This window comes from Dunckerocampus dactyliophorus, chromosome 14 (assembly GCF_027744805.1).
Source record: "Dunckerocampus dactyliophorus isolate RoL2022-P2 chromosome 14, RoL_Ddac_1.1, whole genome shotgun sequence".
Lineage (NCBI taxonomy): Eukaryota > Metazoa > Chordata > Actinopteri > Syngnathiformes > Syngnathidae > Dunckerocampus > Dunckerocampus dactyliophorus.
The window spans coordinates 725961-795711 of NC_072832.1; the positions used below are offsets into that span (position 1 = coordinate 725961).

At 42.4% G+C, this 69751-nt stretch overlaps 6 protein-coding genes across 10 annotated transcripts in view; 4 read left to right on the top strand and 2 right to left on the bottom strand.

Annotated features, from left to right (window-relative positions):
• Positions 1–9655: 9655 nt before the first annotated feature.
• add3b (adducin 3 (gamma) b) lies at positions 9656–32809 on the top strand. Its single transcript, XM_054798332.1, has 15 exons — positions 9656–10017; positions 12014–12260; positions 12944–13088; positions 15904–16055; positions 16220–16300; positions 18574–18723; positions 18932–19075; positions 19245–19343; positions 20616–20789; positions 23772–24032; positions 24131–24247; positions 24310–24399; positions 24482–24605; positions 24673–24768; positions 26417–32809. The coding sequence occupies exons 2-15, from the start codon at positions 12072–12074 to the stop codon at positions 26644–26646; spliced, it is 2052 nt and encodes a 683-aa protein (XP_054654307.1). The 5' UTR covers positions 9656–10017; positions 12014–12071; the 3' UTR covers positions 26647–32809.
• A 145-nt stretch (positions 32810–32954) lies between these two features.
• Positions 32955–39846, top strand: LOC129193750 (max-interacting protein 1-like). 2 transcript variants are annotated; one of them, XM_054798335.1, is made up of 6 exons: positions 32955–34463; positions 35812–35914; positions 36051–36080; positions 36668–36782; positions 37608–37782; positions 38464–39846. In XM_054798335.1, the coding sequence occupies exons 1-6, from the start codon at positions 34238–34240 to the stop codon at positions 38628–38630; spliced, it is 816 nt and encodes a 271-aa protein (XP_054654310.1). In that variant the 5' UTR covers positions 32955–34237; the 3' UTR covers positions 38631–39846. The 2 variants fall into 2 exon arrangements, with proteins under 2 accessions (XP_054654310.1, XP_054654311.1); XM_054798336.1 differs by having other exon boundaries at positions 38467–39846.
• Positions 35806–45072, bottom strand: smndc1 (survival motor neuron domain containing 1). Of its 2 annotated transcripts, none has more exons than XM_054798334.1 (6): positions 44914–45072; positions 44449–44568; positions 43056–43198; positions 42758–42922; positions 42486–42639; positions 35806–36410 (listed from the first exon to the last, which is right to left on the bottom strand). In XM_054798334.1, exons 2-6 carry the CDS (start codon positions 44566–44568, stop codon positions 36318–36320), a joined length of 675 nt encoding a protein of 224 aa, XP_054654309.1. In that variant the 5' UTR covers positions 44914–45072; the 3' UTR covers positions 35806–36317. The 2 variants fall into 2 exon arrangements, with proteins under 2 accessions (XP_054654309.1, XP_054654308.1); XM_054798333.1 differs by lacking the exon at positions 35806–36410 and adding an exon at positions 40860–41380.
• A 2091-nt stretch (positions 45073–47163) lies between these two features.
• LOC129193974 (alpha-2A adrenergic receptor-like) lies at positions 47164–49488 on the top strand. The gene has a single exon (XM_054798818.1). The coding sequence runs from the start codon at positions 47291–47293 to the stop codon at positions 48425–48427; it is 1137 nt and encodes a 378-aa protein (XP_054654793.1). The 5' UTR covers positions 47164–47290; the 3' UTR covers positions 48428–49488.
• A 7437-nt stretch (positions 49489–56925) lies between these two features.
• bnip4 (BCL2 interacting protein 4) lies at positions 56926–61555 on the top strand. 2 transcript variants are annotated; one of them, XM_054797833.1, is made up of 6 exons: positions 56927–57117; positions 57355–57514; positions 57581–57641; positions 57728–57837; positions 59702–59851; positions 59927–61555. In XM_054797833.1, the coding sequence occupies exons 1-6, from the start codon at positions 57075–57077 to the stop codon at positions 59967–59969; spliced, it is 567 nt and encodes a 188-aa protein (XP_054653808.1). In that variant the 5' UTR covers positions 56927–57074; the 3' UTR covers positions 59970–61555. The 2 variants fall into 2 exon arrangements, with proteins under 2 accessions (XP_054653807.1, XP_054653808.1); XM_054797832.1 differs by having other exon boundaries at positions 56926–57117; positions 57355–57641.
• Positions 61556–62073: 518 nt separating this feature from the next.
• The window catches only part of LOC129193588 (serine/threonine-protein phosphatase 2A 55 kDa regulatory subunit B delta isoform), an 8590-nt gene continuing 912 nt past the window's right edge, over positions 62074–69751 (bottom strand). The window contains exons 3-10 of one of the 2 annotated variants that reach the window (XM_054797822.1): positions 69089–69186; positions 68838–69003; positions 68637–68749; positions 68383–68560; positions 68135–68299; positions 67898–68067; positions 64435–64526; positions 62074–64342 (exon numbers count right to left, since the gene is read on the bottom strand). In XM_054797822.1, the coding sequence (XP_054653797.1) occupies positions 64063–64342; positions 64435–64526; positions 67898–68067; positions 68135–68299; positions 68383–68560; positions 68637–68749; positions 68838–69003; positions 69089–69186 (1262 nt within the window). In that variant the 3' untranslated portion in view covers positions 62074–64062. Of the gene's footprint in view, positions 64343–64434; positions 64527–64556; positions 65089–67897; positions 68068–68134; positions 68300–68382; positions 68561–68636; positions 68750–68837; positions 69004–69088; positions 69187–69751 lie in introns of those variants that run through there. The other variant, XM_054797823.1, reaches the window with a different exon arrangement.

Below are 69751 nucleotides of genomic sequence, written 5' to 3' on the forward strand. Positions count from 1 at the left end.
GCAATAAAGTCATAATTACAGGAGGAAAATGTATAAGAATATAGTTGGGGGGGAAAACAGCTGTAATTTTGTGTGTATAAAGTAAAAATATTATGAGAAAAAAAGTCATATTGTAACGGGAAAAAGGCGCAATTTTACAAGAATAAACTCGTAATATTATCAGGAAAAATCATGAAATATTCGAGAAAAAATATGTTCTTTTTTTAAAAGTCAATATTATGAGAAATGTTACGGAAATTAAGTCAAAATATATATTTTTTTTTTAAAGTCACTTTGTAATGACAAAAGAGGCAGAATTTTACAAGAATAAACTTGTAATATTATCGGGAAAAATAATGTCATATTAGTAGCATAAAGTTGAAATGTTAAACAAAAAAAGGATTTTTTTAAAGTCGTAATATTATGAGAAACAAAACAAAATATGGGAAAATGTTATAATATTATGGGAATAAACTCAAAATATTCCGTTATCATATAATATTCTGTTATTATTCTAAAATTAATGAAGATGATTTAAGATGTGTTTTTTTAAACTGCCAAAATGGGGGGAAATAAAGACTTTCAACTATGCTTTAACAGGGCTTTTCCTACGGTACATGACCATGCTGAGATGCAGTCTTTCCTTGAACGACCTTGACTCTATATGCTATAGAACCTGTTAGCATATCCACACGTGTTACTGCACAAAATATCAAGGTGGCCCCTGCATCCTTTTGGTTTTCAGTGGAAGAAGTTTGGACCCCCCGATTTAAAGCATGTCTGTTTGCAGCATGACGTCATAGTGAACATTATCGCACGTCTTCATCGCTTAACGGGCGCTTTTGCAGCTGCGAGTCCAGCTGCAGAGGCCTCCAGCAGCTGCTTTCCATTACTGTCCGCCTCCAGAAACGTTACCCCCCAACCAGCATTTGTTGACTTAAGATGTGGGAGCGCGGCCGAGGAGGATTTGATCATGTGTGTGCGCGGAGATGTGTGAACTATTAAAGTGTAAAAAAAAGAAAAGAAAAACGTGAAAGACTCCTCCTGCTTTCAGTGCTTGACTCATTCAATGTGAGATTCAATTTGATCACGAGCCCATCATCGCTTTCTCGCTTAATGAATTTTATGATGAATGGCTTCTTTTATCGCAATCAAATTAAACAGGTTGCTTTTAGCCAAAGTAAATGTGCTACGATACCGGACGTACTGTACACGCGGGGTTTGGTTAGCTAGACGTGCAGGACCCGCACACACCCTCTAGTCTACATGATGGAGGCCATCCAAACACAGCTGAGGCTCAGCCAACTCCCTTGCTTAAATAAACACAGCCTGTGTCTTTCCACGCTGTTGCAAAGTGTGTGTATGATGAGGTGCATGTGTGCACCGGTGCGCTTCTACGCCCCAAAAAGCTCCGCAGGCACAGATCCAATTGTAACAATGTCAGTTGTTCCAGGTTCAAAGTGTGCCCCCGCTGCACCAGCTAACATTTATCGCAAGTTGCACGCTGGTGTCTGCAGTGGGAGCTTGTCAAAAACAGTCGCATTGTTTTGTAGCAAAAATAACAACTCCAACCTTTCCTGCACGATTACAAGATTCAAGATTCAAGAATTTTATTGTCATATGCACAGTAAAACAGGCAGTTATACTATGCAATGAAATTCTTATTCTGTTCATATATATACGTATACAGTTGGGCATCATGCTGATGCACCCTTTTTAGAAGCAGGAACACTCCTGGAAAGCTGACAGCTTTTTGCTGATGTTTTCTTTTAACCTGTCATGTCCAGCCAATAGAGCTAATAAGTAGTCTTGTTGATCCACATGCCGTTATGTGCGGAACACACTTACTCTGCAAGGGAAGAGTGTAAGGTACTTCTCTTGTTACATACTTTCTATATAACTTCATTTCAGGTTTTATTGTAGGTTAGGCTTAGGGGTTAGAGGTTAGAGGTTCGGGTGTCCAAACATTTTCCAGTGAGGGCCACATTGTGAAACATGAAAGGATGCGGCTATCTTGCAAAGATATGCTAAGAAGTGATTTATATTTCAAGAAAAAAGTGCATCTCAGCTTTGTGATGTAGTGGAGGTGAAAAAGCCCATCATTCATAGCAATTTTTTCCATTTTTGCTGTTTTTAAACTTAATATTTCCCTTAATATTTTGACTTCATTCCAGTAAAATTATGTGTTTTTATTTCATTTCTGCTGTTTGTTTTTTTTATTTTTGTTTTCTTGGAAAATAACATTTTTAGAATGTGCCGCGGGCAAATGAAAAAAACAGCCGTGGGCCGCCCATGGCCCCCGGGCCGCACTTTGGACACCACTGGGCTGGGTGTTAAATCCAAACTATGTAACAGGAGAATGAGTTTACACATTTAATTTGACTTTATCTTACGCTTACACTGGGAACCCCAACCCAGGGGTGTCCAAAGTGCAAGAACAACGTCGGAATATTATGAGGACATATTGAAATAACGTTGAAATATTAAAGAAAAAAAGTCACACATTTATGAGAACAAACTAGTAATATTATGAGTAAAAACAATGTCCTTCCTTTTAGTAGCATAGAGTTGAAATATTAAAGAAAAAATAACTTAAAATATTATGCAAAACAAACTAAACTAAATAAAATTGTAATTTCTGGAATATCAGGTTGGGGAAAAAGTTATAATATTACAGGAATAAAGTCATCATATTACAAAAAGAAAATGTACAAAGATGATTTAAGAAGAAAGTTGAAATCAACCTAACCCTCACCCTCACCCTCATCCTCACCCTCACCCTCACCCAAACGCTCACCCTCACCCTAACCCTAACCCTAACCCTAACCCTATCCCTATCCCTAACCTTCACCCTCACCCTAACCCTAACCCTATCCCTATCCCTAACCCTAACCTTCACCCTCACCCTAACCCTATTTCCTATCCCTATCCCTAACACTAACCCTATTCCTATCCCTATCCCAATCCCTAACCTTTTAAAAATGTCTACAGGCTGCTGTGTGTGCTCGTATCAGTTTCATCTTCTGAAAAATGTCCAGATGATCATTCTCAAGGTGGAATGAGGTCTGCAGGATTGGGTCCAGATGTGAGAAGACAGCTGCTTAGGGACGATAAGGGCAGCAAGTTATTCAACATGTCTAACACGTTTGACATTTCTGATCACATAAGCTTGAAGGCTATAGTTGATATCGTTAAATGTACCTTGCACTGAGGGTTAGAGGTCACTGGGCTGAAAACGAATCCCCTTGAAGGCTGCAACATTCACAAAAACATCTGTCCTGAAGATGCGTTGAAACAGACTGCATCATAGTGAGTGTTTCTGAAATGGTTCCATACAATGGCTATAACAGCCTTTTAGACACGCAGTGCATCTTTAGGCTCTAAATATCTTCTCAGACAAGCAAGAGTGTTAGCTTTGGTAACCACGGCAACCCTGCTGATAGAGACGTGAGACAAAGCGTCTCTGTTTTGCAGCAAATGAATCATGGCAAGGAAGGGGCTTTTACAGATGGACCACAATAAGCGGCATATTACTACCTGTTGAGTCCGTTGTTGGCAACACAGCTCCCATTTTGTCATGAACTCCTTCCAAAAGGTGAGAGCAAAACCGAAACATACAAAAACGAACGAAAATAACGTAAACACGATGAATCTGTTAGAAGTGGCGACAAAAAATGCATTTTTTAAAGACTAATGCAATATTGTACGAAAATCAAGAAGATTTCAGTGAAGATTTTTGACAAAAACCCAATCATACGACAGCTGCGGCGTATGAAAAGTGAGCTATGATTGTTTCCTCAGCATGACAATGAACAAACACCGTTTGACATCTTCTTGCAGCTCCAACGTCCATCCTTGTTGTGATATATTATATTGGCCGCTTTTTTTCCACAGCTGGATTCATGAAGGGCCCCCCACCTTGAAACTCTGTTAGATATGAAATGTCCATTGGTGTTATTTGTGCTTTACCGCACACTGAAGCATCTGTATCATCTACAGTAGTTTGGATTATAAGACTGTTGGAATGAGACCAGAAAGAAACCTGCTTCTTGAGGCCTACCTTGGCTACATTCACACTGCAGGCTTTGATGTCCACTTCGGATTTTTTGCTCAAATTTTATCTGTGGTCGTTCACATCACCAAAAAAATGTGACATGTATATGTGAACATGCGCAACACATGACATCATGATGTGTTTACAGAAGTAAACATTGCCCTGGTTTGTGCTCTCCTTGGCGCATTTGTGGCAATTTCAAGGATTTTGTGCATGGTCATGGGCATTGTTTCCCACAAAAAGTACATCTCTGACATGTTGGAGCCACATAATCCATCTGGGGCTCTGAGAAGCTCAGGGAGGGGTCTCCTGCGGGTGCCCAGAGTCAGGACTAAACACGGTGGGGCTGCGTTTCAGTTTCATGCTGCCAAAATCCGAAAGTGTCTGTCAGAAGATGTGCGACAATCCTCAACTTTGGCAAGGTTCAAATCCAGACTGAAAAGGCTTCCATTCAACTGCACATTTGACAACTGAAACTATTTCATTTTTAATCTTCTTTTTGTTTTTACGGAATGATTTATGGAATTTGATGTCATGATTTTAGAATGATTTGATGTTTTTATGCAATGACTATGAAGTGATTTGATCCTTTTCTGTAAAGCACTTGCATGACCTTGTGCATGAATGAATGTACGGTCATGGAAAAAATGCTGAGAGCACCCTTGCTTCTTCAATTTATTGATTCATTTGAATGGCTGGTACAACTAAAGGTACATTTGTTTGGACAGATATGATGGTGATAACAAATATATTGTAGCTCATAATAAGAGCCGATATCTAGCAACGTCCTTGCTTTTCTTGATAATAACTTCTTGCATGAATAGCTATAGCATTGTACGGCCATAAAATGGAAGTCTAATCAGCTATTTTTGCTGTCATTGTTATATTTGTCCAAACAAAGCTAGCTTTACTTGTATCAGGCATTCAAATGAACAAGAAAGTGAAGAAACAAGGGTGGTATAATCATTTGTTCCATGACTGTAAATAAACTTGCCTTGCCTTGTCTGACCTTTTGGAACGTATTCATGGCGACACCGTGCTTCCACTGTACACTGAAATGATCGTTGAAACTGCAAATGTTTCATTAAAGATGATGAAACCTGTCTAAAACCTTCCTACTGTCTAGCACAATCATGAGCAAACTGCGGCCCGTGGGCCACATCAGGCCCGCCGAACATCTTAATCCGGCCCACCAGTCATGTCCAAATTCCTTTTTTAAACCTTTAACATGGAAAGTGTAGCCAGCAATGACTTGTAGTGCTATTGTGGCACGCTGGAGTCCCCAAAACAGTCAAATGCAATCTGTAGCTTGTACCAAAAAAGACATCCAAGCAACATAACACACACATAACACAGCCTACCCACTACACCAAATACCCGTGCCACAAAAACACCCATACATTCCCACCGCAAGGCATGCTGAGTAGCTTGTGGTACTCTTTCTCCCAAAATTTTGCCATGTTTGTCGCATTTTTGCTTGATTGCAAAATATGTCGAGGAGATGGTCAGAGAAGTAAACAAGAAGTTAACACACTCTTGATATCCAATGTTTTATTGTTCATAGCTGGACTACCCGGCATGCCTTGCAGGCATTTGGAAATAACCCTTTTAAGTTATGTGTTATCTTCAGCGTTTAATTGTTTATGTTATGATTTATGTGATGCGGTAACTTGCTGTGGATGTGTTGTGGTTTCATTTCGTTGCACCGTGAGCAAGCACGTCGTTCTGCTTGACGCCACCCATATAGACGGCCCCGCGGGCAAATTGTTTAACCCAATGTGGGCCACGAGTCAAAAAGTTTGCCCATCGCTGGTCTAGTAAGTGCTTCAAGTGAAATAACAGCACGATAACCCTTTTCATGACTGCAAACATGACTTGAGTCGTCAGCACAAAAGCTCATTTACTACACAAATCAATGGTATTTACCCTGTCTCCTGCCCGATGACTCTACCCCTGGATAAGCAGCACAGATAATGGAAGGATGATTGAACAGGCCCTTAGCGTTTGCTTGTCTTTATTGGGGGGTAGCAGTAATCCTGTGACAAGGCCAATAGGTGGGCTTTTGCCATAACGGATGCCGATATGTGATATCTGCACTAATCTGTAAGAAAGCGGCATCCGCTAATAACGCTTGACATTTGGTCAATGCCTCCAAGACAGAACGACCTCTCTGAAAACTTCAAATAGTCAGCAAGAATGTGCCAGCGCCTGTGTGGGAGGATGTTCTACAGCCGTGTGTGTGTTTCGGTACTTTCGGTGGGAAATCTGCCAGGAGGAGGAGTGGGAGTCAAGGTATCTGAGGTTTGAGGGGTCATGTCACTCTTGAGGGAGCCGGTTCTGCTTTTCATGACATCAGACCATATGTCATTGTATCGGCTCCACCCAGCAGACTCTTTCCTGGAATTGGCAGTCAGTGACACAATCCTTCCACGTCTTCCTCCCACAAAGATTTCTCCCCAAGTGTGATGTTTGTGTCATTAAGTCTGTGCAGGCTTGCAGGGATAACGGCACTGAGAAAGTTCTCAGAGTTGCAGTCACTTCCACTTGCTTGTATTGCTTTTGAATATTAAAAAAAGAAACTCTCAGGAGAGGCTGACCGGCAAAGCGGAAAAGACCTGAAAAGTGTCCGAAAAAAAGAAAAAAAGGCCCGCAGGTTAATTCTGCACAGCTTCCACTTTAATCTTTGTCTAATTTACATGTGCAGAAAGAGTTTGGGGGGGTTCTGAAACAAATTGACTTGAGATGTTCAACTCTGGTGCGATAAGAGCCCCAAAAATGCAAAACATAAGTGGTGTTTGTGTTCTAGGTATACTAATTATAGCGGCATACATTGAATGCAAGATGATGCAGCAGCCCTGGAATGAATTATTCATTAATTTGACTGAAGGCTGCCAGACTGGCCAGACTGAGAGGCCTGTTGGTTTCTTTCAATTAACGTAATATTGAAGGCTGCACTCAAAGTCCAACTAGTCAAATTAGTACATGAACAAGGGAGGAAACAGAATCATGAGACTAATCATTGGACATTAATGGTTATTTCCTCCATTGATTTGTGTCACTTTGTGAAAGAAAAAGTCTGATAAACGGCAGAAAGTGTATGCAAACTCACTATGTGCAGCAGAATACAGTAATCCCTCGTTTATCACGGTAAGTGAGAAGTGAATTTCCGTAAAGTAGGAATCCTGATTAAGAAATTGAATATTTTTGTAGTTAAAGCATAGAAAACCTGTTTAGGACCTTCTAAATATAGTTTTTCCAAAATATTAGAGCCCTCTTGACAGGAAATAACACCCCTATAGTCACCTTTACACTCCTATACTCCTCAATAGACATAAACGTAAATAAACAGTTTAAGACATAAACAAGACTTGTGCTCGCGTGTGTTGCTATAAATGTGTTCCCTATGGGAGCTGAGTGAAGGACAGACAGGAAGTAACGTCGAGGGGTCAGAGTTCAGTTTCATCTTGCTGTGGGTTACGGTTGCAACAATAGGGATGTTTATTAGGGATTATTGTGCCTGTTGTGAGATCATTCAAACCCGCAATAAAAGCCTGTTGTGTTTACTATACATACTATACTATACTACATATATACTATATATGCTACATATAATCAGCGTCTTTTATAGCCTTTTGTATTTTACTTCATTTAGCCATTTTTATGCTTGAAAATGCTTAGAGTAAAAGCGCACTTCCACAATCCTTATGTGAGACACGAACACACAACTTTTTCTCTTGTTGGTGTGTTTTAAAGATATAAAAACAGCTAAAAAAAAACATAAGGAATTAATGGATGCAATGGGACACATCTAATCCGCCTACAAAGCCCGCTATTAAAACACCTCCAAAAACCTCTAATAGCATTTGATGGTTTTCCATCCATGCTGTGACCATGTCGTAACATGGTACATTCACGATAACTTTGGTCATTTTAAGCATTAGTAGAGCTTCCTTCCTGGGTGCATTGATTTCACGTAGCAACACAGAAAGGAACGCCTACAGCTAGCGTTAACATTTCCAAACTCAAAAACAAAAACACAGAAGCAGTGGCGGCAGCTCCAATATGCAGCGATACCTTTTGCTCGTGTGTAGTGAAGCTGGTCACTAGCCGGCTAGTAGCTAGTAGCTGTGGTGAGGCGAGGTGTCACCACACCAGTAAAGTAGTTCTTGGGCGTAACAATGTTAATAACAACAATCATTACAATGTCGCTGTAGCTTGATTACTAGGCATGTCACATGATGTAAATGGAGCATTGTTGGTGCTTTTTGGAGGTTTTTTTAGACGGCTCTATAAGCGGAATAGGTGCGCCCCATTATATGCATTCTCAGCTGCCTCTTTTTAGCTGTTTTTATATCTTTAGAAAGCACAAAAAAGGGAAAGATGTATGTTCGTCTCACATGAGGATTATGGATGATGGGCAAAAAAAAAAGTTTTCCTTTAATTTTGCCAAAAAATACATAACATTTGCTTAAATATGCATATTGTTTGACTAATAGTAAGCGTTATTCAACCACCAAACAGAATGATTTATTCATGAATATATCTATTTTTTTTTTGAAGGTGAACTGCAGACAAAAAAGTTTGCTATTGAAAGAGGCCAAAGAATAACAACATATTCCTCACAAGCCCAACAATGACGGCAGTACCTCAACAGAGGTTGTTTTTTGTTGTTTTTTTTTATCTTTCCAACATGTTATTTATGTTCATACAGATTTTTTGTAGTCAGTTTGAAACTGCAAAATTAGCGTGTATCGATAAAGTTGTCCCACAATGCCAGGCTGTTGTGTAAATAGTCTTACATGACAGCAGTTTGACAATATTTAACTTGCAAATGAAGACAAATAAGACATGGCCCAGTGCTGTGTGCTAGCAATATCTGTTAACAATAAACATCCACAAAGGTGGAACTGTGTCACCCAAATCGGGCCAGTTTTGAAGTGCTGTTAGTACGCCATTCTGGGAACACAACGTTTCCTGCGCCTGCCGCTTTAATGCTAATGATCAGAGTTTGTCCAGCCTGTCTCCTACTGAATGTGTGGCTACAAGAATCCACTCTGCATATGTCTAACGTAATAGATACTACACTATGTATCACATGCAGCAAGGAGTGGGACAGGAAGAGCGTGGCAATGTGAGCTACAGTGCTAACATTACACTCATATTTTAACAGCAACATCACACAAGGTTAGCAAAACCCTGTCTGTAGCTGACTCATCTGGCAGAGCCAGGCTTTATTTGCCGTATACATGGGGCGGGTTCATCTAGATAGGTGAGGGTCAGAGGCGGTATCATGTGTACTTGTATGAGTAAGGTTTTTTCCTTCATGGAAACGCGTAAGGGACTAAATAGAGTATGTGTTTGGTATGTAGCCTTGCAAGGAGGTTGAGGCTTACCTTTTTTCCTCATACCAACATCCTTCTGCTAGGTTTCGTTCAGGCTTTTTGGAGGAGCGCTTGTCGAAACTTTGCAAAAATCGACGGGACGATGACTTTTTGAGGCACTGATTGAGGGGTAAACTACTACAGAGCAGCAGTGCGGACACATTAGCTGTGGTTATTTATGTGGTGAAGAGGTGGGAGTGAATGAATCACACAAGCAGAAGGAGGGAAGAAGGCAAATGTGTCGCAATAACGCAGTAAGAGCTAAAAGATGGAATAACGGCATCCCCGGAGTAGCCAGGAATGACCCTTCTGAGTGGCAGACATTTTTATTTCGTCCCGCTTCCCAGTGCGGAGGCCTCGTGGGTGGATGGGGGAGGTCACGTGACCACTTTCCTTTTTTTCCCCTCCTTCCCACAGAAACACACCCACGTCCTCCAGCAGCCTCTCTCCGCTACACTCGCCTCCTTCTGGATGCCGTTGCCTGCACAATGTTTCCACAACGGGGATAAATTCACTTGGTTTACTTTTAAACAACCTTCTGCAGCATATTTTGGAGGTGGTGGGAAGGAGTTCCACCTTCACGCCGTCTGGACAACTCATAAGGTAACTTTTGGGAACTATTTATCCTCGTGCGGGATTAGCTACTTGCATAAACCGTATTTTTTTACTGTATTCCCAGCTAGTAACTATTGATTTAACACTTTCATTTGGATGAAGAACTACTCACTCAATGTTCTTAAAGTAATCTCGTAGTGTATGTGTTTGTGTATCCCTCCACCCCCACGTCCAGGTAGCCTTTAAGGTGCTAACTGCTATTCAATGTAGCTCATTTACAAAAAGGGCCGCCTATTGTTTACTGTTGGCAACGCTTTGCAGCGCTTGCAAAAGTGTGGATTTTCCTCCAACTCTTTTCTTTCCCCCCCTTCTCCGCATGGGTGTGTTTAAAATAGGGTCCCCAACCACAGGGCCGCGGGGCGGAACCGTGCAGCCAAAAACCATTCATATGCAATAGAAAAAAGTCAACACGCCATCTACACGTTTATTGGATCGCTTGGCCTCATTTGTGTCAATGGTGAGCTGGAGCTTATCCCAGCTGACTTTTGGGAAGTGGCGGGGTACATCCTGGACTGGTCACCGGTCAATCAGAAGGCACATATTGACAAATACCGTTCACACTCATTCAGAGTCGCCGTTGGATGTTTTTGGGATGTGTGACGAAGTCGGATAAACCCCACACAGGCATGGGAAGAACGCGAAAACTCCACTCAGAGATGTTCTAGCGCATATTGGAATCCGGATCTCCTAATTGTGAGGCTGGGGTGCTAACCGCTAGGGCACCGTGCAGCCGGTGTGCTTTCCTTTATTAATATACAATCCATTTTTTTTACTCTTACCTCTGGGTCAAAGTTGGGCACGGTCACTCTTGGCCGGTGTGGACATGAAGAGATAAACTACCTTAATAAGCTTTCTCACTGGAGCTGCTGGGGAAAAAAAACAAACTTTTGGGTGACAAGAAAGCAAAATTCAACAAAAATTAAGACGGCTGCTACTTAAAATATGCTTTTGTCGTAATACACTAAATCCCTGGTGTGTACGTATGTGTGGGGAAATGTTTGCTATTCCATCAGCTTGAATTATTGCTCAAAGGGTGTCCCTTGTATGTTGTGTGCTGGGAGACGTTCGTTGTTTTGTTATTTTTGGATTAACATTAAAAGGATATCCCTTGTATGTTGTCTGTCGGAGTATGCTCGTTGTTCTGTCACTTTGAATTTAAGTTAAAAGGGTATCCCTTGTATGCTGTGTGTTGAAAGATGTTCGTTGTTCTGTCATTTTTGGATTAAAGTTAAAAGGATATCGCTTGTGTTGTCTGTCAGAAGATGCTCGTTGTTCTGTCATTTTGGATTAAGTTAAAAAGGCTATTACTTGTGTGCACGAAGATGTTCATTGTGCTGTCGTTTTTGGATGAAAGTTTAAAATATTCCTTGTACTGTAAACTGTGCTCGGCGAGATGTTCGTTGTTCTGTCATTTTGGATCAAACCTAAAAGGGTATGCTTTGTATGTTGTGTGCAATTTGCCGTTCCATCGTTTAAAAGTTGAAGTGAACTGTACAGAATGTTTATTGTTGCTCTTCCCATCCAATTACTTGTGTAAGACTGATATTTTCGACACTGACCACCACCAAAACCAGAATTTACAGCAACATGGAGAGTAAAACCGGGCTGTGTGAGCCACTCATGCGCATCAAAGTACGCTATTATCATATTCTCTCTCAAACTCCAGGCTTGCAGCGATGGTGAGTGAAAGCCGCATTAGATATGCTGTGAGGCCTGGAGAGTACATCTTACTGTTTTTTAATTAAATTTTTTGTCTTCACTGGCCTGTTTGCCAGAAAAGAGCGGGCTCAAAAAGGTTGGTGAGAGCTATATACCAGGGAAGATAAGACGGTTTATTGATGTTTGTGTGCTGATGCTAAATGTGCCCTATTTCTCTAAATCCCTCTTATTAGATGAGTCACCATCGCGCCTTTTCTGTTGCCTTGACAGCATGTGAATGTGAAAACCCATGTTTTTTCCCACTCTTCCTTTTTACCACTATCAGATTCAAAAGGAAGCATAGGAGGCGGTGGTTAGAAGAAAAAAAAAAAAGCTGCCGGATCATGAGTCTGGTGGAGGTGAGGCAGTTGGCGGGGTCATTGACCCTGTCCCTATCCAGCAACGACTCCAAGGAACGCTGCTTTGAGAGCGACCCGGATAGCCTCCGGAGCCGTACCATGTCTCCGGACCTGAGGCAGGACTTTAACATGATGGAGCAGAAGAAGAGGGTCACTCACATCCTGCACAGTCCAGTACGTAGTCCTGATACTTCATTCGTATAGGTCGTGTACAGCAACACATTCACTGCAAGACAAAAAAAACGTAACAATTAAACAAAATGTCTTTTACTGTCATTTTCATGGTTTACAAGTGCCTCATGTTCATGTAGCTAAATAGGATAACCGCAATACTAGAAACAGCTCTCTGTATGATGCATTGCAGTTCTACAACTTCTATAAAGAATATTTGTATGGATTAATACTTACTATATCTTTAAAAAGGCCGGGTTTCTGCTCTTGCATTGGATCTAAACTAAAGCTAAGATGCATCAGTTCTTACACTTCGAATGTAAAAAAAACAAAAAAAAAACTCAGCCGAGTTTAAGAAGGCGCAGTGAACGCATGCCGGTGGAGTGCAAAAAAAAAAGTTGAGCCCACACTCATCTGCGATTGCGTAACAGCCCCCCAACAAGTGGCACTTATCTCATCGCCATGGTTACGCCAGTCTGCGAGGCAGAATGCTGGAGCTCTGGCTGACAAACATAGCACGGCTTTGAGATTCACAGGCGCCCTAGGAAGGCGAAAAATGAAGAGTTTGGTTTAAATAACAGCACCGCCACCCCCTGTAATGCTCGCACAAAGAGGATTTTCTTGATTTGTGGCTTGTATTAAGAAGACCTTCGGCATGAAAAGGAGCTCTTTCATTGTGTTTACAGGTGTTCAAAGACGAACTGGAAGGCCTGATTCAGGATCAGCTGACAAAGGGCAACACCCCCACAGGTCTCCTGGCTCTGAGACAAATAGCCGACCTGGTCATGGCCAGCACCGTGGGAGGGGCCGGGCCCTTGACGTCACCCATCAGTGAGTGCTTCGGCGTGTCAGCGGGCTGAATAGCGCCATTCACTGAATTATCTTATGGCCCTGAAACAGCAGAAAACTTGTGGAGGGCATTGTCAGTGCGAGCAGTCAGCAGAGCTCAAGACCACTCGAGCCAGTGAATCGCAGCAATTTAGAATGCTAATTAAATTAGCCTAACCTCTGGACGCAGCGAGTATGTCGTCATTTTTATTGACGTGTTGCGGGTAAATTTTGCACATTAGGAAATTGTAAACTGTTGCTTCGTCAAGTCCTGAAGGAATTGAGGGCAAAAAAGGGGTGCGCTGCTTTGCTGCAACCAGCTGAGGCCCTGTTGATTCAACTCGTCATATGCTGTAGAGTAGGGATCGGATTGGGATCGGCTGCCGATCTGCTGCATTTTGACGATCGGATAATATTGGCTTCTGCCACAAGATTGGGCCGATCAGGTTGCCGTATCACGATCGTACTCTGGGCCTCACTCCGACATAGTAGGTGCGGTAATGCACCTCAAAGCTGGTTGCAACTCGACTCTCGCCACCCGCAAGAAGAAGGAAACGCAACACCACCATGCAGACATGTCCACGGTGTACCGTGGTGAAGTTAGTTTCACATTGGATGTTGGTCATTAGGCTGCATAGCTACAGCGGTAGTTCCCCCTCACTGTGCCCGGACTGCCGTGTCATTGTGCGGGGAGGTCGCACGCAGTGGCGGAGGTACGTGGTGGCCAATGGTGGCCGTGGGCACCCTCGGTCACTCTCTGGCCATCCAGTGGCCATCAAGACATTTCAGGTATCAACTTATTGCCACTCATGTGAGTAATGATCTCACCTTGGCCAACCCAATGAAAATGTCTGGCTCCACCACTGCTCGCATGGGAAGCTCTGCTCTAACCACTGGTTGTTTATACTAGGGACCGTCAATAAATTACTACTATGCTGAAGAGAGTTTGTTAAAAAAATGTCATATACAGTCAAACCTGTCTATAGCGGCCACTAAAGGGAAACGGCAAAAGTGGCAGCTATAGGCAGGTGGCCGTTATAGACAGGTTGGCGGCCATTTGAATTTGTGCGCGCACATATTAACATGTCTGTGATTAGAAGCTTGTTGTGTTTGCAGATACATATAATTATACTGTTACATGTTGACCAGTAGAGGGCACTGTGGGACTGCGGATAAAAGTTGTAAAGAACAACTAGGCTTGTTATTCTACACAACCCACAGAACAAAGCTGTGCTACTATATATACAGCAGAGTGTCATTACAGCTTTAGTTCATCAGGAAGTGACGGTGCGACATCACGAGCAGGAGAGCTAGGCTCAGTGCTGTCTGTGAGTGTCGAGAGAGTTGGGAAGTGTGTGGATGTTGCCATGGATGTAAAGTTCTGCGGTGTTTTCCGCTGTTAATAAAGCGTTTAAAGTGCATCGGCGATGTGAGTCTCTCCTTCCCCACAACAAGGGGCATTACAGTATTGACCAGTGCACATTGTCTCACACCAGGAAATAAACGGTGTCACTGTCTGCAACAAGCTCCAAAGAAGACGGCTTTTTTATGTGGAACAACTGACAGTTTGTGTGGATCTTGTGAATGATTGTGACTGAGCTACGACTCAGTAATTAAAGTCTAGACATGACGGCTTCATTGATTTAAAAAACGAAACTTTTTTTGTGCATGAAGCTTCTGCCTGAGTCGGTATTTTGGCCACTATATGCGGTCGGATATTGACCAAGGGATATAAAATGGGTGGCCGCTGGCCGCATTAGACAGGTGACTGCTATACACATCTATACACATAAATTTTCTGCGGGGGATTTTTCAGTGGCCGCTAAGACAGGTTTGACTGTATTCTAAATCGCACCACAAATTGATCTATAACCATGTCAAATGACTAGTCCTACCCTAAAAGTATTTTGCATGCCCATTTTTTCCCATTTGATCTTTTATTGGATGGACTTCTATTGGATCTTTTCTTGGATTAGGGACGTGATTCACAGAGGTTTGTTACAAAAGTCAAACAATATTGTTGTAATAAAAACGTACATTCAGGTTGCATTATTTGTAATGCTTTGAAGAGCTATTTTCATAACCATATTCAATTGCAAAAAATTAATGTTTGTAACAAAAGCTAATTAGAAAAAACCAAAAAGGATTGGCAAGACTATTAAAAAAACATCAGATCGCATCGGAAGCCAAAAAATGTAGATCAGGACATCCCTGATTTTAAGATGTGAAGTGGTGAGCGTATACACGTGGTGGGCGTGTCTAGCCGGTCTCCAGTCAACTAGTTTTCTTTGTAAATATGACACAGGCATGGAAACAGGAGTTCAAAACAACCAGCCAATTCCCCATCCTATATCTGTAAACATTTTCTCTTAGGAATTTTCCTGAACATGATATTGTCCCAAGGTTGAAACTTTGCTGTTTTTGTTACATTTCTTTGTTTTCTCACCTCAGCTCCCTGATGTCCTAATTTCTGCCTGCGGGCCTCAAGTTTTACTGTAGCGGATCGAGTTAAATATGTTTGTCTTGAACTTAAATGCGTTAATGTTAGGAAAATGGCTGTGAAGTCAAACTGAGCTTGGCCTTTTAAAAAGCTTAAGTGCCTGTATGTGATGTAGCCGTGTACCGTGAAACGTCCTTATATGGCTGTGCAGTCCAAAATATCCTCTCTGGGAATTTTCAGAGAGCCTATTTCAGGGTTCACATGCTCCCCCTGGGAGGCTTTTTTCGGCGGCGAAAGCCAGTAAACATCCTTGTTATTTCTGAAAATGTACTTAAATGCAAACGCTCCTTAACGCATGATGTGCTGTCACCGTTGCAGGCTTGGGAATGGTATCGCCAATTAACGACTTGTATGCCGTGGAGTCGCCATTCTTTTCCAAAGGAGAGAAGCTGAGCCGCTGCAGGCTAGCCAGCCTCTACAGGCTCGTGGACCTTTTCAGCTGGGCCCGTTTCACAAACTCCTACATCACCGTGAGTGATGACGCCCGGTGCACGTTTGTGTCAGACCATCACCATAACAGTAGTATCTTGATAAAGTGATTGTGGTATCGCCGATATACGCTACTGGGGAAAAAACATATGATGCATCACACAAGGTTAGAATTTTAATCTAAGATGTGTTCCTTTTGGCTCAGGTGCGTGTCAACAAAGAGCAGGACCATGTTCTTGTCAGTCCCAGAGGTCTTTCTTTTGCAGAGGTGACTGCAGCAACTTTGGTGAGTGCTCCATACAGACTCCAGGCAATACTTTCAATACCGTCGTCCCTTGTTTATAGCGTTTAATTGGTTCCAGACCCGACCTCGCTAAATGAATTTTGGCGATATAGGAGTTAATGTTAATAAATGAAATGTTTTCATAGTTAGAGCATAGAAAACGACTTTCTAAATACAGTTTTTAACATTATTAGAGCCCTGTAGACATGATATAACACACCCATAGTCACCTTTACACTCCTATTATTCATTGTTTACACCACATTGCAACTCTTATGCTGCAAGGGCTCGAGGCGGCCGCTAGCTAGCGAGCTAACAAGCTCTAACCAGGGAGCCTCAAATTTATTTCTTCTAAACTTAAGAAGCCAAAAACTTACCACTTCCACAAGGGATAGGAGGAGAACATTTTTCACTTTATCATGTTGGACATGCCATGGCTCACTTTATGCATTGTTCAGGTAATGTAATGTAAGGTAATGTCTCATCAGTGTTTTGTGTCATTATTGCCACCTAGTGAGCAGAATACTACATATCACTTGTATTTATATACTCTATGTTTGACTAATAATAGACCATCGTCTACCAAACAATTCATTTCTGAAAAACTGCAATATAATGAGGGAGTGATAATGGAACTATGGTATTGCAAGTGACCACTGTGCAGATTGTGTTCAAGAAGCACACAGGAGTTCTTCAAAGTGTTTGTATTGCCCCTTTAAAGGTTTCCTATTATTAAAGTGGACATAATAATGATGTTATGACAGTAGCAGATGGCCTTAGAGGAGGTACTTTTTCTACAACTTACATGAAATATTGCATTATTTGTCTTATTTTGTACTAACAGTGTTTATTTGTGAAATGTATCCAGTGGCGTCATGTGTTCATTCATTACACAAGATTAGTTGTAAGGAAGAGCTGCTGCCTATATTGGTATCGGTAATGACGTGGTGGACAATATCAGATATCTGTAAGAATTCCAATACATCTGTCCCTCGCTCCATCGCGGTTCCAATGTCGCTCCCTCACGCTATGGTGTTTTTTCAAAAAATAATTAATTAATCAATGATCACTCTTGACTACGGTTTATTATTAGTCCAAAAAATGCATATTTAAGCAAATGTTACACATTGTTGACCTAAGTCAGGCATTTTCAATCATAAAATGTTCTAAATGAACTAGAATACAAATAAAGCTTAAGGCAATACAAGATGTTGTAGAACTGTAGTCTACATTGGCCACTAGGTGTCACTAGCAGCACTTGATGGCCAATGACAGGCTTTTATAAGTTTATGAAGTATTTATCTCACAACAGGCACAATAATAACATCATAGTAGGGATGCTCTGATAGATCCACCACTGATCAGTATCTGCTGATTTCTGTAAAAATGGCGTGATTGGCATATGCAATTAAATGGGGGTAAAAAGTTTTACTACAGCATTTGAAGAGCAACATTGATTTAATTTAATTTTATTAAAAATTACCATTTTTTGGCCCCCCTGGCAGTCAAGGGACCTTGGAATTGTCCTGACTTTTCCCCTTTTAAACGACACCCCTGGCTAATAGCACTCATTATAAATACGTTATGTATAATTGTATAATGTATAATTAATCCATGTGATTGGTATCAGCCAATTTCAGTCTTGGATGATCGGTATCGGAATCGGCAGCATAAAACCCTGATTGGAGCGTCCCTACATAATAGTCATCATCATCATCATCATCATCACAATAACACGAGCTACTGTTGTGGTCATACTCCAGCTGAATCCCCGACGTCACTTCCTGTCCACACATCTGGAAGACATTTATTGAAACACACCCGAGCACGACTCTTATGTAGGTCTTAAATGCCTTATTTTCTATGATTATGTCTACTATAATGGGTAATATGAGTGGAAAGGCGACTACAGGGGTGTTACTTCATGTCTAGGTTCTAATAATGGTAAAAAGTGTATTTAGAAAATCATAAAAGGGTTTTCTGTGCGTGTTCATTAATATTGAAACCTACTTTGTGGTTTGGTCTGGAACCAATTAATAGCGATAAACGAGGGATTACTGTATCAAGCGTCTCTAGAGGAGATTCTTCTTTACACCTGAACAATCCATGATGAAAACGTCAAATAAGGGAAAGGAAGGCATTCTCCGTGTAATGCAGTGCAGTTGTACAAAAGCTATAGCCACAATAATAAACATACTGCTATAATAAACATGCTGTGTATACGGTACTCTACATGGTGGCGTAGTGTTTAGCACTTATGCTTTGCTTCGTTTCAGGTTAAAGTTAACATGATTGGCGATGTTGTGGACCAAGGCTCTACCGATCTGGGCATCGACCGCTTTGGATTCGCTCCCCACGCCGCCATCTACGCCATGCGGCCCGACTTGAGATGTATCGTACACGTCCACACGCCCTCTACAGCTGCCGTGAGTTGCTCCAGGCCGGCAATGACTAGAGCTGCCGGCTCTTTAATGCCCTTTAATGCCGCTTTCACCATAAACTTTAAAGCGGGGCTGTAAAATTCACAGCGTGTAACGAACATTGCTGGAAAGGCTTTTATTTGACAGCAACAAACGTGTCTGTGTCTCTGTTTAGGTGCGTCCCCGGTGTGACCCAGTTTATTTATGTTAACAGGTGTCCTCCATGAAATGTGGAATACTGCCCATTTCCCAGGAGGCCTTGCTTCTTGGAGACGTGAGCTGCTTGGGTTACCATGGCAGCCTGGATGATAGAGAGGAGAAGGTGGAGTTTCAGAAAGCTCTGGGCCCTACTGCCAAGGTACTGTCAAACTCAGACAGGGAAAGACTCTCTTACACAACTTTCTTTCTCTGCAGCAGGTCCACACGCAATACAAGCGCTGCCTGAACCATGACTTCTCAATTCTAAACCACTGTAAACTGCATCTGGGGGTCGAAATGCAAGTTCTCCTGTGTGCCGTGTTTTCCAGGTCATGCTCTTGAGGAACCACGGGCTGCTCGCTCTGGGAGAAACCGTAGAAGAAGCCTTCCACTACATGTACCACTCCCAGCAAGCGTGCGAAATCCAGGTACATCTTACATACGTGGCACGCATTAAAGGATGTGATTGGTCGACTTGTAGTATTTTACTCCTGTCTGTATACGACTTGTTCAGAGGGCGTACACCCCACCTCCGTGAATGCCTTCTCTACCAATTTTGGATCAACATTTACAATAAAAATGACTGTATGAATGCCTCCCTGCCTTCTAACTTGCCAACCGCGACGTACAAATACAAATGAATATATACATATATAATACATGGTATAAAATATATATAAATATAATGTTAATATAAAAAAATACTACAAAAACAGCAAAATGTGAAAAATAGAGAAAAAGACATACTGGAACAAAGAAAGTTGAAATGTTGAAATGAATAACTAACACAAAGCTTTCTCTTTAAATACAGTGTGCATATCACATTACATTTTTTAGCGTTTCTAGAAAATAAAAAAATTAATAATAGAAATAAAAACTGTAAAAACATATAATCTAAATATTAAAACAGAAAAAATGGGGAAAATAGAGCGAAATGAAACCCCAAAAAGCTGAAATGTTGACATTAACAACTAATGATAACACAAAGCTTTGTCTTAAAATATATATCATATTTGTTTAGCTTTTCTATAATAGAAATTAAAAACTGTAAGAACATGTAGAAAATATAAAAATAGTAAACAACAAAAAAACAGTACAAATGGGGAAAAATAGAGCAAAAGGCACCATGTAACAATAAAAATTGGAAATGTTAATATGAATAAAAAATAACACAAAGATTTCTCTTGAATATATGTCATGTTTTTTAGCCTTTTACAAAATAAAAAAAATAATATAAAAACATATATATACTGTGTGTGTGTATATATATATATATATATATATATATATATATATACACACACACACAAACAAAAAAGGGAAAAATAGAGCAAAAGGCATAATGTAACAAGAAAAATTGGAAATGTTGAGCTAATAATAACATAAATCTTTGTCTTTAAATATGTATCATATTATTTTTAGCCTTTTTACCAACTTAAAAACCTAAAAATATCGCAGCACACTTGAAGGTGTTTAGCTGAGTCATCACGGAATTCAGGGGGCCGACAAGCACATGTGTGTCTTGGTTAAGAAACATGGCCGCCATCAAGCACTAAGTAACTAATCATCCATAGTCACTGAGCATTTGTCTAATGATACGCTAGCATGTCTGCCACAGCAATCTCAGCACCAGGCCACAGGGGGTGCCACACGTTTACATTGAAACCAGGTCACGTTGTGACGTGTGCTGGTCTGTTTAGGTGCGGGCGTTGGCGTGCTCAGGTGGCGTGGAGAACCTGGTGCTCCTGGACAGAGAGAAGTTCAAACCGCTGACACAGGGGGTGGCTGCTGCAGGGGTGCTCATGAGCAACCAACTGAAGTGGAAAGCGGGAGAGGCTGAGTTTGAGTCCCTGATGAGGATGCTGGACAACCTAGTGAGTGAAGCTTGGTCCTTTCTGGCTAGTTAAGCCCTTCATCGACCTGCAGGCTATTGCCAACTATTTTCATAGTGAAATTGGGATTTTCCAGTCCATACCACAAACTAGTTCTTAGTACAAGAAAGTACAAGTACAAGTACAAGAAAAAAAAAGTGCAAGCCAACTTCCAAAAAATCTTTTTTTTGAGTGTATTTAAACTCTTATTCCTCAGTGTCCACTTCGACACATTCTGAGTTCTGGGGATATACATTCAAGATTCAAGATACAAGAGAGTTTTATTGTCATGTGCATGGTAAAACAGCAGTTATACTACTTAATGAAAATCTTATTCTGTTCATTCTCCCAAGAAAAGAAAGAAAACACAAGAAAGAAGGCCAAGTGCGAGGAGCTTATTTGTGAGTTTGTGGGGGCTGACTGTATTAAAAGCAGAGCTATAGTCTATAAATAGCATTCTGACATATGTGTTCTGGCCCTGTAGGTGAGAAAGGGATGTGTGGATGGCAGTGTTGACTGCATCATCCGTGGACCGGTTCTGGCGATATGCAAACTGTAGAGGGTCCACAGTTGCCGGGATGCTCTTTTTGATGTGGGTCATGACTATTCTTTCAAAGCACTTCATAACAATAGGAGTGAGTGCTATAGGGCGATAGTCATTCAAGCAGGTCACGTTGCTCTTCTTGGGTACGGGCACTATGGTGGTGGACTTAAAGCAGGTCGGTACAGATGCTTGTGCAAGCGACAGGTTAAATATGTCAGCAAGCACATCAGCTAGCTCTGATGAGCAAACCCGAAGTGCACGTCCTGAGATGTTGTCTGGGCCTGCTGCTTTTCGTGGGTTTGTTTTGTTCAGAACCCTGCGCACATCAGCTGATGTCACCATGAGAGGTGAGTCCTGTGTGCTCCCCAAGTCCAGCCACCCTCTCTGCTCATCAGGAGTTTGGGTGTCAAAGCGGGCATAGAACTCATTCAGCTCATCTGGAAGTGTGGTTTGGCTGGACGTGGCTACGCTACTCCGCTGTCGATAGTCTGTGATGTGCTGGAGCCCCGCCCACATGCGCCGGGGGTCTGAGGTGGAATAGTAGCCCTCCAGCTTCTGTCTGTACTGTCTTTTGGCCTCTCGTATGGACCTCCTCAGGTCATATCTGGCCTTTTTGTAGTCCTCAGCGGTGCCCATGACAAATGCAGACGAACGAGCACGTAGCTTAGCCCTTACATCACAGTTCATCCACTGTTTTTGGTTAGGGTATTTTCTGTAATACTTGGTGGTGGTAACAGTCTCTATGCATGTGCTAATGTAGCCAGTAACAGCAGACGCATATTCATCCAAATCAACAGTACAATCTTCCCTCCCCGCTGCAGTTTTAAACACATCCCAGTTTGAGCAGCCAAAGCAGTCCTGAAGTACTTGATCAGTTTCTTCATTCCACACTTTAACTGCTTACTGCCAAGACTTACAGGGGGAGCTTGTTTAAGAAGTTGTCTGTATGTTGGATAAAGGAATATAGAGATGTGGTTGGCCTTTCCAAAGTGGGGTCTTGGAACAGCCTTCAAAGCACCTTTCATGTTGCTGTAGACTTGGTCCAGGATGTTATTTTCCCTTGTGGGAAAGCTCACATGCTGGTAATATTTGGGGAGGACAGTCCTGAGGTTACAGTGGTTGAAATCGCCAGATATAATGAATACAGCGTCTGGGTGTTTGGTCTCGTGTTTATCAATGATGTCATGCAGGAGGCCTAGTGCGTTAGCGGTGTTAGCTCGTGGTGGGATGTAAACAGCAGTTAAATACACAGCGCTAAACTCACGAGGCAAATAAAGCTTGTTTGCTTTCAAAAGAGCCCAAAGCCATGCCTCTTTTTACTACTCCACTACTCCTAATGGGTCAAGGACAGCCTCTGGTGGTTTTTAGGTGTTTTAGCCCATGAAAATCCCACAATGCTAACATGTTAAAGGAAGAACTGTATTGACTTAATTACACACTACACACTACACTACACTACACTACACACTAAAATATTACACGCTACCTTGTAAAGCTAAAGTGAAAAGGCCAGGAGCAGAATAAGGTGGGAACATTGAAGGGAGAAAGTCATCATATCATAGCACAATGAACTCGTCATGTCAGGAGAAGCAGGATAGTAACGATCATAGGTTTGTGAGAATAAAGTTTCAGGGTCTAGTTGTGATTTTATGAGGAAAACGTGGTCATTTTAGCAGAAAATTAAACAATAAATCTCGCAGGTCTACGAGAAAATATGAGTGTTTTTTTTAAAAGTAAAGTTGTATTTTTACAGGGAAAAAAAACATTTTGGTGAAAATAAAACAAAAATAAAAATCACAATTTTAAGATAAAATTTGTGTGATTTTTTTGTAGACTTAGAAAACAAAAGAATTTGAAAAAAATCACAATTCTATGAGATTAAAAAATACTTTTCTAATTCTAAAAGAAATACACAAATTTTATCATAAAAAACTCTGAGAAAATTTGATAAAGTTTAGTTTTAGAAGGACAAAGTTGTAATTTAGTTAAATATGCAATAAAAATATGATTTTTTTTTTTTATTCGGATAAATGTGAAATAAAATAGTAAGAGATGAAAGACAATAAAGTTTCAGAGTTAAATTGTGATTTTACAGGAAAAAAGTTGTAATTTAGGAGGAACTAAAGGATATGCAAAAAGAATAAGATATTTCATTAAGATAAAGTTTGAATGTGATGAGAATAGTTGAAATGACCTGCAGTATGTACAGTATACCACACTTAAGAGTCATGCTGAAATATTTACAATGCCATGGAATGGAAGTAAACAAGGTAAGCCATTCTGGCATGTTGGAATCATTATGCACATGAAGACGATGTGAGCATCCTTTTTACTTTGCTGTGGTACACACCTGTACTACTACTATTACCTGTAGTAATACCTGTGGTACATACAGTAGCTGTACTACTACCTATACTGTAGTAATACCTGTGTCCCTGCAGGGCTACAGAACAGGCCACTCTTACAGGAACCCCATCATCCGTGAAAAGCCCAGGTCCAAGAACGACGTGGAGATCCCCGCCACCGTGTCTGCGGTGACGACGGAGGACGGCGAGTCGGGCCTGCGCAGCCCCTTCAGGTTCCTGGTGCAGAAGCACCAGCGGGAGCGCACCAGGTGGCTCAACTCACCCAACAGCTACCTGAGGGTGGACGTGCCGGAACAGTCGCCCAGCGGGGACGTCAGCCCCAGAACCAAAACAATGGTGGGTCTTGCTGGTGTAATCTTTTGGATTAGCCTGCCATCTTGTGGCCTGCTTGAGAAGTGCGTATATTAAATATATACTGTATTTGTGCCTCTCAGTGGATGAAGTCTTCAGAGCCAGGCAAGAGCGTGGGCACCCCCATAAAGATTGAAGACCCCAACCAATTTGTCCCACTAAATACTGACCCCACAGAGGTTTTACACAAGAGGAACCGAGTAAGTTAAGATGTGTGATTGCACTTGAGAACATCCATCTTTGAAGAGTGTTTCTGTTTTAGATGAAAGAGCAGCACAGAGGAGACCAGATGACCGCAGGTCCAAAGTCCCAGTTGCTAGCTGGCATTGTTGTGGACACCATACCAGGACCAGTGAGTCAATAGAAAGATGTGAGCCATGCCTTCCTGCAGCTCCTCTAGGCTGCTGCTAATTGATGCTCTCATCCATGTCTAGGCTTTCATCGTTGAGGATGAGGAGCACACTCGCTCCCTGCCCCCGAATCCTTTCAACCATCTGACGGAGGAGGTGCTGGAGGAGTACAAGAACATGGTGGAACGCAAGCAACAAGGCCAAGACGGTACTCTTCTTTTCTCCTCGTGTCCACCCTTTCATTTCATTTCTCACCCGTATTCAAAACTTTTCAGAAGACGAAGATGCTACCGATGCAGACGAGATGACCACCTTTGATGGCTCGACCATCTCCCTTTCTCTTTCTCCCATCATGACACCAGCCAAGCAAGGTAATCAACTACTCCCCGGCTGCTCAACTTCATCTGTTTGGATGTTTCTCCGTGAAATTAGCTGGAAAGACTCTCCACAAATGAGTTGCACTTGATAAGTTCAATAAGCCCCTTTGCAGAGATGCATCCTCAACACTTGCTGTCACTGGATAATCAAAAAATCCTCCCACATTCCAAAAACATGCATGTTAGGTTCATTGGAGACTCTAAATTGTCCCTATGAATGGTAAGAATGCTTGTTTGTTGGCTGGCCACCAGTCAAGGATGGATTCCGCCCCTCGCCCAGAGTCAGCTGGGATAGGCTCCAGCATACCCCCTTGTGAGGATCAGCATAGAGGATGGATGGATGGATGGATTTTCTCCTAAAATTAAGTTTTTCTTGTAAAAGTATGACTTTTATTCTCATAAATTAAATCTTTTGTCAGAAATAACATACAGGATTTTTTTCTCTTTTATTCTACGTAAAAATTGCAACTTCAATTTGTTAACATTGTCACGTATTATTTTATCCTTGTACAATTATACCTTTTCCTTACCTTTATTTGAACTATTGTCGAAAAATGACAACTTTTATCACCAAATTCACATTTGTTTTTCATGTACTTTCATCTGAAATGTCACATTTTTCCTCTTCAATTACAACGGAATAAAAAATTAAAATGTTTTTCTAAAAAAAAATGTCGATAACATTGTGATAGTCTTGTTTTATCCATACAAAATTCTAATTTTATTTAAAAAAATACTGTAGTTGAAATAAATTACTCGTGAAATTCCAACTTTTTCTTCTTTGTTTCATCCTTTACTTTGACTTTATTTGCATCAAATTAGGATTTTTTTTGTTCTTTTTTCCACCTAAAATTCCAGCTTTATTCATTTGAAATTCTAACTTTTATTAATGATTGTCATGTATTCTTATTTTATCCTTGTCAAATGATACTTTACATTTCCCTTGAGTACTATTGTTGCAAAGTGCCAACACTTTTTATTATTAAATTCTGATTTTCTTTCTTGAAATGACACATTTTTCCTCACAAATGACAACGTCATCAAAAATATGACATTTGTTTGTAATTCAGTTGTGCTAGTTAGCCTTGTTTTAGCCATGCAAAATTCAAACTTTATTGTAAAAAAAAAAAAAAAAAAAAAAAACATTTCAAAGAAGATTTCCTGTAAAATTCCAACTTTTTCTTCTTTGTAAAATTTGGACTTTATTCTTATTAAATTGTTTTTTTTTTGTTCTTACTTTTCCCTAAAATGCCAACTTAAAATAATAGCATTTTTTCAACGATTGTCATGTATTCTTCTTTGTAAAATTAGAACTTTTCTTTTATTACAACTTTATTGTTGGAAAATGACAACTTAATAAAAAAAGGAAATTTTCTAAATATGTTTTGTCAACATTATTCTAAAAATATAATAATTAATTTGTCTTACAAGTCTTTTTAAAAAAAAAAAAACAACTTTTTTTCTTGATTATTCATCCTTGTAAAATGTAGGATTTCATTTTACATGACATGTTTATGTTTTTTTTACTTTACTCCTATGAAATTCCAATTTTAAAAATGGAATAGTTTCTTGTTCTTTTCAGTGAAATGGTCTATTCTTTCACATTGCATCTTATTTGATAGTTTTCTCCCTCTGCTGACAGACTCCATACCCAATGGGAAGGACCACTTGTCCGATCTGGAAGAGGATCTGAGCGTGGAGGTTTCCAAGCTCAGCCTGAGCGCTTCGGAGTCGCTGGAAATCTCCATCACCGCCAAGGACAAGAAGACGGGGGAGGCACAGACCTCGGAGAGCCAAACCACAAAGAAGAAAAAGAAGAAGTTCCACACGCCTTCCTTCTTGAAGAAGAGCAAGAAGGAGAAGAAACATTAACGCAAGGGTAACGCCTTCTTAAACGTCTCCTTTGCCACTGGCGAGGCTTGGTGATGCTAATGACGGATGTAAACACGTGAATGGCAGCTGTGCAACGCGAACGCAGTGAAAGATATTAGTGGTTGTGTTTTTAAGGAGCGCTCAAGAGAATCTTCTGAAGCTCCGTTTTTAACTATCTATTCCTTTTTTTGCACAAACTCCTCGTATGAATGTATCCTAAACTAGCACGCCCGTCGTGTAACAGCGGCTACCGATTAACGATACTGTCCGATAAAACATTCCAGATGAGGTGACTGTGGTGTGATAACATTAAACACGCGTGTGCTCCACTTAACATGAAACTAACCATGCTGTGATTCTACAGTCTTAATAAGCTGCTGCCAGCTTAGCGACTAACGACCCATCATGTGACCTATAATGTGAACCCCCCCAAGGGGATTGACTCGTGTGTAAATAGTTGGATGTCATTTTGCTATAATGTGAGCGTACAATCGTAATAACTCGTTTTTACCTGTTTGTGTGCTTCTGTTTTTACGTTTATGCTAAACGTTTATGCTACTCTTTGGCCACATATATCGGATGTTTCACCGCCGTGTGCAGCACCTCCACCATGAAATAAAGCGTTGTAGAAGTATTTGCACATCTTTTTCCCTTCCCTTCCCTTCAGATAGATAATGGCACCAAGAAGGGGCCTCCTTTAGAAACAATGCGCAGTGCGGAGTGATAATTGGCCGTGTGAAGCTGTATAATCAGCCTTCAGCCATGATATCAATGGCTGTTGTCATGGTAATCCAGCCGAGAGGGGCTGCAGAGACAAAGAGGGGATTTGGTGTCTCCAACAGGTGTTCATGTTGGGTGGGGTGGGGGGGCTGGCTGGGAGTGTCTGTATACCTTCACCTCCCCCCGTACGCATAAGAGGACGAGGTTAAGGATGTTATTGTCTACTAAAAGATAACTGTGCCCAAATAGGAACACGTTTCTCCATCCACACTTGTCCTGAGCACCTTCTCGTACAATACAAAACACGTGGAGGACGGTGGACGGTCCCGACGGCACCATGGAGGCCCCAAAGCAGGTGACACACGTCTGGCCTGTCTGCTGTGACCTGAGGGCAACGTACGCCCATTGTCTCCTCACAACAACAGCCTGACGTTTCTAATGACCACACGGATAGGTTGCACATGCTGCACAGCCGTGACACCCCTCTGATGTGTGTTGGGATAGCAAGATAAGCTGTTGCCCTCCAAGGTGATAAGAAATACGGGAGGAATGTCAAGGAAAAGTGCACTTTTTGGGGAATGTTGCCCATCATCCATAATCCTTATGTGAGACATGAACACACTGAAGAACTACCTTACTGGCGTAGTGACACCTCGCCACACCACACCGGCTAGTGACTAGCCAGATAGCGACTAGCTTCACCACACACTCGCTCGCAACGCTGATTAAGGCGCGACTTGGACAGGTTTGCACTTGCTGCACGGCTGTAAGACCATGCTGATGCATCTGTCCTGTGTTTGCCATTGAGCAGGTTAACGAGGCACTTTTAGAAGATGTACAGTAAGCACTATGTCGAGTAAGATATGAGATCTCATTACCATCTCATTTTGGGTTTGCACTTGCTGCACGGCTGTGGGATCATGCAAATATAAACTTCACTAGATAGATAGACAACGTCTGTGAGCCCATACTGTCATGAGCTTAGTTAGCTTTAGTGTTAAGTTTAGATGTGAGTTGTACTTGGACGCAGGTTTGCACTTGCTGCATGGCTGTGAGACAGTGCTGGAGTGTATTTTGGTTGTTTATTACATAGCTAGATAGGATTATAGAGATAGTCAAGCATTACGTCGATCAAGATGTGATCTACTGTAAGTTGTACTGGCTGCATGGCTGTGAGGATACACAGTAAGCATTATGCTGATGAGGATGCCAGACTCAATGATGTCCATTTTGGTTTGCACTTGTTGCACGGCTGTGAGACTGTGCTGAAGTGTATTGTGCTTGTTTGAACTAGTTTGCTAATTATCAACATACTTTCTGAAGATGTAATCATTATGTTGATTAGAATGAGAGCGCTAATTACTGTGTGTCATTTTGGGTTTGTGCTCGCTGCACGGCTGTGAGACTGTGCGGTGATGAGTTGAGCTAGCTAGCCGGATAGATGGATGGTCTTTTGCCTGCATTTTGACCCCCCTCACGAGTGCACAAAGTCAGGACACACACACTCACACTCGCATGTGCGTCCTCTGTGACAGCCGAGCCATGGGTGTAATCCTCAGGCTTTTCAGATTACTCCAGTTGGGGTCACATTCTACATCGCGCTGCAACGGCTCGGCTTTCCGGCGTGCAGATTGCATTTTTTGTGTGTGTGTGTGTGTCCCGCATGTCCAACATTGTCAATTCCATCCCCCATTACATCCACAAAATGATTTGTTTTTGCCATTCTGCTGAAATAACGCCCCTCCTCCCCCCAGGGAGGGAGGGAAGGGAGGGTGTTACTCTCTCACAGGCGTCCGTTACAGGCCTGGGCCACATCTGCAGCAGGCCGACCATCTGCACCTATTGTCTGGGAGGCACAGCCCAGGCGCGCACGCATGGCTGGCCTTGTAAAGCGCAGGCCCTTTCCCCTCTGCCCTCCTCCAGCCCTCGCAGGCTGCAGACAAATGACTTCTTCATCAGCAGCACACAACACACGTCCACTAGTTAGCGAGGCCCGCATTCACTCTCAAGGTTAGTTTGTCTCCCATTAGGCTCCACGCAAAGGTCAGAGTTCACGTCGGGAGAGTAGGACTGCTTTGCTTCACGATGCGTCTAAGCTGCTTTTAAAGTGCTCCATAGGGCACAAATGCCAAGTCAATAGCGAGGAATCACCAGGAAGCACGGGAAAGTCAGCAAATTACGCTTAATCATCACATTTGCAGCGTTTCATGTCAAAATGCTTCAGGAACAAGAAGAAGCGGCGCTCGGAGCTGGAATTGTACAGGGGATATCATTTTGATATCACAAGAAAAAGTCATAGTACAAAAAATATAAAAAACAAGATTATTTTGGGAAATTGATACTATTACAACATTATTCCTGTAACATTACTGTTAAATTACTAACTTTATTATGATGATGTCATTGAACATACAGTATGATTTTTATTCTTTTCTTCTTTTTTTGTGCAGATTTACAAACTTTTTTCTTGGAACTTTTTATTATAACCTCATCGTAAAAAGACCTTTCCATTTGTGCCTTGTAACATCGCAACTTCTTTCAACCCCACCCCCCAACCAAATCGTCATGGTGGTCCTTTCTTTTGCGTCACTTAAGATGTTACTCTGATAACCGCATGGAATTTTTTTTCAGCTTTTTTACCGTAATGCTCGTAACATGATGACTCTTTTCATATCATATTAGGACTCCGTTTTCATAAACGTTTGTCTTTATTTCTGGAAACATTACAGTTTCTTTACCATTTTTCTTTCTTGTAGCTTTCTCGTAACACACATCTGATCAATGTTGAAAAATGGTAAGAATGTACATTTTGTACTGTTGGATCATAAGGAGATTAAAAATGCAAAAAGAAGAAATGGGAGTGAGACAAAAAAGCATTTTTTTGCAAGGAAGCATTCAGGTGAAATAATCTGTTCATCAGCTGATCAAAATTTTAAGACCATAGCTCAAAAAAGCCCAAATTCCCCTAAAGTAGAAATAAACTGTTGAAAAAAGGAGTCAGTAATGAGTAGCTGTGCCATTCCTGAACCGTAAGCAAAGCTCCCAATTTACCTGTGGATCTACATTCCTTTGGGTAGTGACCGAAAGGACAACATGGCAGGTACCAGCGGCCGAAATGAGTTTTCTCATCATAGGGTGGCTGGGCTCTCCCTTTCAAGATTCAAGATTGAAGAGTTTTATTGTCATATGCACAGCGTCTGTGTAGGCTCTCAGTCGTACAGGAGTTGTCCATCGAGGGAAAGGCTTCTTGAGACGTCATCTGTACTTCTGTGAAGAAAGTGTCGGACGTTTCGCTCCTCATCCGAAGAGCCTTTCCCTCGATGTCATATGCACAGTAAAACAGGCAGTTATACTAAGCAATGAAATTCTTATTCTGTTCATTCTCCCAAGAAAAGAAAGAAAACACAAGAAAAACATAAGAAACATAAATACCAATAAATTAAGCAACAACAGAAGAGACATTAATACAGATAAATAATACAAATAAGTAAATAGAGTGCTATGAGTGTGTGCGTGTGTTGCGTGCGGCGTGTGTGAGTGCTTCGTTGAGAAACCTGATGGCCTGTGGGTAAAAGCTGTTTGCCAGCCTTGTGGTCCTGGACTTCAAACTCCTGTAGCGTCTGCCTGACGGTAGGAGTGTGAATAATGAGTGTTGTGGATGTGTGCTGTCCTTGATGAGGTTGTGTGTTCTTCGTAGGACTCTAGTTTTATAAATGTCTTGCGTGAGGGGAGGGCTGCCCCAACAATGTTCTGTGAGGTCTTGATCACCCGCTGGCCCTTACAGATAAGGTGAGAAGTACTGTTGTCCGGGCGAAGTTCATAGTAGAGGTGCTGCTCCTATGCTTTGAGAGGAGCCAGATGAGTTGGGTCAGGCATCTGGTCAGGATGCCTCCCGGACGCCTCCCTGGGGAGGTGTTCATAGCACGTCCGACCGGTAGGAGGACTCAGGGAAGACCCAGGACACGTTGAAGAGACTATGTCTTTCAACTGGCCTGGGAACGCCTCGGGGAACGCCTCGGGATCCGCCGGAAGGAGCTGGATGAAGTAGCCGCAGAGAGGGAACTCTGGGCTTCCTTGCTTAGGCTGCTGTCCCCGTGGTCCCACCTCTTGCAAGTGGTAGAGGATGGATGGATGGATGAGTGGACCATTCCTGTTAATCAGCTGAAAAATTTGAACGTGCTTGATGCCAGTGTTTCCAGGAGGCTACTGGGACTGTTGCTCCAGGTGGTGAAGATGGCTTCACGGAGGACATCCACTGTCCTCTTTGTAACTTTGTAAACTTCCCTTGCCATCCATCCTCAAATGTTCTCCATTGGATTTAGAAGAGGGGAACACGCGTGAGCTTATTCCTCCGGAAGAAGTCCTTTTGTGAAGTGCAGCGTTGTCCTGTTGAAGAAGCCAGTCATCACCACACAGACGAGGGCCTTCAGTCATGAGGGATGCCCCCTGCAACATCTCCACATAGTCAGCTGACATTTGACGCCCCTGCACAACCTGAAGCTCCATTGTTCCATGAAAGGATGATGATGTTGCCCCACTCTAATGTGCCGTGTGGAAAACATCTCAGGTGAGATATTCTTGTCATGCCAGTAACATTGGAAGCCATCAGGACCGTCAAGGAAGAATAAACTTTCTTCCACCTTTCAATGTCCCAAGTTTGGTGCCTTCCTGCTAATTCCAAACGGACAATTTTGTGGCCTTGAAGGAGACGAGGCCTTTGAAGACACTTTTTGTTCTTAAAAGCCTCCTGTCGTTATCGGACTGCACTCTGCACCGGTAGCAACCTTCATTTAGGCCGAGGATGGTCCCGTGTTTTGACAAACAGCCAATGGGATCTTCCAGCTCTTTTTTGGGGGGGGTCTACCACTTGACTTTTTTGTTCCATGAGCCTCAGGGTGTATTTCAGAAGTTTGGGATGAGTGTCTTCCTGTGTCCAACCTCAGCAGCAATGGTGGCTGCCAGAGAGAGGCCTTGCTTATGCAGCTCAACAATCCCACCGCCTTCAAAGAGAGAAAGCTGTTTTGCCTTTGCCATCAAGAGATCATGACAGTGGGAATACCTGACACTAAATCATATTCAACCCACATGTTTGCCAAGATTTTGGCTTTTAAAGGCTGTGCTCTTCAACTGTTGATCATCTGATGAACAGCTTCTTTGCAATAAATTGCTTACTGAAAATGTTTTCCGTCTCGCTTCCATTTTGTCTTTTGAAGCTCTACGTAGAACCTCCTTAAGATCCAACAGTGCAAAATGCCGATTCTTGCCATTTTTCAACTGGTCTTAACATTTTGATCAGGAGTGTATTACGGCAACGTAATTTTGCAACATTACGATATATTTTTTCCTTGCAGCTTTACTGCAAATATTCCAACTTCTTTCTTACATAAATACTTAATTTTATGTTCTTTTAAGTTTACTGCTTTTTTGGTCTGATTTGTAATATTACAACTTTTCTCTTTCACTTATATATATGTGTATATATGTATACATACATATATGTGTGTGTGTATATATATATATGTGTGTATATATACATATACAGTATGTGTATATATACTGTATATGTAATATACACACACATACACACACAATATATATATAGTATATATAAAAATGTTAATTCTCCTAACAATACCTCTTTTTGCGTACTTCAGTCGACTTTTTTTACGATTACATTCTCTCATTCCGCTTCATCCTCATTAGGGTCGCGGGGGCATGCTGGAGCCTATCCCAGCTGACTTCGGGCGACAGGCGGGGTACACCCTGGACTGGTCGCCAGCCAATCGCAGGGCACATATAGACAAACAACCATTCACACTCACATTTATACCTATGGACAATTTAGAGTCTCCAATTAACCTAACATGTTTTTGGGAATGTGGGAGGAAGCCGGAGTACCCGGAGAAAACCCACGCGCACACGGGGAGAACATGCAAACTCCACACAGAAATGCCCAGGGGAGAATCGAACCCAGGTCTTCCCATCTCCAGGCTGTTCCTGTATTGGCCAACGTGCTAACCACTAGACCACCGTGCGGCCCATCTCATATTACGTGTTTCTAAAAATAAAAATAAAAAAAAACACTTTATACTAGTTACAATTCGACTTTTTGTGGCCATAATATTGTGTGCGACTTTTTTCTCGTAACATTACAGTTTATTTCTTTGAACTTTGCGACTTCTTTCCGTGTAACTTTATACGACTTTATTCTCGTCACCTTGACGACTTCTTTAAGAAATTCTTGAAGCAAGACTTTTTTGTACTGTAGCGACTGACCTTTTTCGTAATTAACGTAATATTACTTTTTTGTAATTACAAATTACATTACATTTGTCTTTCACTTTCACATATAAAAAAACGTTAATTCTCGTTACAATACCTCTTTTTGCATACTTCATCAATCTTTTTTTAATGACTACATTCTTGTTATGTTACAACGTTTTTCTGTATTTGAACATTGTATTCTATAGTGAAAAAAAACATACGGTATGTGGGCTAAGTTATAAGAGCTGCAGTGTTGATTAGACTTGACACTGCCGTGTGTTTAAAAAAAAAAAGACTGATCACGTGTTTTTTAAAGACCACTTGGCGCCGTGTGCAGCCATGATGACTCTCCATGGGAATAATAGTGTAATAATAATGTAAATGATGCTTTGTTACTCCTCCCTTGCAGCATTGATCATGAGGATGTGTTGTATGGCCCAGTTGACAATGGATGCAGCGTGCATGCGTTAGTGGGAGGGATTATCCACCAAGTAGGGCAAGTGGCTGAGGGCTAAGGACTGCAATTCCATCCAGCCTCAGTCAGTCATCCGCTCAGTGCACAGAGACACACGGGGAACAGGCTGCTTATTCATCCATATCAGGCAAAATGGTGAAGTATATGGGCCAGCAGGACGAGCTGAAAGCCGAGGAGTTCTCTGACGCCTCCATGGACCAGCAGGATTTGGGAGAGATGTCCGACTGCTCCCTGGGCGACGTGTTCCAGTGTTCCGCCAAATGCTCCGCCATGGAGCACATCGACACTTTTATGAAGAACGTGCAAGTGCTGCTGGATGCGGCGCATTACATCGAGAATGTGGAGAAGAACAGCGGAAGTAAGTCAAGACGTGCATGCAGCAGGGGTGCACGTCCCTCGTATGCATGGGGGTGGGTGGAGGGGCAGACAGACAACAATAGAGGCGACGACAGACGCGCACGGCAACACAACACAAGGCCACGGATGAGCTGTATGTCTAATTTCATCAGCTCCTGGGAGCAATATCCTCGCATGGAGGCTGTAAATGCACCAGGAGGCAACCCGGAAATGGGGCTAACATTTGGATATGAGCGTGCAAATGCATCGCTTTCTGCATTTGTGGCGATCGGACCCCACTTAAACTGCACTCTACTTGAGCTGCTGCGTACCAATTGCACGGGTTTTTAAATTAACATGCATATATACACATGAATTACCATATTATAGTGAAATATAACCTCAATCCTTCCTTATGAGACCACCCTCTTTAAGAAATCGCACATATTCAAATATTTAAATACACCACAAACCATTTTCTAACGTCAAATTTACTTTTTGTTTTTTTGGTTAAAAATACGCATTAAAAATATATACACGGACCAGCTGCGCTTCCTTGTATGTGCTATTCACATGGTTTCCACATGGAACAGATTGCGGCATTGTCATTGGTCCGCACCCATGTTCCCAGCGGTGCTAGCCAATCAGACGGGGGGTTGCATTTGACGTCACAATGTTACCGGAAGAAAGCTAAATTGGGACTTGTAGGTCTTTAGGCGGAGCTGCTATGGAGTGGGAAACGGAGGATATTAATGTCTAAAGTAAACATTTTTGGGTATGGACTCGTGTTTGACAGTCTAATTTGTACCTGAATTTTTACATTGGTTTAAATACTCATACTAAGTATACTTACTTAATATTTAGGTCACGACACAAATGCTAACCGTATCGAATAACAACTACAGAGGTAGAAATACAGTTTTATCAAACTGAACAGATCTCTATTGTTATTATTTTAATCTAAATAACACGAGCCCTTTCCCAATGCCAATTGTTTAATATTTTCAAGCTAAAAAAATTGCACCGGACAGCTGCTCTTCCGTGTGTGTTACGCTCATGGAGATTGCGACGTTTTCATTGGTCCGCACACATGTTCCCCGCGCAATTCGCCAATCAGACGTGAGGGACATCACGGCGTCTTGTAGGCCTTCACGTAGAGTAGTTTAAGAGTAAGAATGGGAGGATAAAAATATTAAAACATTTTTTGGGTGCTCGAAGTTGTATTTTATGACTGTAGTGTTCACAAGGAACATATTTATATGGACTACACATGCTTAATGTTCAGGTCACAACACAAATGCTAACCATGCAAACCCCATCTACAAGAAGGGTAAAACGTAATCGTCGTCTTTTTTTTTTTTTAATCACAGAGTGCGAGCATGGTTATGCTTCAGCCTACCCTTCCAGCCAGATGGCGCACCCACAGAAACAGCGTAAATTCAAGAACAGGAAACTGGACAATATTCACAATAGGTGAGTTAAACAGTGCAATTATTAACCAGCATTGTCGTTTTAAAGCACAGTCATGGTAATGACTTTGCATTCATAGACTGTTAAAGGTTTTATCGTCATATTAAAAATGTAATTTATACATTTGCAATCCCTGTAGGTCAGCCCACAATGAACTGGAGAAAAATAGGTGAGTAATACAAGCTTAAACGGGCCCTTTAGTTTACTTTTACTGCATGTTTTAGTTTAAATGGAAATATACTGTCAACGAGTTTATGTCACATTGTAATCATCAACACAAAATGTTATCTGTAACAGCTTGACAGCTTGTAAATTCACCTTTCACGGGGCGTATCCCTTAGCGATGTGTACCGGCCTCTGTAGTTAGTAGTGACGGTTCCTGGAGGACTTGCAGACATTTCCGCAGTCAGCAAATGTGAAGCGTCTGTTTCCAGACAACACAACTTCTTCCTGAAGCACAGCCACCCTCTGCTGCTGCTGCAGGACGACGCAGCCATTGCTAGGAGCAGATGACAAATGTCAGGATGCATTCATGCAAAAATGAAATGTTTGGTAAACAAAGCAAGCGGAGTTTAGGAGTTGGATGTTGCAGGAAGGTATTTAAGATCAAACGGCGGATAATAGATTACATCTTTACTTGACCTACTGGCACAGAGAGTATCTTTACAATATGTTTATTATTGCTTCATACAGATGGCCGTTTCAAATGTTGACCTAATTTGGCTGCACTTCCTGCTTGTGTGTCACCTCTGGCAGACGAGCACATCTCCGCCTTTGTTTGGAAAGGTTGAAGTCGCTCATTCCCCTGGGACCAGACTGCAGTCGGCACACCACACTGGGACTTCTTAACAAGGCCAAAGCACACATCAAGGTGTGGTAGTGGAAAACACTCAGCAACACCTGTAGCGTGACACACGGACATACTGTAAGGCTACTCTCCTGCAGGTGCCCCCCCCCCCCGCTGGATCTGGCGGGTCACTGATCGCTTGGCCCCAATGCAAGTGACTCATATTGTAGCAGGGGTGTCCAAACTTTTTCCACCGAGGGCCTCATACTGAAAAATGAAAGGATGCATGGGCCACTTTAGATATTTCAAGAAAAAAACACCTCAACTTTGTGATGTTGGTGAAAACGCCTGTTATTAGTATCAGTTACAGTCTTTGGCCTTTTTGCCCTATTTTGCTTTTTTTTTTAATTCTCCCAAATATTTCTACTTTCTTCTTAAATAATCTTTGTAAATTTTCTCCTTGTAATATTCTGAATTTATTCCCAGAATATTTAGACTTTATTCCAATAATAGAACTTTTTCCCCAACCTGATTTTCCAAAAATTATACATTTATTTTTTACTTACATTTTTTTAAATTTAATATTTAAACTCTGTTCCTAGAATGACACATGAAGCTAGATAAGCTATTTCACCTTTCAACAGCTATAATGTAATACAGGGGTCTTACGCCATAATATTATGAGGAAACATCACGTCATCTTAGCAGCGTAAAGTTGGAATATTGAAGAAAAAACATGTGCAGCCAGCATGCAGGAAGAGGAAACACACACACACACATTAGCGACAGGAAGTTACACAGAGACTAAAAGAAAAAGGTGCCTTTACTATGAAAGCGAGCGCCGTACACGAGAGCAGATAATTTGAACCTCCCTCACTCGCTCATGCATGCGTGTTCGTTCGTTGGCAGAAACTTGAAGAGGCGGACCGAAGGAGTCAGCACCAGCTGGACACTCTGGAGAGGGAGCAGCGGTACCTGCAGAGACAGCTGGCCCAGCTGCAGACCCTCGGGGACAGGGACCGGGTCCGCATGGACAGTCTGGCCTCGCCGATGGACTCTGATGAGCGCTCCGAGTCTGAAAGAGGTAGGAGCTTTGTACGCCGTCCGGACACTAGATTAGGAACACTCCAGGGAGACCCCATCCAACAGGTTTGCACAGATGATAATGCTCACTTTGGATTGGCACTGTCAGAGAGCTCCTGTCAAATAAATGATCTCTGACTAACTTTCTTGCTCCTGACATAAAGAGCATCTTTGATGAGTGTTTTTGCAACAGGTCCTTAAAAACAGCAGCGCACTCCAGTCCTATAGAGCAGTGGCCCCCAACCTGTTTGGACCCCTCAACCTTTTTATTTGGAATGTTTCCCAGTGGTTGGGGATCCCTGCTAGAGGATCTTTTGGATTTTTTGGCAGTAAGTCCTGAAAAACAGCAAAGCTCTCCTGTCATCGAAAGGATCTTTGACATGCATATTTTGTTTTTTTCCAGTACGTCTTTAAAAACAGCAGAGTGGTCCTGTTATGATATAAAGGATCTTTGACTAGTGTTTTTGCAGTAGGTCATTTAAAAACAGCAGAGCGCTCCTGTCACATTGAGGATCTTTGACTTGGCGGTTTCTTTTATTTGCAGTACATCCGTAGAAGCAGCAGAGTGGTCCTGTTATGATATAAAGGATCTTTGACTGGTGTTTTTGCAGTGAAGGGCTCCTGCCCCGTAGAGAGAGGGTGTTTTTGCAGTACTTTCTTAAGAAACACTTTGTTATTTCAGAAGATATCGAAGTGGACGTGGAGTGCACCGAGTTCTCCCACGGAGAAATGGACAGCGTGAGCAGCGGCGCCGCCAGCGACCTGGACGACCAGAGCAGCCGGCAGAGCTCAGCCAGCGATGAAGGATACTCCACCTGCAGCTTGCTCAAAGTGGCCTTCTCCGCTTGAGGTCAGCGACACTCACTGTGCTCTCCACCTCTCCAGCCGCACTCTTTTTATGGCTTTAACAATCACCAGCCTACAGCTACACACACACACACGACCCCCCCGCCTCCCCCACCTCTCCAACCTAAAATGTCCACCTACAAGAACCAGCCTTAAGCTCAACTCCAAACCTGAATGTCTGTTGTTGTCCTGCGACCAGCCGGAATCCAACACCACCTTCATTCAGTAGTCACCCAAAAATCAGGGGGCGGGGGGTAAAACTCCAAATCAAAAGTTGGTCCCTGGACAAACCAGCGAAACCCACAAACAATACCAGCTTGAAGCTCACCATGCGGCGTACGACTCCGCTACTTTTGCGCTTCTTCACCCTGGGAGGGGCTACCGTGTCTGCATTCCAAAATGTGTTTTGGGCAGGAGCCACAAGCATCAAAACCTACGTGGCGTCCCTCCCGTACGTCTTCTAACTTATTTAGCGTATTTATTTGTGTTGGACTTATTTAACTGTGCTGCAGCTTGAGTGGGAAACAAATGTTTGACACGACTCGGCGCCCCCTTTGAATGCATTCTCCCCGTGTTAGAGCGGAATAAGCTATCCACCACTTGTCCAAGCACAAGGCTAAAGCAATAACGCATCAGGTTTCTGTTCCAGTTCTGTCCGTCCAGCGTGGCTCACATTTTACTGATGAGTATGATGTCAAAAGGCAGGGAAGCAATGATTGTAAAGGATTTGAAGAAGCTACAGTGCACGTGTGTTGAATGTTGTCATGCGCTTTAAAAACATATCTGTAGCATGAACCAAACACTTTTTCATTTCTAATATCGTTCGTATGATCAGGAAACACTCGGCATTAGCTTGCCAGCATTATTGCATCGGATACGACATTTTACTTCTACTAGTGAATTCATCACCACCAAATTGTGTCTTATCGTGGGTGTATGACTCCTCTTGCACAAGTCCCTGCGCTCACCCGCTTCCCCTCAACCCCCCGCCCAACATGTTGGGAAATATGTAACAATGCACTATAGAATCACCGTGTTTGAGACTTCACATGGATTGAAAAAGAAGAAGAAAAAAAGCACAGGCTGATGTTTTTTAGTGCTTAATTAGGGATCTAATTAATGTGACTGTCAAAACGTGCTGCTGGTGCCCTGCTGATACTTTAAGGATCCTGATGACTCTCCCTGGAATCCTAATAAACCTCTTCCACCAAGACATCAACCGCTTGTGTGTTGTTCTCATGTTGCGTGCTTCTGTCAGCTCTGTTTAGACATCATTTCAACGCCAGAACACCTTCCAAAAATACAAGAAAAGCAGTGACTTACCCCCCGCCCAAATTGGTCCTGGTCCGCGTAGTTGCTGGGGTCTTTTAAGTAAAGAGTCTGGCTTCTCAAAAGTATTCGTTCAAAAGAGTCATACATTTGCATCACAATTCCTCAAAAAAATCAGACCTCACAAATTGCTCAGCGTTATGTTTGTCTCCCGCCGTGTTCCTGTGCCGCGGTAGCCCATCGCAGAAGAAGATGCGAGTGGAGAGAAGACAGGGCGCCGGGATACGGCAGGAGACAAATAGAACTAAAATGACCCAAAAACAAGACGGAACAACGTTCCTCGTCATGGAAATCCAACCAGAACTGGGCTCGTGGGACCAAGTGGGGGGGCAAGTCTCTGTTGATGCTGATAGGGGTGTCATACAACTTCATGTCAAAGAATCCTAACTACCCCTTTAAGAGAATTGTAGAATTGCAAAAATAAAATCTACAACAAGAAAGTTGAAATCCAAAAAACAAAGAACCTGTAATGTCAGGAGAATAAAGTCAAACTACTGTTATCAAGTATTTTAATATATAGTTAGAACTTGATGATCATTTCTGGAAAATTAGGTTGGGGGGAAAAAAGTCTATTATGGGAATGAAGTCCTATTATGAAAAGAAAATTGACAAAGATTATTTCAGAAGAAGGGTTAGAACTTACTTGGAAAATAAAAAATACAGCAAAAAGGGGAGGGGGGTTAAACAGTCATTCATAATGGGGGTTGTCAGCTATCTGAGATGAAATAAATACTCTTAGCAGGTCTACATGTGTTGCTTTACGAATATCAAAGTTGCATCCTTTCATTTTTCGCCGGAAAGTGTGTGGACACCCCCGCCAGAACTGGTTGTGTAAGCAGCTGCGAGCCTTCTGCGCCCCCTGGAGGAGCCGACAGTAACAGCAAGGCAGTAATAATGAGCAGGCAGTCGTTTATAAAAGGCAAAAAAAGGATCTTTTATTATTTTCCTGTTATAAACACAGAAATGAAAGCCATCAACACTGTTATTGATGTTCCTCCTCCTAAATAAAATACACACCGGTCCTCGGAAGTGTTGATCTGTGGAATTAGGGCACAAACTCCACAGCTTTGCTTAAGATCACTTCCTGCCACCTGATTCCTAACGTCACACCTGCACAACATGAAAACTACACGGACATTTCAAACGGTGTGCAAGTCATTCGTCTTTCACGTGACAAACTTGATCTTGTACACGCACAAAATGGAAAACACTATTTATTATACGGGCTGCACCGCTGAAAGGGTTAAGTGTATTTACAGGAGACACGGGATGGGCTGGGGTGGGGGTCACTGTGGCATTAAATGTCTGACGTTGTATTTGGATGTGTCGTTGTACTGAGTCATGGGTTTGTCTGCGATGCCGCACGTTCCCACCCCCACTTTGCCGTTCACGCTTTCTGGAGATGCAAATATGCTTCTCTTTACCTAGAAACAAAAACAAAAATATATATTATTATTCTTCTTCTTATTAGCAGCTGCCAAGACCTGCTGTAATTAATGACTAGGTCTCTAATTAGTACCCGCTCCAAACCGTCTGCATTAAAGGCAACCTCTTGACGGCATTTCTTTATTGAATTCACCCCACAAGATGACATCACCTGGCAGGGCGCTGATGTGAAACTGGTGTGTCACGCTTGCCGTACTCCACCTCTTTAGCGGGATTAACGCTGGCTGAGCAGTTTGTGCCTTGCTGCTACGATTACAACATTGGTTCTGTTGCTGCCGTGTTGTGCAATGTGTGGTCAGAGAGAGCTATAGTTTCCTTTCCACTAACTCATATGCTCCAAATGATTATTAAAGTTAGAGTTATGTAGAAGCTCTCTCCAATGGTTGCCTGCTTCCAATAACCACTCGGGGGAAAATTAGGAGCATTTCGGGTATCCACTCAACACGCACTTGCCTGGGTCGACCTACGCAATATCACAAGACATTACATACACGGTTGTCTTTAAAACAGTGGATATCGCAGCCACCACACTTGGCAGAAGTTAACTCCTGCTGCTGATGTGAGGAGGTTGGCATAGCCTGCAATAAAAGCCTGGTGTCTGGGCGATCGAGTCAGGTGCTTGTGTGTCTCACCCAACACGACAGTAACATCACTGACACCTTGTGACCAGTGTACAATACTACACGTCATGGCAACATGACGGAATGCATCTTATGAATGCCTAATACTGGTATTTTAGTGCATTTATCCATTTTGATGCTTGAAAATGCTTCATTTAGGCAACAAAAAAAGCTTAAATGTGCATATTTTGGACTAATAGCAGGCCACATCCAACCAGGAAACAGTATGATTTATTCATTCTTTTTTGAAAAAACATGATAGAGTGAAGCCGTGAAATGGTGAGGGATTACTGTACACTGGAACGTCTAATAACAATAATAATAATAATAATAATAATAATAATAGCTACAGTAGTTATAATAGTAGCAGCATGCATTTGTAAAAAAAAAAAAAAAAAATGCCTTACCCCGTAGATGCCTGCGTGTCTATGGAAAAAATATAATAAAATCTCCAGGATCTCACCTGTCCTTTCTTGTTCTTTGAGTAGGCTTTGTTGTTGAACTGTTGCCACTTGGACTTTTGGTCCTCTCGCTCCTGCTCCAGTTCCTTCATCCTCTGTACCTTCTTCTGGGCTTTCTTCTTCTTGTATTCTCGCTGCTCGGCTATCTGCTCCTTCCTGCGGCAACAAGACGACGGGGTCAAACCTCACAAAACAAGCTGCCGAGTGCACAACGCGAAGCACGGATCATTTCACCCTCGAGAGAATGGACTGAAGTAGATATATTTGGTTCTACCTGGACTTGGACTTTAAACCAAGCAGGTCGTCATCCAGGTGCCCCCCGTCCTCTCGCGACTTGAGGTTCTGCAGAGGGATCACTTCGGCGTTGCCGTAGCTGGTGAAGGTGACGGCCGCCGTGCTGTTTTCGTGGTCCACCTCCTCAATCTCGGCGTCGTACACCCTGCAAAAGAACCACGTCTGTAAGCAGGTGAGTACCATTCAAAGACCTCCATCATTCAGGATGTGGATGATAAACAGGGTACATCGAAATCAGAGCAACAATGGCATGGGTTCATGATCCAGGCGACACTCACTGTCCGTCCTGACTCCACACGGCCAAACACTTGTCCCCCACTTTCCAGATGTGCTTGGCGGGTGCCGGCGGAGCGCCGTTTGTGCTGGGAGTGGCTTCAGCGGGCTGTGAGGCCAGGAGGTCTTTTGTCAAGTCAATGACTTCCTGGGAAGAAAAAAAGACATTAAATTAGGTGTCCAAACTTCTCCTATCGAGGGCCAAATAGTGAGAAATGAACGGATGCAACATGGATATTTTGTGAAGATATGCTAAGAAATGATATATATTTCATCTCAGCTTTGTGATATCGGTGAATTATTATTATTAGTCTGAACTTCAGTCTTTGCTCTTTTTCCTCCCATTTTTGCTGTTTTCTCCACAAATTCCACGGATTTCAACTTTCTTAAAGAATCTTGGTAACTTTTCTTGTAATATTTTGACTTTCTTCCCATAATATTTGGACTTTTACTCCGATAATTCTATAACTTTTTCCCCCACCTATAAGTTACTTTAATTTCATTTTCTTTCTCATAATATGACAACTTTTAAAAAATAACAGTTTCTTTAATACTTCAGCGCTATGCTACTGAAACAACTTTATTTTTCCTCATAACAGTGCAAGTTTATTCTTCAAAATTGCATCTTTTCTTCTTCTTCAACTTTTTCTCCTAATATTTTTACTTTATTCTCCGAACATTATAATTTTCCGTAAACTTTTAAAAAAATTACATGACGGTGTTTTGTTGTTTTTCATAATATTGTGACTACAAAATAACATAATATATAAAAAATATACATGTACACACTATAATGATATTAAATAATTATACAAAATACTAGATACTAGATAGAATGGTTGTTTGTCTATATGTGCCCTGCGACAGTCCAGGGTGTACCCCACCTGTCGCCTGAAGTCAGCTGGGATAAGCTCCAGCATGCCCCCGTGACCCTAAAGAGGAGAAGCGGTATAGAAAATAGATGGATAAACTAGATAATAAATATAACATTTAACTTTCCTCATAATTTTACATTATGCTTATTTCTTAAATGACCTTTTCTCATGAGATTACAACTTTTGTCCATTAATATTTTGACTTAATTCTTGTAAAATTACTAGTGCTTTTCCCATTTTTTTAATGATTTTATTTATTTTTTTTGTTTTATTGTTAAATTATATTTTTAGAATGTGCTGCGGGCCGCACTTTCGACACCCCTGCATTAAATAAATGGAACTCAGATTATCACGTATGCTGGGGACAACGCCTCATTCTGGGTGATAAAATGACACAATCACTAATTGTGGAAATATTTATGAGGATGAAATAAAGTAGTTAAAAGGTGACCGCTGGGCTTATTTATACTCCACAACGAATGCTGCCTTTGTGAATATGCGTGCCGTTGATGCAAACACATACCTGCAAGTCTTTCTGTAGTTTGCGGAGGTCGTCATTATCTGGATCAGTGGACAAGGCGACTTCAACTTGCTGGAGCTGAGCTTTGTAGCTGCCGAGCTGTTTCACCAAGTCCTCCGACATCTGTGCGTAATGTCATCAACACGTTAGCAGGATTGCTATGCTATGTGCACTTAGCTACGCGCATTAGCACACGGACGGGGACGAATATATATGTAACTGAGGAGCGAATTAACACGGTGGATTCAGTTCACACCAACACATAAACCGCACAAGAGGCTCAAATTGGAATAAAAACTCGGATAAAACGTTTCATTTCTCCGCGCGATAAACAAGCTGTTACTGCTAGCTTGAGTCAGTTAGCATCAACGATCGGCCTTCGTATCGCATTAAGCTAATGCTAACAAGTTATCGGGCCGAGAACAGGCGAAAATACACCAAAAAGACACAAATACATCTTTAACTTACCTTTATATGAACGCACCAGAGGGATAAAGGCTGTAAACATTCAACTCCTTCGTCTACAACTGGCCAAACACAACCACTCACCCTAAAAGAACAACAGTGGTAAGACGTCGTACTTCCGGCACAAGTAAGCAAAATCTCGCGATAACACAGCAGATCTCGACTGAGCTCTAGGACGTCTCCAGCGGCCATGATAGAAATAGCCTCTTCAGTGTGATTTTTGTTAAACAAGTTTGGAGAAATATATGTTAAATATTCATTGTCACAAACAATATGGAGTAGTTGGTCATTAAGGAAATAGATTCCTACACTTTTTCAAGCCAAGAGACGTCCATACAAGAGGGAATTGGTGCCAGCAGCAGGTAGGCCTCATAATATAATTTCATTTTGTGACACCAGGACACTTTAACAACTCAAATCTGACACTGATAAGAAACTTGAAAAACCCTGAAAATATGTCAGCTTTGCTGCATAACCTCCAGCACAAAAGCTTATGAAAGAGATTATGCCCAATTTTGACAGGGAATGTTAAAAGCCCTCCATCACAATGAGAGGTGTTTCTCATACTGTACTTTCAACACTTGTGTAGCTGAGGGAGGCAACCGTATGTTAGAAAGACCTCAACACCACTGTTAACCACATTAATGAACTTGTACTTTAATAACACCTCTCTCACAGTGTTTTGGAATAGTATTGTAACTCAGTGGAAGGAGTCTTCATCCTCCTGCGAGCCAGCAATGCATTTTTTTAAAGCATTTCACTGCCTTATTTCACATCCAAAACAGTCTACAAGAATGAAAGCTGTTGTTCTGTGGACAGGACATCACGGGCCTTCCAGGGATATGTGATTTATTTGGGTTTGTTCAATAAAATAGACGATCTGTCTTCCCAAAACGGCCGTCATACCAACCAGCATGTTTTGTGGGCACAACAGAAGTAAGTTATTAAATGTAACCAGTGGTTGCGTTTTTAAAGGTAGAAACTGAGTCGTTTTGTAAGCACACATGTTTCAGCAAAATAAGACAAATACTGCAGTATGTCCCGCATGACAGGTTGGACTTTGCTTTTTTTTGCTTTTTTTTCATAGTTTTTGTAGTGTTTTGTGCTCTATTTTGGTTGTGTTTCCTGTTTGCCGTGATGTGCAGCTAGTTTGCGGTCGCTGGAAAGCGTGTGCATCGGTACCTGTTTCTCATGAGTAGTCAGCACTACCACTTAGGTAGACGTAAGAGTAAAACACTTTAGAGTTGTTGCAAATTGAAACAATTTTGAATACATATAACTGATGGAGGAAAGGAATAAATCAACATTTAAGGTTACTTTTACCTTCATTGACGACGTGATGGCTGGTTGCCAAACACACCATGTGGCAGCGACATCGGCACGGACACCACCTTCGTGTTTTGCTGTGAGTTCTTTCTTGAATTCAGTAGCGTTTCTCGCCTTGATCAAAATGCCGGCACTTGCAACTTTCTTCTTATTCTCCATTTTGTCTTATTCTGCAGAGTCTTGAGGTGAGAAACACGATTGAATTCAAGAAATGAGTCGTGGCAAAGCAGGAAGGTGGTGTCCGTGTTGATCTCGCAGCCTCATCGTGTCTTAATGTACATTGTCTATTATTTCTTATGAGAAAAAGTGATTCAGTAAGAGTCGGACCTTCTGGATTGGATTAATGACGCTAACCAAGGTTCCACTGATATCATTATCGGCAGAAAAAAACGATACCGGTATGATCCAATATCTCATTTTTATGCCAATATCGGACATCCCTATAAAAATGAAATTTAAAAAAATCCATACATGCATTTGTGTTTGTTTTATAAAAAAATGTCTTGTCCCTCGCTAGTAGAAACCAGTAGAACAGATGGATGTAAGAATTCTAGATAATAAACATTAAAAAAACAAAAAATAAAGAAAAATGAGAAAATATAAAAATATCAGATAAAGATTATCTTTAAAAATGATTTTAAAAAAGCATTTTTCACCCAAGACAATTATTTAAAGCAAGAAAAATGTCAACTAGTCTTTTTCTGCGTATACTTCCATGAATGAACCCAATATATGAGAATGATATCATCAGGCTTCAGAGTGTGCTCGCAGTCTCCACAAGCAGGAGGAGCCCCTCCCACCCTCACTGGAGGTAGCGTCACATCCAGCTCTTATAAAGGAGCCGCTTTCCATTCCACCATACCTGCTTAAAACATCTGCTTGAACCACATCTGGGTGCATTTTCCTGACGTGACTTTCAAAGTTGGAATGAATGATTTTTCTTTTTTTTTACTTTGAAAACGGAAGTCTTTTTTTTTGAACGACAGAGAAGAAGAAGAAGACACCGCTTGAAGAAAATGAAGGCTGCTTCCTGTGATGCTGAGCTCAGCTGATCATGTCAATGGGTTGCCCAAACTTGACTAATGAGACGGCCGCGCCCGCCAGGCATCCTTACACCGCCCAGACCTCGGTGCCTCTGACCCTCCTGGTGGGCATCCTCATCCTGCTGACCGTGTTCGGCAACGTCATGGTGGTCATCGCCGTGACCACCAGCCGGGCGCTCAGAGCCCCCCAGAACTTGTTTTTGCTGTCTCTGGCCTGTGCCGACATCCTGGTGGCCACATTGGTGATGCCCTTCTCCCTGGCCAATGAGCTGATGGGTTACTGGTACTTTGGGAAAGTGTGGTGCGAGATCTACTTGGCGCTGGATGTGCTTTTCTGCACCTCGTCCATCGTCCACCTGTGTGCCATAAGCTTGGACAGGTACTGGTCCATCACACGGGCCATTGAGTACAACCTGCTGAGGACGCCACGCAGGATCAAAGGCACCGTCTTTATCGTTTGGGTGCTGGCGGCCATTATTTCCTTCCCACCTCTTATCACCATGAAGAAGGACGAGGGCAAAGAGGACCGCCCCGAGTGTAGAATTAACGATGAGCGATGGTACATTATCTTCTCCAGCACCGCTTCCTTCTTCGCGCCTTGCGCCATCATGGTTCTGGTCTACGTGAGGATCTACCAGGTTGCCAAGCAGAGAACTAGAGCCCTGCCAGGTGAAAAGTCACGAGAAAACGGAAACCCTGAAGATCCAAAGAAAGTAAGCAGAGAGGAAGGGAAGTCTGCGCAGGTCAACGGAGAGGAGGAAGTGGATGAAGAACAGTCCTCATCCGACGCTAACGAAGTAGCCTTGTGCTCCCTGAAAAAGAAACGGCCCGCTCGGAAGTGGAAGCCCGAAACGCACGCCGCTCCCAAGTCGGAGGCGAGCAAATGGAAGGGCAGACAACGGCGGGAGAGGCGCTTCACGTACGTGCTGGCCGTGGTGGTGGGGGTGTTTGTCCTTTGCTGGTTCCCCTTCTTCTTCACGTACACGCTCACGGCCGTGTGCACGTGCTGCGTGCCCGAGACGCTGTTCAAGATGTTCTTCTGGTTGGGCTACTGCAACAGCTCCCTGAACCCTGTCATATACACCATATTTAATCACGACTTCAGGACGTCCTTTAAGAAGATTCTCTGCAAAAAAGGTCATTTCTGAACGGATCCCAAGCATGTTGAATTCTTGAAAAAGCATTTATTCAGTGTTTCGTCTGTCGTGTTTGTTGTTAACCTTGAGCACATGTTGGAGGGAAAAAAAAGTAACTTCTGTCAACGATTGTTACCTCCGCAAAGCGCAAGTGCAGCGTGGAGGTTATGTTTTTGCTGTTTGTTTGCTTGTTTGTGCTCAAAATAACTTGGAAAGTTCTCCATGGATTTGGACAACATTTTCAGGAATTGTCAGAAATGGGGTATGGAAGAACTGATTACATTTTGGGGGCGATCCGGATCCTGGATCAACGTCTGGATCCAGGAATTTTTTTAAAGGATTCTTTAACATTGTGAGAGAGGATCATTTTCGGCACGTGTGCATATAACGGCACGAAAAATGATCAGAGCACTTGGGAAAAAAATAAAAGACAAGCTCTAAAAAATATGAAAGTGTGATCCAAAAAATGTAGGAGTATTATTTTGGTGTGAATCACGATGTGGGGGAGCTCTTGGTGCTTGGCGGAGGTTTGCGCTCTCTGAGTGCTTCTCTAGTTGATTTTTTTTTACTTTTTTGAAAATGTATAACAACCATGGCTGATCTGCTGTACAGTGGTGATTTATCAATACAAACGTATTTTCTGGATTTTAAGTCACACTTTTTTCATAGTTTGGCTGGTCCTCCGACTTATAAACAGTACCAACATTTATATACAATGTAACATGTTTTTAAATGCTAAATACAGTGAGGGGCTGCCCTGGGTTTGTGAACAAGTCAATGGATTCAGTGATGTGGAATAAGATCGGGAGCTTGGTGAACTGGCGTATTACTAAGTTGCTTGTTATGCTCATTTAGCCTATTCAGCCTCCCGGGTATGTCCTTTATGCTATTGTGTAGATGAATGACTGTTAAATGTGTTCCGTTCTTTCTGTCACTCGTGTTAACCTTGAGAAAAAAATGCTGAGAAGAAATGAAAACATGTAACTTCTGTAAACCATTGTTGATTTGTTCTTCTAAATGTATAATAATCATGCTAGGTCTATAATGCTGATTTATCAATATAACCATATGTTCCGGGCTATAAGTCACACTTTTTTCATAGCTTGGCTGGTCCTGCGACTTATATGTATACAGTATATATATATATATATATATATATATATATATATATATATATATATATATATGGATATATAAGAGATATATACAGTATATGGATATACAATTGAATGAAAAAAAAATTAAATGCAGAGAAGGGGCACGCTAGGCTTGTGAGGAATTCAATGGAATCAGTGATGTGGTATGAGATCAGGAGCTTGGTGAACCTGCTTGTTATGTTCATTTAGCCTATGCAGCCTCCCAGGTATGTTGGTTATGCTATAGTGTGGCTGAATAAGTGTTAATGTGTTACATTTAACATTGTGGACACATCCAGTATTCAGCCTGTTGTTCTGTGTGTTATGCTATTGAATAACTTTCCAGATGAAATGTCTGTTCCTAGACTTCAGTTTTGTGTAATATAAATGCGACTTATATACAGTATGTGCTTTGTTTTTTTTCTCTCCATGATGCATTTTTTCTTGTGGCGACCGGGAGAGATGGCATGATTGTTTTGTCCATTTGATTTAAAGTGAAATGACCAAATATGGTTGCTTGCCCTTTGTTCATTCAGGTTGCATAGTACAAGAATATGTGAGAGTAAAGAAGACTTTATTATGAGCATTGGCAGTACAAATAACAAGACTATTTGCATAATTGTCATGTAAATCCACAGAACTGTCAGCAGCGTTATATTTTTGTGGCATCTTCCTAAGTGCCTTCACAGTGACATATTATGCAATTTTAGCCAATAAGTATCATAGCAATGAGACTCATGACATAAAAAGGCAATGTTCTTTTTCCTTTTGCCAACAACTATCCTCTCCCGAGCTGGAGACGTTTATATGAAGGGAGAATTAAAGCTAGGAGGTGTGTGGGGGCGGCTCAGCAATATTGAAGGCAGTTTATTATGAATTATGGCCCTTCATATCAGGATGTCATTAAATCCTCCCCTGGAGTCAAACACGACTCCAACAAAGCGCTGGAAATACGAGTGCCTGCTGCAAATGACACAATTAGCTTCCATATGCACACACCAGCTTATCACGTGTGCTCCGTGTGCCATCAACATTCTAGTACTATCTTCTGCTTTCTAGCGCAGCGTTCACATGGCCGTCATAAACAAGGCAGGCCGTGAACCTGAATGAAAAGGGGAAGCGCTTCCCAGTCAAGGCGGGATGATTCCCATGGCTTCCTGTGTGGAACGCCGCTGTTTGAGATTCCTGTGGTACGCATGTTTGGGCTCAGCTGATCATCTGTGAGGCTTAAAATACGACAACTCTGCAGAAAATGTCTGTGCTGGAGTTCCCATGAATAATGAGCCATGAGAAAGATTGCATAACGTGTACGTGACATTGGCACGTCAGCCTTGCACTTTATGCCATCCAGTATATTTCAGTGGGAAAGATCTAAAGTATATGAACGCTTGCATCATTAAAAGCAGAAGAATATTTAGTAGAAACATACTTCAAGAATTATGAATGGAGGGTCTAAGGTTTAAAATTGCACTTCAATGGCCGAAAATCTTTCAGAAAAAAATAAAGAAAGAAAGAAGAGAAAGACAATCAAGGTAAACGGGTGGTAATTTTGCCTTAGGATGAAACTGTGCAGTACTCCACCACAGACAGCAGATGGCACCGCAGTGAAAAAGCGTTCATTACAATATGTATCCTTTACAGTCATCCCTGGTTTTCAAAGGACCCCGTTTTTGTATAATTTGAGCATTTTTGCCAACATTTTACCTCGGTTTTGGCCCAAACAAAGCACCCAATGCGTTCTTACTGAGTGCGCCTGCTAAATAATCTGCCATGGGGCCAGAGAAAGTTGCGAATGCCAGCAGTTTGATGAAGAAGTTGAGAAACGTTATTGAATTCAAGATGGTGTCTGTCCCCTCCCTTCTTTCTTCTTGTCTTGAATGAAGGTAAAAATTGTATTAAATGTTCATTTTATCCATTTCATTCGTCATTTACAATCATGTCATGGTGTTTTCTGCACATAAGCCTGTAATAAAAAAATAATTAAGTTAAAAATATAGATGTTTTGTTCATATTTTGGTGTCTGAAACCGGATCAATTCGATTTACATTATTTCCTAGGAGGAAAAATATTACTTTGGGTTTTTCTATGTTTGGATTTGTGTCAGACTGTTGGGAACAAATTCATATTCTATTTAATGCAGTTTCCGGCCCCAGAAACAGCTTAGCAACTGCCGTAGGCCATTTTAGACACACTGGGTTGTGCCCCACAAATGCAGCCTAGCAACAGGGGACAAATTTAAGAAAACAAGGAATGACATCAAACATACAATTTAGTTGATTTGTTGCTGCATGTTTAAGTTGTGAAGTGAACGTTTGAGTGCAGTGGAACATTGGAATTTGACCAAAAGTCATGAAAAAAAATAAAACCAGAAGTTTGTCAAACATGCCATCACAAAAGATCTTGGGAGATTAAAATTTGATTGTGTTTTTGTGATGACCCCAAAGAAAGACACCAGCGATGGCGAGGAGGAACCTTGTGATGATGATAACCATAGAACCCAATCTCCCTCCCTCCATCACCTGTCATGAAAGTTGAGGGGAAGTACCCAAATGTTGTTTTACTTTAAGCAGTGGCTGACTTATTTCTACGCTTGTTTGACCACTTGACACTTGATACATGCTGACAGTTTGACCCAGGAACGGATTCATTCACTATGTGGGGGAAAAAGTCCACTTTTCCTAGTTTTAGTTTCCTAGTTGGCATATTGCAATTTTTTTTCCTTATTAAAACCCTCACTGTCTACATCAGGGATGTCCGAAGTTCGGCCCGCAGCTGTTTTTTTCATTGGCCCCGGCACGGTCTAAAAACAATTATTTTACAAGAAATCAACAGAAATGAGAATAAAGTCAAAATATTACGGGAATAAAGTCATAATTACGAGAATAACATTTACAAGAAGAAAGTTGAAATAGTTGGAACAAAAAAAAACAGATGTCATTTTAGAGGATTTTTTTTTTATTCTAACAAGAAAAAAAAGTCTAAATTTTACGATAATAAACTTTCAATAGCTTAGTAGCAAAGTTAAAATATTAAGTCACAATATTAATAAGCCGTGATATTTAGAGAAACAAAACAAAATACATTTGTGACTTTTGGAAAATTTGTTTGGGGAAAAAGTTAGATTCTGAGAATAAAGTCAAAATATTATGAGAAGAAAATTTACAAGAAGAAAGTTGAAATAGTTGAAAAAATGTACAAAAAACCCCAACAACAGCAGAAATGGAAAAAACAGCTGTAATTTTCAATAAAGTCCAAATATTACAGGAATAAAATCGTAATTACGACAAAAAAATGTACAAGAAGAAAATTGGCATAGTTGGTACACAAAAACCAGCAGACATGAAAAAAACAGCTGCAATTTGCCAAGAATAAAGTCCAAATATTCATAGAAAAAAGTTGTTTTCTAATGAGAAAAACAGCTGCAATTTGATGACATTTTAGCAGCAGAGTTGAAATATGAAGGAAGTTGTCATTTTAGCTTGGGGAAAGAGCTCCAATATGAATGCAATAAAGCCAAAATATGAGAAGAACATTTATGATACTTTATGAAAAAAGTTGAAATATTTGGAAAAAGAAAAAAAAAAGAGCAAAACCCCCCCCACACCTTTTCACCTCCATCACAAAGCTGAGATGCAGTTACTTTTCTTGAAATATATCTTTCACAATGTGGTCCTTGCTGGAAAAAGTTTGGCCCCCCCAGGTGTACATCAAGCGTTCCCAGTGTGTTGCGGTACGTTTGTTTTATTCTTTTATGCTCCCATCATAAACACGAGGACTGTCTGCAGAGACAATGATTTATTGTCTCTGTGTTTAAGGGAAAGCGGCTTGATGTAAAAGTCCATAAAAAGCAGGCTTTAAAAGTTCCCACAATCGCTCGTCCGGAGATGATGAAGGCTGGCTGGCGGTGTCAGACAGGCCTGGAGACCATGCTAATAAGTGACATCATAGCCGGAGATGAATAGAGGGGTTTTAATTGAATGTTGGCTCATTCATTATGGATGGAGCACGGGCCCCTGGTACACACCGGGGTATTTGATACTTCCTCTCGCTAGGCTTGATAAACATGCAGGAGAATCAAGTTACATTCTGTAGGATACCGGCCGAGCGCCATTTCGTCTTTTTGTTTTTCTCTCTGCCGATGTTCCGTTTCATCAGCGACTGGACTCGTTTTTTTTTTCGGAGGGCAAAAATGTGTATGCTCCACAAATTCTGCCTAGCAACACGTGACGGGCCATGAAAAATAACCAGAGCAATGTTGTTGATCACTGCACTGTGTTCAGTTTGAATGCAGTAAATGGTGGATTATTTGTGTTGTCTCACAAAGAAATACAGAAGCTCCCTAAAAAGATCCCCCATGTGGGATTCTGGTGTCCAGCCAATGGCAGGGCACATACAGTATAGACAAACAAGCATTCACACTCCCCTTCATACCTATGGACAACCTAGAGTCTTCAGTGAACATAACATGCATGTTTTTGGAATGTGGGAGGAAAGCGGAGTACCCGCACGAGAGAACATGCAACGAAGATTCCCGATCTCCTGACTGTGTGGCCAACATGCTAACCACTCAGCCCAAATAATATACAGTATATACTGTACGTATATACAGTATATACTGTATGTATATACTGTATATACTGTATGTATACATATTGTACAGTATATACTGTACATACATACAGTATATACTGTACGTATATACAGTATATACTGTATGTATACATATCGTACAGTATATACTGTACATATATACAGTATATACTGTATGTATACATATCGTACAGTATATACTGTACGTATATACAGTATATACTGTATGTATACATATCGTACAGTATATACTGTACATATGTACAGTATATACTGTATGATATGTATACATACAGTATATACTGTGCGTATATACAGTATATACTGTATGTATACATATCGTACAGTATATCGTGTATATTATTATGAAGTCATCCAGGGACAGTCGTTTCAAGCCCTTTCATTCCTTCCGCTAATTACATCCCTTCTTTGTGCAAAAGAATATGATCAATTATTCATTGCAGATTCCTGTCCGCAAGCTAGTTCTTTTTTTTTTAATTATATTTTACGTCCTACTTAAATAAAAACAACAGTCAAAGAAAATGAGTTAACATGAGTATGAGACTAATCCTTGATGGGGCCTTACCTCAAGCTTTTGATATTTGAGGACATAAAATAAGATGAAGCGATGCCCCCATAAGTGTTGGAACGTGTGGCCTCGCAATGGCTTATTAATATGAAATATACTGTAGCCTTCAAGGCTTTTAATGGGTAATCCATAATGAACGTGTTTTTGGGGTTAAAACGTGGAGTGGCGATCCAGGCCAAGATGGGTGAATGTTGCATTCATACGGTGGATAGAATAGAAATTATACTGTTTTTTATCTGCATTCTTTTTTATGGTGTGATTCTGCAGTCGTTGCTTTTATGAAATTCATACAAGATAAAAGCTGAATGCCGTCTGTTGTGAGGATGCGGCGGCCAACAAAACCTTCATAACATTTAAGTAAGTTAGCAACACCGTCGCCGCATCCTGACAGCATCTTAGATGAACATCTAAACCACTTACAGTCGCAGAATGCAAGACGTTGCCACAGGGATATTCCTTATTGAGTCTAGCTTCATAAACGCTTGTTTTTTCTCAGTTTATCGGATCAACAACGGTGACACCCACATCGTCCCCAAGAGGCCTGATACGAATGCAATATCACAGGTCTGGGAACGACAAAGATGCATTTCTCTTTTTACATTTGTATTACTTTATATTTTATCACAAGTCATATTTTTTTAAATCTTTTTTTAAATGATTTATTATGTAATGTGTGTCTTTTGTGCACCTATTTCATATTCTTAATTTTCACACTCGACTGTTTTTTTGTCCTCTAACTACTCCTTCATTTTGCAAACCATTCAAGCATCAAGTTGTTCAACTCGTTCGGGAAGAGTCGGCTATCTATTCACATTTTTCAAAAACATCTCAGATTTTCCACAACTGCACATTTTCGAGATTTTTTTTTCCCATTGAAAATGAATGGAGGATTTTTCAAAGGTCCGTATTTCTCACATTTCTCAACCGATTTGGGGAATTTTATTTTTTTTTTGTCAACAGTTTTGGTCTGCACCATATGGTGGCATTTTCCTCAAAGATTCCCTCAGGTGCCCCTCCTAAGCTGTGTGTCACTCGTAAGATGTATGTAGTGACGTGTCGATCACGAATGATTCGGCTCTAAGAGCCGGCTCTTTGAAAGGAATGACAAGAGCAGGCTCATGTCGTTGGGAGCCAGTTGGGTGCCGATTCATTTTTCCTCTTCTTTTTAGACTATTTAAGGTGAAACCTCCACCATTTTGTGGTTAGGGTCAAGGGTCAGGCGTTGGGGCAAAGTCAGGACAAATGAAGACAAAGTCAGGACATTTAGCGTTCTTGGCGCATTGCACTATTATTCTTATTTTTTTCATTTCAAATCAACTATTTTGGTGATATATCGTATTTTTTTGGCAGCTATTTGATAATGAAATGTGAATGAGAAAATCCTCTCAGGGCTTTTCTTTTACACCATGTTGCTTTCCAAGTGTGTTTTTGCAAGGCACAGAACACAGTAGGAAGAAACTCTAATGCCTGGCAGGAAGGAGGACACATTTCAGAATAATAGCTTCCCTAAATTGAAGAAATAATTGAATTTTCCTGGAATAATCAGTCACGCTAATCTCTGTGTGAGGACTACTAATTACATTTTCCGGCCTCAAATTTGGAGGTGGCTCCTCGACTCAGTAGGAACTGTTTGTGTTGGCTTTATGGACTTACCCTGTCCAAATACACACTGGCTGCTCGTCACACTGGGGAGTAAAACACGTATTTACACCTTAAAGACAACACATAAAGAGCGAATTAGCATGTTTTTCACAAACAATAGAAGTAGAAATGTACATAAATGTGCATACATGTGCAAACCAAGGTGGCAAAAATAGCTCTCTACTTCTCTTACAAAGTAATAAATATTCCAAAGAAAAAAAGATGTCCCTAATGAGAACAGTGAGGGTAGGTTGTGTCCACATTAGCATGGCTGTGCGTTGGGGAGGGGGGTATGATCTTTGACTGCCCCCTGCAGCCAAATGTGCTGCACTACCTTCATTTACTGGCTCCAGAACAATTATCGCGAACATTAAAATCGTCTGATCATATCGTCTTCCCCATCAAAGCAGCCATGATGACGTTTAAGGGACGCTATAAAGCATGTTATTCCCCCTGCGGTGCAACCGAGCATGCGCGGCTAAGCGGTGGGAGGTGGGGCCGGACGCCTGCACTTTCCACTGGCACGTACAGTGCGCGCCCTCGCTTCAGCCAATCAGCGTGGAGGTAAACACTCGGTTGCGTCATTGTTATTGTGCAGCTCAGCGCACGTCTCCAGCTGCTGCAGATTTCGCCACAGATTCGCTCCACTTTTTATATTTAGTTCAACACTGACGACGACGGAGGAGGAGGCAAAGAAAGCACCATGGAGCTACCTAAGGACGCTTTATCGGAGGAGAGTTTGCAAGGTATTGTCTTACAATGATAATTGTGTTCGGAGATGCTATCGTTAGCTAGTACGACAACATTGTAATGGTCGCGTTCTTTCGGATGTTCGATGTAAACACCAAGAAAGCAATATGAAAGGTTTTTTAGTGGATAGTATATACAGTCGTCCAGATGTGCCCTCAAGCTAAAAGCATTTGTTGTCTTAGCCTAGCTTGTGTAGTCTCCTCTATATCAATGATCATGTTTTCCCCTCCAAGGCTCCTGGGTGGAGTTGCACTTCAGCGGGGCAGCTTCACAAAGCAGCCAGGAGCTGCTAATGCCCACGTCCACCCAGGAGGATGACGTGGAGAACATGCTGCTGGACGCCCAACACGAGTCAGCCAGGAACAGCTCGGGCGGAAGCTCGCAATGCAACAGGTCTGTGCGAGAGGAGGGGGAAGTTAGTTGTAAAATACAGATAGTCACGTGTCACTGTGCCAACAGTCCACTCGGAGGACACACCCCGCTGCTTGCGTGGAGAAGCTCTGGAGGAAGTAGCTTGCAGGTGCTTTTATTTTTTGGGGTCACTAATTTTGCAACTGGCACTGCTCTGTGACCCTAACAAAATCCGTCATTGCTATCTGTTTTTAGTCGGACGAGGACCTCCAGGAGAGAAGGCAGGAAGTGGAAATGATGATGACAAACAAAAACGCAGACTGGATCTGGGACTTGTCCAGCCGACCAGAGAATAATCCACCAAAGTACGCTTGTGCTTCTTCAATAATACATTGACTGACCACAACATTAGGCGTGCCTGCACGAGGACCAGCGGCCAGGACATTGCAGGGCACTGCCACCATATTAAGTCAGTGGATATGTCCGGTGCTGATTAATGACAGGCTCGTGTCAGGAAGGCATCCGGTGTAAAAGCGACATCAAACATGACTCATGGCAACCCCTGGCGGAAAAGCTGAAAGACAAAAAAAAAAGAGTGACTCAAGCGTTTCACTCCTCTGACCGCGCCTCTTCGTCCTGGCGCCGTTCAGCTGTAGCGTTTGTCGCGTATCCTTGCATATCCTGTCGTTGTATTTCACGCCTCGTCACCCTCCATGAACCGAAGATTCGTTTACAGTAATGGCGCCATGCTGCTGCGTAACTTCTGCCTTTTTGTGTGATGGTTGGCTTCCTCTGCATGCAGAACGTTTGTTCGACATTGTGGGTTTCGTTGGGGCGAAAGCGTACAGGCAAGCAGCGTTCAGAGTCACACACGGTTAGCTGCTTGTGTTTCTTCTGTTTATTGGCGCTTAGCAAGCAGCTCACACGGTTAAGTAGTTTGCTAGCCATGACCATAACAAGAGACGGCACGAAGACGATTGATTGACAATGGTCTGTTGTCAATACGCAATACGTACCGGAAACGCAATCGGTCCTGTGCATGCATGAGACCTACGTCACTTCATCCTATAGCGCGTTTTTACAACAGCTTCTGTGACGTCACGTGCTGTGGTATCATTTATTATGTTTATGAACGTACTTACCATAATTCATATATGGGGGCAAGTGACTCTTATGAAAAGACTGTTAGCATGCGGATGTTTCTATCGCCGTATGACATCCACCACCACTGAACTACGTAATAACTTAGGCAATGCTTGTAGCGCAGATGTAAACGTCTTATCCGGTACGTATGATACATAAATAAATAGAATCAAACACATGAAATGCAGTATATTTCAGTGTATAAACAACCACTAGCAGAGTGCAATGATGGATGCATCTAGACCAGGGGTCTCAAACTCAATTTCACTGGGGGCCAGTGGAGGTAGAGTGTGGGTGAAGCTGGGCCGCATCAAGTATTGGGAGTAGGGCTGGGAGTCTCAGGGTACCTCACGATACGATACGATACCATTCACTATACATCCATGTGATAACACCACTGTTAGTTCTGTGTTGGTGTTTACTTGCCCCTGGAAGTATGGAAGTAACACTGAGCTTGGCTGGATGTTGCGGGCTGCGGTTACACTACTCTTTGATGTCCGGTCGCGAGCCGCAAGATATGACTTGGTGGGCCGCGAGTTTGAGACCCCTGATCTAAACGATTCAGCGGAGAATTAGCATCCATCCAAACATATCTTCCTAGCAAAGGCTTTTGTGTGTATTTTTTCAGTGGCTAAACTTTAAATAATTGATGGAACCAAGAAAAGACAGCGTATAAACTATCCACCTGCACCATGGGTAGAAGAAAAAAAAAATTGTTTATGTTGTAATTTCTCAATTCTTAACATTTTTGGGAGTAGGTGGGGTGATGTATATGAAAATAGATGGACGGATGGCGTAGATTACACATGCCTAACATGTGACTGCCGAAAAACAGGTTGAACAGCAGCGCGTGTTACACGCCGCTTACGCACACACCACAGACGTGGCATCTGTAAAGCTGACATTGTGTTGCTGTATGCAGTGTGGACAGTTTAGCATCAAAACTAAGTACATTCTCTTACCCGGAGCAAATGCCATGTACGCTCTGCAGTTGTGTAAACACACCACTATCTGAGGAGTTATTAGGGGGTGACTTTGGACGGCCCCGGGCTGACCACAATGAAAGTTTGGTGCACTCCTCCGCAGGGAGTTCCTGCTCAAGCACCCCAAGCGCTCCACCTCCCTGAGCATCCGCAACACCAGCGTCATGAAGAAGGGCGGCATGCTGTCGGCCGACTTCCTGCAGCTTTTCCTGCCCTCGTTAATCATCTCACACATACTCGCCGTCGGCCTGGGGTAAGCAAGCACAGCACAGCGCTAGTTTGCTTTGGGTTTGGCTTCATCCGTGTGGTTTTATTGTGTCCCGTTTAGGATCTATATCGGGAAGCGACTGACCTCCCACGGCACCCTCTGAGTCGTGAAGCGCTGTGACTTTTATGTGACCCAAGCATGCCTTAAAATGACAAGCTGGAATGTGAGAACCAAGCGACTGTGGGACGGAAGGGGGTTGGACGGAAAGGCGCACTGTTGCTCCACCGTGGCGGCTCTTGGACTCGACGGCGACCCGTCCAGCTTTGTCCGGTTCTGCTGTTGCTTGCAGCACTTTAACATCTGCACGTTGTAGGAACTGATACTGTGCCCTTTTGATCTGTTTGCATTGAATCCCTTTGGCTACAGTGCTTGTACAGCGTCTTATTTTGTTCATGTACTGTGATTCGTATTTATTGCAGTGGTTCTCAATTATCCTCTGCCGTGACGCCCCCAGGGGACGGAAAATGGAAGTTTGGTAATCCATGGCCACTTGACGCTTTGAATTTCATTCTCTGAGTTTTTCAAAAATATATGAATTAATAAATCATTGCTGAATGAATGAATGAATGTTTCATGGTTGAATACGGCCTAGCAGTCAAAACATTTTGCATATTGAAGGAAATTGTCCGTTTTCTTTTGTCTAAATGAAGCATTTTCAAGCATATAAATGGCTAAATAAACTAAACCAATACGAGGAAGATGCATTGAGAGACAGATGTGGGATTCCACCGAGGTTGAGTCATACGTTCTAAACAGTTCTTTTTTACAGACCAGAGGTACCTGACAGTTTGGACTGCCCAACTTGCAGTCTTCCTCACAGTGGGCACGTGTTGCTCCTGTGACGTGACGTCATGTCAGCTGATTTATACCGATGTTGTCGCTGTCTTCCTGTCCGAAGGCAGGGCAACTTCTTTTGGGCCACATCCCAGGTGTGAGAGGGTGCAAAGGTTTATGGTCCTAAGGGCACGTTTCCTCTTTGATCCATCGGTGGTGGTTGCTGTCCTCCGTCACAAAGATGTTTGCTCCATTCTGTCCCATTTTCCTTTTTTTCTTGTGTTAATTTCCCCAATGTTTGGGGACAAGAAGACTGCAAGTTGTGCAGTTGAAACTGTCAGGTTTCTACACTGGTCACCAGGTGACGAGACAGAAAGCCAAGTTAAAACAAAAAAGAACAAGGAACTCACCCAACGCTAACGTATGCGTCCACATTATGTCTTATTTTCTCTTATGTCTACTATATTGCGTCATAAGAGTGTAAAGGTGACTATAAGGGTTATTTAATGTCTAGAGGGCTCTAATGTTAAAAAGCATATTTAGAAGGTTGTAAAAAAGTTTTTTTTAATGCTTTAATTCATTTAATTTATGCTTTGATTCATAAATAAGGAATCCTACTTAGTGGAAATTAACATCACGATCGGGTCAGTAACCAATTAAAGGGATAGTTATGATTTTTTGACATGAGGCTTTATGACACCCCCATCAGCAGTGTAGTACATCAACAGTGACTTACCCCCCCAATTGGTCCTGTGAGCCCAGTTCTCGTCGGAGATCCGTAACGAGGAATGTAGTTCCGCTTAGCTGCTGGGTCATTTAAGTAAAGAGTTTGGCTTCTCAAAACAATATGGGTTCAAAAAGAGTCATACATTTGCATCATAAAAATGCTTCCTCAAAAAAATCAACCACTCAAATCGCTCTGCGTTATATTTGTCTCCCTGCGCACTGTCGCCTCTTGTTTATGTGTGTGTTCCACAGCAAAACAGGTGGGGGGTGAGTCACTGTTGATGTACTACACTGCTGATGGGGGATGTCAAACAATGTCATGTCAAAAAATCCTAACTACCCCTTTAACCGCCATGAACGAGGGATTACTGTACTGTTAAGAGTAGGGATGTCTGATCTTGTCCAACTCTCAATACATGTATCGTGACACGTCTCCTGTGGCTGAATGAACACGCATCTGTAGTGAAACTCATCAGCCATTAGCTTCTTTACACGGCTGTAAACGACAGCTCACGTAAGCAAACTACCGTGTCTGCCTGCTGCTGGTGTGGGCAGCATTGGAGGCAAGGTGGGTGAAGCGTCTTGCCCAGGGACACGACCGTGACGGGGTGGAGGAAGCGAGGATCGAAACGCCAACCTTACAGTTTCCGGAGGACCTCCTGAACCACTGCCGCCGTGACAATACGTAATACTAAAAAATACACCCAAAGGGGGCCAATACGGATGAACACAATTGAAATTTTATTGAACTTTGGTCAAAAAGAATAAACAAGTGAATACATTGCCACCACGTTAGGAATCAATGGACATACGACAATGCTTGACGTGTGTTGCTTGAATGTCTTTAACCTTCACCGCCGCTTTCTATGACTTGGTGACGCGTGGTCCCTAATTTAGTGAATAAGGACACATGGACGAGGTCAGTCTCAATACCCTACCGGCCCATTAGACGTTTAGGAGGCACTCTTATCTCCTCTGTGTGTGTGTGTGTGATGTTCCTGCATGTGTTTGATAGCTACATGTACATGTAGCAGCGTACACACTAGAACATAGCATTTACAAATAATGCACATGAGGTTAGGGGGAAACCTAACTTGTAGCTCTCACTCACAGAAGAAGGAATTAAGGCTGCAGATTCCCTTTGTCCATCTTGTGCCGTGTGCTTTGCCAGCCGTGTTCTTCAAATAAAACAAAAAAAAAAGAAGAGATGGTCTTGATGCACACACATACACGCACGCACACGCATTATAAAGCGGGCCTTATATCCCGACGTACGTGTTACCACACGCACGGGCTCCGCAATTGTTGGGAAATGTGTTGTCGGAGGCCAGCGCGTAGAGGAAGGATTCGTGACACCCACGTGCTTGCCGCTCGCCCTCCGTCAGTGGCTTTTAGATCGTGAGTGCGGCGTGCGCTTCACGTACGGCTCTCGTACGTTTCACTCACCGGGGACGTACATGTGTGGGCACTGTACAAGTATGAGGCTCGTGCAGCCCACTCACTTTGATCGCAAGATGGGCGTACCGGCTTCCTACGCCACCTACGGCTACGGTGACCGGGAGGACCAGAGTGCACAGCTGGAGGAGCTACGTACACAAAGTACTTTTAAACTTGCGACACACGCAGGGGTCACACACTCCTCCTCTGCCTTGCCGTTACCACCCGGCTACGTGCACGCAGAAAAGAATCTGCATGCAGTCTGCGGCCTTCAAAATCCGTGCGGGCCACGTGCGCGTCTCTTGCGACTTTCCCCATTTTTTGCACATACGTCAGGATGGAAGGCCCGTTTTAGTCGTGTCCAACAGTGGTTGTGGAACTGGTAGCCCCATATAGTAGTTCAATAAACACATTAGCTTGAGAATTGCTCCAAAAAAGGACAGTGGTGTGACTGGACATGTTCCGCCTCTCTACAACATAAACACATGCAAAGCAATGAAGCATGTTTCAGTACATGCTTCGAAAGTTAAAACACATCTTTCGTTTTAGTTTCTTTTATTATGTGGATGACAAGGTGTACTTGAGTAGATACAGTCAGTGAAATTAGGTCACTGTATTGATGGAGGGGTGTGGGGGTGTGGGGGTAAAGTAAGTACGAGGAGGGAAGAAAAGAAAACGAGTCCACTCTCCAGAATCACTGCCTCCTCCTCCTCCTCCTCCTCCTGCACCACCAGCGGTTTGGCCTGGATACACGGCCAACAAGGGGCGGCGGCGGCGATGGGGAGGGGGGAGGAATGTTACAGTTTGGCTTTTTTGGCCATTAATCAGCTCTTCAGAGGGAGCCTGGAAACTTTCCAAATGGTGTTACAACTTGTGACGGGACGTCCAAGACTTCTCCTTTCCTTTTGGATGGTGAAATGAAGGCTAAAAATGTCAACACAAACGCAGAGTCTCACCTCCGGGGAGCGCCGTTCCGTCAATTAGATCCAGATAGGGCTTTCTGGGTCAGGGGGCGAGGGGGGTGGAGGGAGGGGGTAGGGTCGATGATTGCCCTGATGCCAAACGGCAAAAACAACCTAAGCTGAGACTGAAAATAAAAACAGACCTATGGGTCGGCCTCCGGCGGCAAAAAAAAAAAAAAAAAAGTAGACACGTGCTTTCAGAATTCTTCACCAGGAGGACGACGAGGCTGCTGCTTCTTACACAGATAAGACGAGTAGTAGGCTGAACTACACAGGTACGCTGAGAGCCCTCGTCTTCTAGTTGATCTTGTCCTGGAAGATGTACAAGTTGTTGGTGGCTGCCACGGCGATCACGTTATCTTTGGGGTGCCAAGCCGTGTGCAGGATCTTCTTGTTGAAGTCCAGGCTGTCCACGCTGATCTCGTCCTTCTTCCGTTTGCCGCCCGTCGACACTTTGCGCGGCTTGAGGGTGGCCCGCGGCTTGCTGCTCTCCCGGGACGCCTCCAACGTGATGTCCCGCCGGGTGTTGCGGTCAAACATTCGGAAGAAGTTGTTGTAGGAGCCCGTCATGATGGCGCTGCCGGAAAGAGAGGGAGGGAGGGAGTTTTGATGAGCGCTTCATGCGAAACGGTGCAGAAAGTTCAGTGGACGCAACGCCAGGGCACAGACCTGTCGCTGCCATTCCAGCAGCACTCAAACTTGTCGAAGATGCAGTCGTTTTCATACAGAGAGCACAGCTTGCTGCGAAGGTATTCATGGACCTGAAACAACAACAACTGATTTATGAACAACAACACCAACAATTATGATCAGGTGCCATCACATTAAGGACAGGGGTGTCCAAAGTGCGACCTATGGGTCCTTTCATTGTTTTTATTGGCCCTCAGGATTATTGAATAATTATTCATGAGGAAATCCAGTTCGGGGGCCTTAGGATCTGGTCTCTGCTTTTTGCAGATGATGTGGTCCTGATGGCCTCATCGAGCTGTGACCTTCAGCGTTGACTGGGGCGGTTTGAGAAGCTTCTGCGATGAAACTCAGCACCTCCAAATGGCCATGGTCCTCAGTCAGGAAAGGGTGGATTGCTGGTCCTGCCCCAGGTGGAGGAGTTCAAGTATCTCGGGGTCTCGTTCACGAGCGAGGGAAGGTTGGAGCGTGAGGTCAACAGGCGGATCGTCAGGCGCAGCGTCTGCTGTAATGCAATCGCTGTAGTGGACCATCGTGGTGAAGGAGGAGCCAGTTGAGGTGGCTTGGGCGTCTATCCTGATGCCTCCCTGGCGAGGTGTTCTGGGCATGCCCGGCCCAGGGCAGACCTAGGACACGCTGGAGACATATTGTAGACATTTCCCTTGGAGATGAATAAAGTGTCTGTCTAACCATTGATCGATCGACCGACGGACCCACCAACCCAACGAATGAACAAACTTCCGTTTCCAGGTGATGAGGTTGTTTAGGCCACTTAGCTATTGCTAAAGAATTGATGCTTGTTGTTGAGCTGAGTGGAGGGTAAACTGATTGGTGCCCCCTACCTCCACTCCTGTCTCGTGAATCGCATCTCACATTTGGTGACCCTCGACGTGGGGAAAAATGTCGACTGGCAGCAGAGACGAGACCGTGCCGGCGCCGCTACAAGCTAACGAGTTAGCTAAAGTTGGTGCCATCTGCGCCGGCACATCTACACCCGTGGTTTCAACATCAGCCCAGTTCCGACTGCACACAGGACCTCAACACCAGGATTTCACAGTGTTAAAAAATATGATACGGCTCTGACAGAAATTTAAAAATCAGGCTCTCCTAGCCAAAAAGGTTCCTGATCCCTGTGCTGGGGGGTGTACAGCCCTAGAAACCACAGGCGTGGGCGAAGTTTACTGGGATACCAAGCGCCAGCGGCAGAGCAGAAACGGAAAGAAGCAAATGTAAGTAATTAAGCATAATTAAGCATAATTACTGGTTTTCACAGTAAGGTCGCTTGTGTTGTATTCAATAGTCAATCATTTGCTTCTCCATGTAAACATTTTGTGAATTTTTGGTTGTTGCTAGTGATGACCAACACCCATGTCGAACCAGCAGGGGGAAGCTACACTACTGAAGTGTACTGCAACGTTAGGGTTTTATATGGGCTATCTGATCCCTCATGTTTTGAAATGTGTCCACCAACAATTGGCATGGTGAGATATGTTTATTGTATTCAGCATACAGTATAGATGGCCAGGAGGTCAGCTAGATAAAAGATGGAAACAACATGGCCACACATGGACAGCACTCCATCACACCATGACTGTACTACTATTACTGTTATGGTAGTATTTCCAGTGAGTTACTAGTTGTACGACAGCTATCATGCATACTGTACGTGTCGTTCCTGCAGGACATGCTGAGCTAAGTGCTGCTACAACACACGGCACTCCATACACCACCAGAACCATTGAAACGCTGCAATCCCAGTCTGGAAACGTCAAATGCAACAAAATACCATCCTGGAGCAGGAGGAGAACGAGGCCAAAAGGGGAGGTTTTTAACCTTGAAATGATGCTTGATACATTTGTTGATGTTGTAATTTCTACTTCATATGTAGATTTGACACATGTTCTATTTTTAAACATGTTGTTACAGCGCTGCTTGTAAGCCGTTATTTAGTAGAGTTGTTTGTTGTTTTGCAATAAAGGTCACAGTTTGTAAAAATGTGTTCCTTTTATTTAAATAAGGTGTTGTGAGGTAGCCTATATACGGTAACACTGAAATCACGTAGCAATGTATGCACCTTGCGTCGAGACGCACACGAGCATGAGTCTTATTTGTGTCTTAAATGGCTTCTTTTTTCTGATTCTACCTGCTATACTGTGTCTGTAGGGGTGGTGTTGTATGTATCTTAATAATGTTAAAAACCATATGTAGACGCTTGTACACAGCTATTCTACGCTCTAACTACCAAAATATTTCATTTACAAATAAGGAATCCTACTTTGTGGAAATTCACTTATCGCAGTCGGATCTGGTATCAATTAACCACAATAAACGAGGGATTACTGTAATCCATCGATCCTTGAGGAGGAATTGGGAGTTTTATGCTAGCAAGTAGGGCTGGGTGCTATATCGATATATTTAAAACATCAATATTTCTTTTAAGCAGGATATGAAAAGTAACATATGGTTCATATGGATATAGACTGGATGCGTGCTGTTCTCTTCAATCTTGACATGGAGGTCTGTCTCACTCATCACTGTCTGCTGCCCTGCCCCCCTCCGTGCGCCGTGCTAGATCTGGCAACATTCTAAACGCTCTTGGCGACATATTTTCTACAATAGCAAGAAATCTAGCCACCTTTTCTGGCGTCATTGGAGAGTTTTCTGGTATTTGGGAACATTAAAGTGAAAGTAAAGACCCCGCTGCACAGTGAAGATCCATGCATCCTCGAGGCGCGATGCCAGCGGGGTGGATCTCGCCCTGTTTTACATGTTTGTTAATCTTCATGAAATGACGAGTCATCACACGTTGGGACTCGCTCAATTACCTGTCAGTGTGCCAGAATGTGTGATGGAAGAAGCATGTGTGGGAAACAAACAAGCAGTCCTAACGACAAGACAAAAGCTGGAGGCTGGGGGCCAGTCTAGATGGAATTATTACGCTGTCTAGACTTTGAGAGGCGCTAGCCAAAATAAAATATTCAAATGATTTGATGTTGATGAGGAGATGGCCGATTTCAAATGAACAAACTAAGAATGAAGTTTATGTGTAGTTCTAAACGTAATGAAGGTGTTTTGTCTCCCATGTGAGGTTCTGCTTTCTAAAAACAATAACACTGTTCAAAGTCAAGTACTTTAGAGTTGCTGCTGACATTTAAAAATGTCCTCTTAAACGGGGCACCTTATTTCACATGTTTTGATCGTAGCTAAAGGTTTGTTAGAAAGAAGATTGATGACTAGATTTTACTTTTTATATCTATATCAAAAAGAGAATGGACTATTTTATTTTAGCATCTATTTTTCTCTAAGATGTTTTCAATTCTAATGCAACAACATCACACGCATATTTGACTATGACTTTGTCTAAAGTCACTTTGTATATCGTACAGTACATGGATATTCAACATAAATACATGAGGATATGAGTTTTAAGTAAACAAGTATTCACCTGATACGTCTCCACTGGCCTGTTCTCCATGTTGAGGTCCCATACTTTGACAGAGAGGTAGTCACGTGTCATCATGTAGCGCCCGCTGTGACTGAACTTCACGTCTGAGATGGACGAGATGATCTCGGAGAAGAAGGAGCGGCTGCTCGGGTCCTCAGGCTCCTCGAAGACTGAAGGAGATCGGGAAGTACGTCAGAAAATGCAGATTTTCCCACATTAGCGCAGACTGCTACTCACATTTTGAGTGCCGGTCACAGAGTGCCGCCGCCCGCATGTCACACAGGCGAATGGTGCCTTTGCTACTGCTGTACACAAATACGTTGCATTGGTGAGGATGGCACTCAGCAGCCGTGATCACTTCCGTCAGTTCCTCCATGTTGGCGGGCTTGATGTCTACGATATCTGAGAGGGTGCAGGGGTTAAGGGCAACAACCAGCAGTGTGCAGCGTCAGGTTCCTGTTGCACACATTAAAAAAAAAGGATACTAAAACTTCTGTCTGTGATTTCCAAGTGCCATAGATTTATTCTTAGGTCATCTGCAGAGAGGTACGTTTCGTGGTCACTATTTACAGAAATGGAATTAATGTGGTAGGTGTGTGCATTTGCAAAGATCCTCCGTGGGCTGGCTTCTACCATGAGATCCATTGGCATCAGTACCGGTACCTGCAACGCACACACGATGCACGTGTTTACAGCGGGGTCGCAGGTGGCGAGACGTGACGCGTGAGGGGGGACGTACCCGTAAAGAGGTGATTCTAAAAGGGTCTAAGAGGCGTCCGTCTTCGTATTTCAGGTTGTAACCTTCCGCTCGTTTATCTCGTTCACTTATTTTCCATAATTTGATAGTTTTATCTGCAAAAACAAAGACAGAAAGAAAGAATGTCATCTTAAGCACTTCAGTGATGTCACATATAACAAGGGAAAACAAGTCATGGCTTACCGTTTGTCGAAAGTAGAAAGTGAGCAGCATTTTGTTGGGGTAGCCATCTAATTTTATTGATTTTTTCCTCAATTTCTAAACTTTTCAAATAGTCAAATTCAGGCTCGTGACTCTGAAAAGTGCTATAAACGTTGTACTCCCCACGCAGGTGTGGACGATTTTTAGACTGCAAAAAAAAAAAAAAAACAAAAAAAAAACACAATTAAACATCAGTGACTGGACAACACAGCGTGGCAGCAGTGTATAATTACCTCCTGTTCATGCTGAAATATCACTACTCTGCCCCCTTTGTCTCCCGTCGCGAGCAGCTCTCCGGAATAGTTGAATTCAACTGTGGAGATTATGTCGGCTAAAAATAGAAACAACAAATCCGTGAAGCGGTGTAAAAATATCTGGATTGCATGACAGATAAATTCCTCATAACCACAGGTGTTGTGTTGGGGGTGGGCTTTGCACTGTTTCATAAATGAGGACCAGAAAAAATTGAAAATACAAGTCAAATGTCATTATTTGATTAGTCATTGTCGATCAATTAAACGTCATCAAATGCCCATCCCTGCTAAGCAAAAATTCAACATTTATTTAAAAATGTCGTTTGTATTTATTGTACCCTAATTGTAATTGTAATCCCCTATGTTTTACAAATATGAGTACAATTTTATTACTTACCCCAATGCTGAAGTAGTTGGCATAAATTAAGCATTTTTTAAAATTTAACTTCAATTTACTGCATTGATAACAATTTCCACATCACAGCTATTGGATGTTTAAAATATATTAGTGAAACTGTATTATTTTCCCCATTGCAGATCAGAGAAACAGTCAAGTACATACCCCTGGTTGACAGAAATTACATTTAATTTCTATTCATTATACTAAATACTAATTCAATTCAAACTAGTAAGTTCTTGCAG

Coding starts and splice junctions, on each gene's coding strand:
- add3b (XM_054798332.1), top strand. CDS start 12,072: ATGAGTCTGGTGGAGGTGAGGCAGTTGGCGGGGTCATTGACCCTGTCC. Junction 16,056..16,219: donor TCACAAACTCCTACATCACC/GTGAGTGATGAC, acceptor CTTTTGGCTCAG/GTGCGTGTCAACAAAGAGCA. Junction 24,248..24,309: donor TTTTACACAAGAGGAACCGA/GTAAGTTAAGAT, acceptor TTTCTGTTTTAG/ATGAAAGAGCAGCACAGAGG.
- LOC129193750 (XM_054798335.1), top strand. CDS start 34,238: ATGGTGAAGTATATGGGCCAGCAGGACGAGCTGAAAGCCGAGGAGTTC. Junction 35,915..36,050: donor CTGGACAATATTCACAATAG/GTGAGTTAAACA, acceptor CAATCCCTGTAG/GTCAGCCCACAATGAACTGG. Junction 37,783..38,463: donor GCGCTCCGAGTCTGAAAGAG/GTAGGAGCTTTG, acceptor TTGTTATTTCAG/AAGATATCGAAGTGGACGTG.
- smndc1 (XM_054798333.1), bottom strand. CDS start 44,568: ATGTCGGAGGACTTGGTGAAACAGCTCGGCAGCTACAAAGCTCAGCTC. Junction 43,199..44,448: donor AACTACAGAAAGACTTGCAG/GTATGTGTTTGC, acceptor TTTTCTTCCCAG/GAAGTCATTGACTTGACAAA. Junction 42,923..43,055: donor GTGTGGAGTCAGGACGGACA/GTGAGTGTCGCC, acceptor GTTCTTTTGCAG/GGTGTACGACGCCGAGATTG.
- LOC129193974 (XM_054798818.1), top strand. CDS start 47,291: ATGTCAATGGGTTGCCCAAACTTGACTAATGAGACGGCCGCGCCCGCC.
- bnip4 (XM_054797832.1), top strand. CDS start 57,075: ATGGAGCTACCTAAGGACGCTTTATCGGAGGAGAGTTTGCAAG. Junction 57,118..57,354: donor ATCGGAGGAGAGTTTGCAAG/GTATTGTCTTAC, acceptor TTCCCCTCCAAG/GCTCCTGGGTGGAGTTGCAC. Junction 59,852..59,926: donor ATACTCGCCGTCGGCCTGGG/GTAAGCAAGCAC, acceptor TGTCCCGTTTAG/GATCTATATCGGGAAGCGAC.